Here is a 72,089-nt window from a genome sequence, read left to right on the forward strand (position 1 = left end):
CGATAAAGGGGTTGTCAATCCCTTCACGGTCACTCGCAAAAGTGAGATCTAATAAAGATAGTAAAGTAAATATTTTTGGTATTTTTGTTGTATAGATTGGAAATTAAAGATTATAAAATATTAAACGAGATGCGATGTAAATAAAAGAGATGTAATATAATAAGAAAGAGACCCAAGGGTCATATGTTTCACTAGTGGCTTCTCTCAAGATAGCATGCATTACGGTGGGTGAACAAATTACTGTCGAGCAATTGATAGAAAAGTTATGAAGATATCTAAGGCAAAGATCATGAATATAGGCATCACGTCTGTGTCAAGTAGATCAAAACGATTCTGCATCTACTACTATTACTCCACACATTGACCGCTATCTAGCATGCATCTAGAGTATTAAGTTCATAAGAACAGAGTAACGCATTATGCAAGATGACATGATGTAGAGGGATAAACTCAAACAATATGATATAAACCCCATCTTTTTATCCTCGATGGCAACAAACAATATGTTCCTTGCTGCCCCTACTGTCACTGGGAAAGGACACCGCAGGATTGAACCCAAAGCTAAGCACTTCTCCCATTGCAAGAAAGATCAATCTAGTAGGCTAAACTAAACCGATAATTCGAAGAGACTTGCAAAGATATCAAATCATGCATATAAGAATTCAGAGAAGAACGAAATAATATTCATAGATAATCTTGTTCATAAACCCACAATTCATCGGATCTCGGCAAACACACCGCAAACGAGTATTACATCGAATAGATCTCCAAGAACATTGAGGAGAACTTTATATTGAGAATCAAAGACAGAGAAGAAGTCATCTAGCTAATAATTATGGACTCGAAGGTCTGTGGTAAACTACTCACGCTTCATCGGAGAGGCTATGGTGTTGATGTAGAAGCCCTCCATGATCGATTCCCCCTCCGGCAGATCGCCGGAAGAGGCACCAAGATGGGATCTCACAGGTACAGAAGGTTGCGGCGGTGGAAAAGTGGTTTTGTGGCTCTCTGCGATCGATCTAGGGTATAAGAGTATATATAGGCGAAAGAAGTACGTTGGTGGAGCTACGAGGGGCCCACGAGGGTGGGGGGCGCGCCTACCCCCTGGGCGCGCCCTCCTGCCTCGTGGCTGCCTCACAGAGTTCCAGACTTCCACTACAAGTCTCCTAGATTGCTTTCGGTCCAAGAAAGATCATCGTGAAGGTTTCATTCCGTTTGGACTCCGTTTGCTATTCCTTTTCTGCGAAACACTAAAATAGGCACAAAAAAACATAAACTGGCACTGGGCCATCGGTTAATAGGTTAGTCCCAAAAATAATATGAAAGAGCATATTAAAGCCCATTAAACATCCGAAACAAGTAATATAATAGCATGGAACAATCAAAAATTATAGATATGTTGGAGACGTATCAATGTGCCTCCGGCAACAACAAAAGATGAACGGGGCTAGCTGGAATGCATAGCTTGTTAGCACGGAACACAAATCCATCATTAACTATGAACTTGTTCCACGTTCTTCCTTCTTTACAATTCTGCCTTACATCTTTAAAATCAGCATCATGCACATATTGATCTTTGATGGTCTCCAAACTAAATATTTTGAAGTCAAGTTGTGAAAGCATAGTATAGCGACGAGACAATGCATCAGTAATAACATTTTCTTTACCCTTCTTGTGTGTAATGACATAAGGGAAAGTCTCAATGAATTCAACCCATTTAGCAGGTCTACGATTCAGTTTAGCTTGACTATCAATATGTTTCAACGATTCATGATCAGAATGTATAACACATTCTTTGGGCCATAAATAATGTTGCCATGTTTCTAAAGTCCGAACAAGAGCATATAATTCTTTATCATAAGTAGAATAATTCAGACTAAGCCCACTCAATTTTTCATAAAAGTATGCAACAGGTTTGCCATCTTGTAATAACACACCTCCTAATCCAATTCCACTAGCATCACATTCAAGCTCAAAAGTCTTATTAAAATCAGGAAGTTGGAGTAAAGGAGCATGTGTCAACATATGTTTCAATACCGTGAAGGCTTCTTCCTGTGCGGTACCCCAAACAAAAGGCACATCCTTCTTTGTAAGCTCATTGAGAGGTGCAACAATGGTGCTAAAATCTCTCACAAAACACATATAGAATCCAGCGAGGCCAAGAAAACTCCTCACTTGTGTGACCGTTTTGGGCTGCGGCCAACTCTCAATAGCTTCAATCTTGGCTTTATGAACTTCAACTCCCTGTGGAGTAACAACATAGCCAAGAAAAGATACTCGATCGGTGCAAAAGGTGCACTTCCCAAGGTTACCAAACAAACGTGCATCACGTAGAGCAATAAAAACAACACGTAAATGTTCCAAATGTTCCTCCAAAGATCCGCTATAAATCAGTATATCATCAAAATAGACTACCACAAATCGTCCAATGAAAGCACGTAAAACTTCGTTCATTAATCTCATGCAAGTACTAGGTGCATTAGTTAACCCAAAAGGCATGACTAACCACTCATATAATCCAAACTTAGTTTTAAATGTTGTTTTCCATTCATCTCCCAGTTTCATACGAATTTGATGGTATCCACTACACAAATCAAACTTTGGAGAATATTGTAGAGCCACTCAATTCATCAAGCATGTCATCTAGCCTAGGAATAGGATGACAATAACAAATAGTAATATTATTAATGCCTCTACAATCAACACACATACGCGACGTGCCATTCTTTTTTGGCACTAGTATAATAGGAACAACACAAGGACTAAGAGATTCGCGTATATAACCTTTGTCGAGCAGCTCCTGTACTTGACGCATAATCTCCTTTGTCTCCTCTGGATTGGTATGGTATGGCGCATGGTTAGGCAGTGAAGCACCAGGAATTAAGTCAACCTGATGCTCAATCCCTCGAATAGGTGGTAATCCCGGTGGCACGTCTTGTGGAAAGACGCCAGCGAACTCCTGCAAAATGTTAGCGGCAGTCGGAGGCAAAGAGGAAGGTACATCCTCGAAAGAAAATAACGCCTCTGTGACGCCCCTGATTTAATCGTACACTAATCATGCACGCAAATGTGTACAATCAAGATCAGGGACTCACGGGAAGATATCACAACACAACTCTAAAACATAAATAAGTCATACAAGCATCATATTACAAGCCAGGGGCCTTGAAGGCTCGAATACAAGAGCTCGATCATAGACGAGTCAGTGGAAGCAAAAATATCTGAGTACAGACATAAGTTAAACAAGTTTGCCTTAAGAAGGCTAGCACAAACTGGGATACAGATCGAAAGAGGCGCAGGCCTCCTGCCTGGGATCCTCCTAACTACTCCTGGTCGTCGTCAGCGGGCATCACGTAGTAGTAGGCACCTCCGGTGTAGTAGGAGTCGTCGTCGAAGGTGGCGTCTGGCTCCTGGGCTCCAACATCTGGTTGCGACAACCAGGTAGAAGGGATAGGGGGAAAAGAGGGAGAAAGCAACCGTGAGTACTCATCCAAAGTACTCGCAAGCAAGAAGCTACACTACATATGCATGGGTATATGTGTAAAGGCCATATCGGTGGACTGAACTGCAGAATGCCAGAATAAGAGGGGGATAGCTAATCCTGTTAAAGACTACGCTTCTGGCAGCCTCCGTCTTGCAGCATGTAGAAGAGAGTAGACTGAAGTCCTCCAAGTAGCATCGTATAGCATAACCCTAACCGCTGATCCTCCCCTCGTCGCCCTGTGAGAGAGCGATCACCGGTTGTATCTGGCACTTGGAAGGGTGTGTTTTATTAAGTATCCGGTTCTAGTTGTCATAAGGTCAAGGTACAACTCCAAGTCGTCCTGTTACCGAAGATCACGGCTATTCGAATAGATTAACTTCCCTGCAGGGGTGCACCACATACCCCAACACGCTCGATCCCATTTGGCCGGACACACTTTCTTGGGTCATGCCCGGCCTCGAAAGATCAACACATCGCAGCCCCACCTAGGCACAACAGAGAGGTCAGCACGCCGGTCTAAACCTAAGCGCACAGGGGTCTGGGCCCATCGCCCTTAGCACACCTGCACGTTGCGAACGCGGCCGGAAGCAGAACTAGCCCCCTTAATACAAGAGCAGGCTTACGTTCCAATCCGGCGCGCGCCGCTCAGTCGCTGACGTCACAAAGACTTCGGCTGATACCACGACGCCGGGATACCCATAACTACTCCCGCGTAGATGGTTAGTGCGTATAGACCAAATGGCCAGACTCAGATCAAAAACCCAGATCTCGTTAAGCGTGTTAAGTATCCGCGAACGCCGACCAGGGCCAGGCCCACCTCTCTCCTAGGTGGTCTCAACCTTCCATGTCGCTCCGCCTCAAAGTAACAGTCGGGGGCCGTCGGGAACCCAGGACCACCTCTACCGGGATGGAGCCACCTGCCCCTTCAGCCCCCATCTGCGAACAGTATCACAGGTAAGGTAACTGTGTAAGGCATATTGTATATGCCCGTGATCACCTCCCGAAGTGATCACGGCCCAGTAGTATAGCATGGCAGACGGACAAGAGTGTAAGGCCACTGATGGAACACTAGCATCCTATACTAAGCAGTAGGATAGCAGGTAATGGTAACAACAGTAGTAGCAAGGACAGGCTATGCATCAGGATAGGAATAACGGAAAGCAGTAACATGCTACACTACTCTAATGCAAGCACTATAGAGAAGAGTAGGCGATATCTGGTGATCAAAGGGGGGGCTTGCCTGGTTGCTCTGGCAAGAGAGAGGGGTCGTCAACTCCGTAGTCGTACTAGGTAGCAGCGGCGTCGGTCTCGGTGTCTAGCGGAAGAAGAGGGGGGAAGAAACAATAAATATAATGCAAACAGATGCATAACGATGCATGACAAGGCAAGTAACGGTGCTAGGGGTGCCCTAACGCGGTATTAGGTGATACCGGTGAAGGGGGGAAACATCCGGGAAAGTATCCCCAGTGTTTCGCGTTTTCGGACAAATGAAACGGAGGGGGAAAGTTGCGTGTTCGCTATTCTAGGGATGCGTGGCGGGCGAATGGGCTGCGTTTCCGGATTCGTCTCGTCGTTCTGAGCAACTTTCATGTAGAAAGTATTTTCATCCGACTTATGGTTTATTTTATATGATTTTATTTATGAAGTTTTAAACATTTCTGAAGTCCTGGAATTAAATTTAATCCAAATAAAAAAATGGCTATGGGTACACAGGAGTGTACCCAGGAATGTGTGCGTGTGCATGACATGTGGGGCTGGAGGGCTCAGTTGACCCAATCAAGTTTGACTGGTCCACTGATGAATAGTGACAATGGGGCCCAATTGTCATTGTCTTAGTTTAACAGGTTAATTAATCTAGCTTAATTAGAGGTGGGAGCCACACATCATAGACAACAACTAAACTATTCTAGTTAATTAGATTAATTAGCCTGGGTCCACTTCTAATAGCCTTAGACTAATTAACACCTAATTTAGCCTAAACTAATTAGACCTACTAATTGGGTCGGCCATTGGCAGCGGCACACTCGGGCCTTGGCTGTGCTTGCCATGGCTAGCACGCACGAGGCACAAGCCACGGCGGCCATGGCCAACAATGGCAGCAGCACAAGGAAAGCAGTAGCAGCGGCCGTGAGCAGCAGCAAACGGAGCAGCAGTGCAGCGACAACAGTAGCAAGAAGAGCAGAGTAGCGGTATGAGCAGCAACGCATCACAAGGAGCAGCAGGGGCGCGCTACATGGCCGCGGCCGATGGCCGGCGAGCAGCGGCAGGCAGAGGCGAGGCTAGGGCAGGCGTGCTTCAGCAGCAGTACGCCGCCGCAGGAGACGGTGGTTAAGCAGCAGCAGCTCACGCACGCGCTTACACCAGTACGCGTACGCGTACACGCGACGCGGGCTTGGATGTGCTCGGGGAAGGCAAACGGTGACCGAATCGAGGCGGAGGAAGGGGGATCGGGAGGAGGGCTCACCGGGGAGAACGTAGGCGAGCTCGGGGAAGGTCGGGGAGGCGCCGGTGGTGGAGATCGACGGCGTCGTCCGACGGCCGTGGCGGAAGAAGAAGAGACGTGCGTCATCGATGATGCTCCCAAGCCTCAATCTGGTGGTGCAGACGATGAAGTAGACGATGGAGAACCTCATGGACATGGCAAGGTAGCGATGGGGAGTCGGTGGCCGCGGGATCGATGAAGGCGCGGTGACGAACAAGCTCGGGATCGAGGGGATCAAGTGTGGGGAAGGGGAGGATTGAGCTAGGGTTGTCCAGGGCGTCCGGGGTGTCGCCCTTATACTCCAAGGAGACCGGGGGATGGCCGGCACCTGGCCGGGGCACCATGGATGGCCTCCACGTCCTCTGATTGTCTGATGAACAGAGAAAGGGGATGAGGGGAAGTTGGGCTGGGCCTAATCCACTAATGCACTAGGGCCCAAAACAAATAGTCCTACTTTGTCTATTTTCCTTTTTCTATTCCGTTTTATTCGTTGGGCACTATTTTGTATTTTCTCTTGCTAGCTTTTGATTTTTGTAAAGTGTGAGACTTGTCCTAATAAATATTATGCAATATTTAACACTATCAGATAAAAATGTGAACCTCACTTGAATTCATTTTATTTCTTTGGTTTGAATTTAAATGTGATGGATGGGTGTTGTTGGGTCGTTCAAAATTAGTTAGGGGCACTTTTGGAGTTTCAAATAATATTGTTTTATTTTTATAATAGCTTTGGGAATTTTGCAATATTAGGAACACTTTTGTTATACTGTTTGAATAAATATTATTTTTACTTTATTTTAATTTTGTGTTTGACTTGAATTTTTATCAAGTGACAAATGGATTAGCAAAATGGTGATGACATGGCACCATTAGAGGGAGATTACTGTAGCTTGACATTCGGGGTGTTACAGCCTCTTTGCACACAAAAGCATAGCAAACAGATTTGCTGAAATGTAGATCATTGGTGGCAAGTAAACATGCACTTTTCAATTTAATTTCAGAAGCAACACTAGATGGTTTCTTATTAGGCTTCATTTGTTGCTCAAATTCTTTTGCCACAATCTGATTTTCACTCTTCTTTTTCTCTTGTTTTGCTTTATTAGCTCTATTAATATCATCTTTCAAAATGGAATCAGGAGTCATAGGAAGCAAAGTAATTTTTTATCCTTATGAACAAGAGTATACTATTATTTCTACCATGGTGTATAGAATTTTTATCAAATTGCCATGGTCTACCAAGTAGTAAGGAACATGCTTGCATAGGTACCACATCACAATCAACATAATCAGCATATGTGAAGATACTAAAATGCACACGGACAGTACGTGTTACCTTAACCTTGCCGCTGTTGTTGAACCATTGGATGTAGTAAGAATGTGGATGTGGTCTTGTGGTGAGAGATAGCTTCTCCACCATCTCCACGCTAGCCAAGTTGTTGCAGCTCCCTCCATCTATGATGACATGAATAGAACGTTCCTTCACAACTCCCTTTCTATGGAACAAATTATGCCTCTGATTTTGCTCAGCTTGTGTGACCTGTACACTCAAAACATGTTGAGCAAATAAACATTCATACCCGTCAGCGTCTTCAGGAGCCATGTATTGTGTCTCATAATCAGAATCATCTCCACCGTGTTCTTCACTTGTAATAAGAGCCAAAGTATCCTCATCATAGTCACTAGCGGACTCATACCCACTATCCTCAGTAGCAATCATCACACGCTGAGATGTGCATTCTCTCGCATAATGACCTCTTCTATTACAACGACGACAAGTAATATCACTTGTGTGCCCTGTTAATGCTATGAAAGAAGAAGAGCTCTCTGCAGGCCCGTTAGGTGTGCTCTTGGCAGATAGTGGTGGTTGTGCCTGCTTTCTTGTATCGGGCTGGAGGTGGCACCTGATGGAGGTGCTGGTGCAGTGGAAGTAGAAGATGCACGCGGTGTCCATGATGAAGGTCGACCTACAGAAAAGTTAGTTCGCACCAATGCCTGTCGATCCTGCACTTCACGTTCAGCTTTACAAGCAAGATGGAATAAATGAGTGATATTATTATACTCCTTATACTCTAATGATCGGATTCTCTCTATTTAATCCACCCATAAAATGTGCAAGCATAGCTTCATTCTCCTCAGTAATACCACATCTAATCATGCTAGTTTGTAATTCCTAATAATATTCTTCTACCGAATTTTTTCCTTGTCTTTAACGCTACAATTTTTGAAGCAATTCACATTGATAATATGGTGGAACCCAACGAGTACGCATAGCAGTTTTCAAAGCAGCCCAAGTAGCTGGAATAGGATATAATCTACAATGTTCAAACCACCAAACACATGCAAAACTAGTGAAAGCACAAACAACAACAGCAACACGTCTTTCCTCGGGATATTGTAAACATGTAAAACGTTGTTCAGTTTCTAACTCCCAAGTAAGATATATATCAGGAACATATCTACCCTCGAATGGTGGAATATTCAATTTTAATTTAGAAAGATGGTCATGATCTCGTACCTGAGGTGTTGTTGCAGACCTACCATTGCGGTTATATGCCTGAGGTCGACCTGTTGGTGGTGGTGCTGGTGTTTGCACATAGTTTTGATTTTGATCAACCTCATCCTCGTAATAGTCCACAACCTTTGCAGTAGAAGCAGGAGCTACAGAAGCATCAACAACAGTAGTAGTGGCACTAGAATTTTGTTCAGGCTCAAGGGGAACGCGCAGTGTTCGTCCCACTTGATTTGGAAGGCGACGATGTTGTTGTCGTCGTTGTCGTTGTCACCGTCATCGTTGTCGTTGTCGTCATTGTCGTTGTCATTGTTGCCGTTGTCATTGTTGTCGTCGTTGTTGTTGTTGTTGTTGTTGTTGTTGTTGTTGTCGTTGTTGTCATTGTTGTTGTCGTAGAGGTGCGATAGGTGCAGCCAGCGGTGGTGGTGGAAGACGCGCGAGCAATTCATTAAACTTGTTATCAAGCTTTGTTTCGAACGTATTTTCAATGCCATCTATCTTCTCCATGGCCTCTTCAAATCTGTTTAGCACATCTGGCACCTGTTGATACGTCTCGAACGTATCTATAATTTTTGATTGTTCCATGCTATTATATTATCAACCTTGGATGTTTTATATGCATTTATATGCTATTTTAGATGATTTTTGGGACTAACCCACTAAACTAGAGCCCAGTGCCAGTTTCTGTTTGTTCCTTGTTTTTGAGTATTGCAAAAAAGGAAAACCAAACGGAGTCCAATTGACCTGAAAATTCACGGAGATAAGTTTTGGACCAGAAGAAGCCCACGGAGTACCAGAGATGGGCCAGAAGAGTCCCGAGGCACCCACGAGGGTGGGGGCACGCCCTACCCCCTAGGCGCACCCTCCTACCTCGTGGCCGCCTCGGGGACCCCCCCTGACTTGTTCCTGACTCCAACACCTCTTATATATACCCAAACTTCCAGAAAGAAACCTAGATCGGGAGTTCCGTCGCCGCAAGCCTCTGTAGCCACCGAAACCAATCTAGACCCGTTCCGGCACCCTGTCGGAGGGGGAAATCCCTCTCCGGTGGCCATCTTCATCATCCCGACGCTCTCCATGATGAGGAGGGAGTAGTTCACCCTCGGGGCTGAGGGTATGTACTAGTAGCTATGTGTTTGATCTCTCTCTCTCTCTCGTGTTCTTGTTTCGGCACGATCTTGATGTATCGCGAGCTTTGCTATTATAGTTGGATCTTATGATGTTTCTCCCCCTCTACTCTCTTGTGATGAATTGAGTTTTCCCTTTGAAGTTATCTTATCAGATAGAGTCTTTAAGGATTTGAGAACACTTGATGTATGTCTTGCATGTGCTTATCTGTGGTGACAATGGTATATTCACGTGATCCACTTGATGTATGTTTTGGTGATCAACTTGCGAGTTCTGTGACCTCGTGAACTTATGCATAGGGGTTGGCACACGTTTTCGTCTTGACTCTTCGGTAGAAACTATGGGGCACTCTTTGAAGTTCTTTGTGTTGGTTGAATAGATGAATCTGAGATTGTGTGATGCATATTGTATAATCATACCCACGGATACTTGAGGTGACATTGGAGTATCTAGGTGACATTAGGTTTTTGGTTGATTTGTGTCTTAAGGTGTTATTCTAGTACGAACTCTATGATAGATTGAACGGAAAGAATAACTTCGTGTTATTTTACTACGGACTCTTGAATAGATCGATCAGAAAGAATAACTTTGAGGTGGTTTCGTACTCTACAATAATCTCTTCGTTTGTTCTCCGCTATTAGTGACTTTGGAGTGACTCTTTGTTTCATGTTGAGGGATTGTTATATGATCCAATTATGTTATTAATGTTGAGAGAACTTGCTCTAGTGAAAGTATGAACCCTAGGCCTTGTTTCAACGCATTGCAATACCGTTTTCGCTCTCTTTTATCATTAGTTACCTCGCTGTTTTATATTTTCAGATTACAAAAACCTATATCTACCATCCATATTGCACTTGTATCACCATCTCTTCGCCAAACTAGTGCACCTATACAATTTACCATTGTATTGGGTGTGTTGAGGACACAAGAGACTCTTTGTTATTTGGTTGCAGGGTTTTTTGAGAGAGACCATCTTCATCCTACACCTCCCACGGATTGATAAACCTTAGGTCATCCACTTGAGGGAAATTTGCTACTGTCCTACAAACCTCTGCACTTGAAGGCCCAACAACATCTACAAGAAGAAGGTTGTGTAGTAGACATCAAGCTCTTTTCTGGCGCCGTTGTCGGGGAGGTTAGTGCTTGAAGGTATATCTTTAGATCTTGCAACTAAATCTTTTAGTTTCTTGTTTTATCACTAGTTCAGTCTATAAAAGAAAACTACAAAAAAATGGAATTGAGGGTACCTCATATGCTTCATCTTATTAATGTCTTTCGTGAAAATAAGGATTCCGATAATTGTGCCAAAGTGTTAGAAGAAGAATGCATTAAAATGTTTGGCACTAAATACTTGAATGATGAGCATGGTTGCAATGTTTTTAGTATGAATTCTTTGAATATCCATGATGCTAATGATATGCAAAGCCACAAGCTTGGGGATGCTATGTTTGATGAAGATGATATTTTTTGTCCTCCAAGTTTTGATGAGCAAATTTATTTTGATGATAGCATGTCTCCTATTTATGATGATTATATTGATGAAAGTGGGTTTGGAAGAGTGTCAACTTTAGGAAGTAATGATCCCACTATTTTGGAGGGTGTTGAATCTTGTCGTGATAATTATGAAAGTGGGTTTGGAGAGGTCATGACTTTAGTTAATGTTAATCCCACTATTTTGGAAGAGTGTCAACTTTGCATACATGTGGATCATTTTAAGAATATGTTTTGTGATAGCTATATTGTTTAATATGCTTATGATCCTACATGTAATTATTATGAGGGAGGAACATATGCTTGTAGGAATTGCAATAATATCAAGTTTCCTCTCTATGTGTTGAAAATCTTGAAGATTTGCTCGTTTTACCTTCCTATGCAAGTTGATTCTTGTTCCCACAAGTTGTTTGATCACAAAATCTCTATGCATATGAAGTGGGTTAGGATTAAATGTGCTAGTTATATTCTTCATTATGCTCTCTTTATGTTTCAATTCTTATCTTTTATGTGAGCATCATTGAAATCATCATGCCTAGCTAGGGGCGTTAAACGATAGCGCTTGTTGGGAGGCAACCCAATTTTATTTTTGTTATTTGCTTTTTGCTCATGTTTAGTAATAAATAATTCATCTAGCCTCTGTTTAGATGTGGTTTTATGTTTTAATCAGTGTTTGTGCCAAGTAGAACCTTTGGGAAGACTTGGGCGAAGTCTTTGCGATCTTGCTGTAAAAAACAGACTTTTGCGCTCACAATATTAGCTGCCATTTTTTACTGGAGAGTGCGTTTAGGTTGATTCTTTGTGAAGATGATTAATAGAAAAAATCCTCAGGTCCACCAATTTATTTCAGAATTTTTGGAGTGACAGAAGTATTCGAATGATACAGATTACTACAAACTGTTCTGTTTTGACAGATTCTGTTTTTATTGTGTTGTTTGCTTATTTTGATGAATCTATGAGTAGTGTCGGAGGGTATGAACCATAGAGAAGTTGTAATACAGTAGAAATTACACAAATATGAATTTAGAATGAGTTCACAACAGTACCTAAGTGGTGATTTATTTTCTTATACTAACGGAGCTTACGAGTTTTCTGTTAAGTTTTGTGTTGTGATGTTTTCAAGTTTTGGGTAAAGATTCGATGGACTATGGAATAAGGAGTGGCAAGAGCCTAAGCTTGGGGATTCCCAAGGCACCCCAAGGTAATATTCAAGTACAACCAAGAGCCTAAGCTTGGGATGCCCCGGATGTCATCCCCTCTTTCGTCTTCATTCATCGGTAACTTTACTTGGAGCTATATTTTTATTCATCACATGATATGTGTTTTGCTTGGAGCGTCATTTTATTTTATTTTATTTTGTTTTGCTTGATGTTTGGATAATATCCCAAGATCTGAAATTCGTAAATGTTAGAGAGTCTTCACATAGTTACATAATTATTCAACTACTCATTGATCTTCACTTATATCTTTCGGAGTAGTTTGTTTGCTCTAGTGTTTCACTTATATCCTTTAGAGCACGGTGGTGGTTTTATTTTGAAGAAATAGATGAACTCTCATGCTTCACTTATATAATTTTGAGAGTCTTTAGAACATCATGGTAATTTTCTTGGGTTATAAAATCAGTCCTACTATGATGGGCATTCAAGATGGGTATAATAAAAACTTTCATATAAAGTGCATTGAATACTATGAGAAGTTTGATACTTGATGATTGTTTTGAGATATGAAGATGGTAATATTAGAGTCATGCTAGTTGAGTAGTTGTGAATTTGAGAGATACTTGTGTTAAAGTTTGTGATTCCCGTAGAATGCACGTATGGTGAACCGTTATGTGATGAAGTTGGAGCATGATTTATTTTTTGATTGTCTTCCTTATGAGTGGCGGTCGGGGACGAGCGATGGTCTTTTCCTACAAATCTATCCCCCTAGGAGCATGCTCGTAGTACTTCGTTTCGATAACTAATATATTTTTGCAATAAGTATGTGAGTTCTTTATGACTAATGTTGAGTCCATGGATTATACGCACTCTCACCCTTCCACCATTGCTAGCCTCTCTTGTGTCATGCAACTTTCACCGGTACCATACACCCATGATTACCTTCCTCAAAACAGCCACCATACCTACCTATTATGGCATTTCCATAGCCATTCTGAGATATATTGCCATGCAACTTTCCACCATTCCGTTTATTATGACATGCTTCATCATTTTCATATTGCTTTGCATGATCATGTAGTTGACATCGTATTTGTGGCAAAGCCACCATTCATAATTCTTTCATACATGTCACTCTTGATTCATTGCACATCCCAGTACATCGCCGGACGCATTCACATAGAGTCATATTTTGTTCTAAGTATCGAGTTGTAATTCTTGAGTTGCAAGTAAATAAAAGTGTGATGACCATCATTATTAGAGCATTGTCCCATGTGAGGAAATGATGATGGAGACTATGATTCCCCCACAAGTCGGGATGAGACTCCAGACGAAAAAAAAAAAAAAAGAGAAAAACGAGGCCATAAAAAAGACAAGGTAAAAAAAACACAACAAAAAAATGAGAGAAAAAGATAGAAGGGGCAATGCTACTATCCTTTTACCACACTTGTGCTTCAAAGTAGCACCATGATCTTCAGATAGAGAGTCTCCTATGTTGTCACTTTCATATACTAGTGGGAATCTTTCATTGTAGAACTTGGCTTGTATATTCCAATGATGGGCTTCCTCAAAATGCCCTAGGTCTTCGTGAGCAAGCGAGTTGGATGCACACCCACTTAGTTTCTTTTTGAGCTTTCATACACTTATAGCTCTAGTGCATCCGTTGCATGACAATCCATACTCACTCACATTGATATCTATTGATGGGCATCTCCATAGCCCGTTGCTATGCCTAGTTGATGTGAGACTATCTTCTCATTTTTGTCTTCTCCACAACCACCATTCTATTCCACCTATAGTGCTATGTCCATGGCTCACGCTCATGTATTGCGTGAAGATTGAAAAAGTTTGAGAACATCAAAAGTATGAAACAATTGCTTGGCTTGTCATCGTGGTTGTTCATGATTTAAATATTTTGTGTGATGAAGATAGAGCATAGCCAGACTATATGAATTTGTAGGGATAGCTTTCTTTGGCCATGTTATTTTGAGAAGACATGATTACTTTGTTACTATGCTTGAAGTATTATTATTTTTATGTCAATATTAAACTTTTGTCTTGAATCTTTCGGATCTGAATATTCTTGCCACAATAAAGAGAATTACATGGATAAATATGTTAGGTAGCATTCCACATCAAAAATTTTGTTCTTATCATTTACCTACTCGAGGACGAGCAGGAATTAACCTTGGGGATGCTTGATACGTCTCCAATGTATCTATAATTTTTTATTGTTCCATGCAATTATATTATAAACCTTGGATGTTTTATATGCATTTATATGCTATTTTATATGATTTTTGAGACTAACCTATTAACCTAGAGCCCAGTGCGAGTTTCTGCTTTTTTCCTTGTTTTTGAGTATTGCAGAAAAGGAAAACCAAATGGAGTCCAATTGACCTGAAAATTCACGGAGATAATTTTTGGACCAGAAGAAGCCCACAGAGTACTAGATATGGGCTAGAAGAGTCCCGTGGCACCCACGAGGGTGGGGGGTGCGCCCTACCCCCTTTGGCGCGCCCGCCTACCTCGTGGCCGCCTCGGGGACCCCCCTCACTTGTTCCTGACTCCAGCACCTCATATATATACCCAAACTTCCAGAAAGAAACCTAGATCGGGAGTTCCGCCGCCTCAAGCCTCTGTAGCCACCGAAAACCAATCTAGACCCATTCCGGCAACCTGCCGGAGGGGGAAATCCCTCTCCGGTGGCCATCTTCATCATCCCGGCGCTCTCCATGATGAGGAGGGAGAAGTTCACCCTCGGGGCTGAGGGTATGTACTAGTAGCTATGTGTTTGATCTCTCTCTCTCTCTTGTGTTCTTGATTTGGCACGTCTTGATGTATCGCGAGCTTTGCTATTATAGTTGGATCTTATGATGTTTCTCCCCCTCTACTCTCTTGTGATGAATTGAGTTTTCCCTTTGAAGTTATCTTATCGGATTGAGTCTTTAAGGATTTGAGAACACTTAACGTATGTCTTGCATGTGCTTATCTATGGTGACAATGAGATATTCACGTGATCCACTTGATGTATGTTTTGGTGATCAACTTGCGAGTTCTGTGATCTCGTGAACTTATGCATAGGGGTTGGCACATGTTTTCGTCTTGACTCTTCGGTAGAATCTTTGGGGCACTCTTTGAAGTTCTTTGTGTTGGTTGAATAGATGAATCTGAGATTGTGTGATGCATATTGTATAATCATACCCACGGATACTTGAGGTGACATTGGAGTATCTAGGTGACATTAGGGTTTTGGTTGATTTGTGTCTTAAGGTGTTATTCTAGTACGAACTCTATGATAGATTGAACGGAAAGAATAGCTTCGTGTTATTTTACTACGGACTCTTGAATAGATCGATCAGAAAGAATAGCTTTGAGGTGGTTTCGTACTCTACAATAATCTCTTCGTTTGTTCTCCGCTATTAGTGACTTTGGAGTGACTCTTTGTTGCATGTTGAGGGATTGTTATATGATCCAATTATGTTATTATTGTTGAGAGAACTTGCTCTAGTGAAAGTATGAACCCTAGGCCTTGTTTCAACGCATTGCAATACCGTTTTCGCTCTCTTTTATCATTAGTTACCTCGCTGTTTTTATATTTTCAGATTACAAAAACCTATATCTACCATCCATATTGCACTTGTATCACCATCTCTTCGCCAAACTACTGCACCTATACAATTTACCATTGTATTGGGCGTGTTGGGGACACAAGAGACTCTTTGTTATTTGGTTGCATGGTTGTTTGAGAGAGACCATCTTCATCCTACACCTCCCACGGATTGATAAACCTTAGGTCATCCACTTGAGGGAAATTTGCTACTGTCCTACAAACCTCTGCACTTGGAGGCCCAACAACGTCTACAAGAAGAAGGTTGTGTAGTAGGCATCACCTGTCCACTCATCATTTGCTGAAATTTATCATGTAGCTGTTTGTTCATCATGTTCTCCCAATCAGTATCATCAGCTTGTGATCCTGCCATGGTTAGCAGCAATAGAAACACACAAGAATATGATCCTACAGATTACTCGGAAGTGGTGGTGGTGTGTCACAAATCCGTCAAGCAAATCTCAAATTCTTACCTTGTGTGGAGAGTAAAAACAGTACTATGCTTGTGGATCATGAAAGGAATACTTTGTGTGATAGTTACATTGATGAATCCATTCATGATTCTACTGAAAATTATTATGAGAGAGGAACATGCGATTCATGATGCTCTCTTTATGTTTCAATTCTTATCTTTTATATGAGCATCATTGAAATCATCATGCCTAGCTAAAAGGTATTAAAGAAAAGCGCTTGCTGGGAGACAACCCAACTCTTTTATTGTTTTTGTGTGTTCACATGATTAAGCTACTATAGTAATCATGTTTTATAGCTTTTGTCTCAATAAATTGCCAAGTAAAGTTTATGGGATAGTATGGATGATAGTTGACTTGATTCTGTGCAAAAATAGGAATTTTGCGCACAGTAACAGAATTAATCTGCTCTGATGGAACGTGATAAATTCTTGATTTTTTTTTACAGATGATTGATATACAAATTACCTACATTATCCTAACTTTTCAGAATTTTTGGAGTAGCATAAGTATGGTCATTGTCCAGATCATTATAGACTGTTCTTTTTTTGACCGATTCTATTTTCAATACATAGTTTGCTTTTTTCCTAGTTTCTATGGCTTATATTGCTCAATATAAATTTTGGAAATGATAAGGTACAATAGGCATTGTGTGAGAACAATTATGAATCTTGTCTTTGACAGTACCAAAGTGAATGATTTGTCTTTATCATACTAACCTATCTCACGAGGTTCCGTTAAGTTTTGTGTGACTGAAGTTTTCAAGTTTTGGGTGAGATATTGATATGAGGAGAATAAGGAGTGGCAAGACCCTAAGCTTGGGGATGCCCAAGGCACCACAAGGTAATATTCAAGGAATATCCAAGCAACTAAGCTTGGGGATGCCCCGGAAGGCATCCCCTCTTTCGTCTCCAACACTATCGGTAACTTCACTTGGAGCTATATTTTTATTCGTCACATGATATGTGTTTTGCTTGGAGCGTCATTTTATTTTTTTTGTATTTGCTTGTTGGAGGGCTAATAGGCTTCAGAATAAGTATTTGAGTTCTTTATGACTAATCTGAGTTTGTGGACGAAAGCACTTCTACCTACCATATTTTGCTAGCCTCTTTGGTACCGTGCATTGCCCGTTCTCACCTCGAGACATGGTGCATACTTTGTCGGTGCATCCAAACCCCGTGATATGATACACTCTATCACACATAAGCCTCATTATATCCTTCCTCAAAATAGCCATCATACCTACCTATTATGGTATTTCCATAGCCATTCCGAGATATATTGCCATGCAACTTCCATAGTTACTATTTACATGACTTGTGTGTTCATGGTCATATTGCCTTGTATGATCACAGAGCTGAAATGATATTTGGGGCACAACCAACTATCGTCGTTGTAATACATGTTACGCTAGATCACTGCACATCCTAGTACACCGTCAGAGGCATTCATATAGAGTCATATTCTTTTTTGTTTTATCGAGTTGTAAGTAAATAGAAGTGTGATGATCATCACTATTAGAGTGTTGCCCCTACCAGTGAGGAAAAGGATGGTGGAGAATAATGAGTCCTCAAAAAAGTGGGAATGAGGTCCATGAGGATGTTCTAAAAAAAGAGAAAATAAATAAATGAGAGAAAAGGAGAGAGGGGGCACACTACTATCCTTTACAACACTTGTGCTTCAAAGTAGCACCATGTTCATCATTTGGAGAGTCTCCATGATTTTTCATTTTCATATACTAGTGGGAACTTTTTACATTATAGAACTTGTCTTGCATATTCCAATGATGAGCTTCCTCAAATGCCCGAGGTTTTCATGAGCAAGCAAGTTGGATGCACGCCCATTTAATTTCAGTAGTGAGTTGTCATACACTTATAGCTCTAGTGTATCCGTTGCATGGCAATCCAACTCATCATATTGATATCAATTGAAAGGCGTCTCCATTGCCTAACGATATACTAAGTTGATGCCAGACTTTCTCTATTTTTTGTATTCCCTTATGAATCCCTACCAACGCTCTCTATGCCATCCAAAGTGCTAAGTCCATGGCTCATGCTTAGGTATTGAGTGGAGTTTAAAATGCTGAAGCAAGAAAAAGTATTATAAAATCGCTTGGTTTGGCATCGAGGTGATCATGATTCGTACTTATGTTAGGAAGACAGAGTCATGCCATGCTTACATAAATCAATGAGTAGGGATAACATTCGTTAAGCATCGTATATTTTGAAGAGTAATGATTATTTTCTAGTATTCATGGATATTATTATGTTGATATTATTTACTTCATCATTTCTGTTTTTATTATAAGACATGTTAGGTAGCATTCAACATCCAAAATTCTGTTTTTATCATTACCTACTCGAGGACTAGCAGGAATTAAACTTGGGGATGCTAATACGTCTCCAACGTATCTATAATTTTTTATTGTTTCATACTATTATATTATCATTTTTCCGCTTTATATGCAATTTTATATCATTTATGGAACTAACCTATTACCTAGTGCCCAGTACCAGTGCCAGTTCCTATTTTTGTCTATTTTATTGTTTCGCTGGAAAACCATACCAAACGGAGTCCAAACACGATGGAACTTAACGGTGATTTTTTTCTGGACCAGAAGGAAGGGACCCTAGAAGTTTTGGGGAAAGACCACACGCCGCACGAGAGAGGCACAAGCTCACACGGCGCGCCCCAAGGGGGGCGCGCTGTTTGAGCTTGTGGCCCCTCGCAACTCCATTTGACCTAATTCCAGTCCCATAAATTCCCTAAAATCTAGAAACCACCAGAGCGCGACCTGAAAAAATTATTCGCTGCCACAAGCCTTTGTTCTTCCGCGATCCCATATGGAGGCCTCCGCGTGTACTCTACCAGAGGGGGAATCAACCTTGCTGCACCTCCGATGATGTGTGAGTAGTTCCTCACACGGTCTACGGGTCCATAGCAGTAGCTAGATGTTCTCTTTTGAGATCGATATGATGTAATCCTTTTATCCAGTGTGTTTGTTGGGATCTGATGATTTGTGTGTTTATGATCAGGTTATTCACTGAATGTTATTGAGTTATTTCTGAACTTTATTATGTGTGATTGTTACATCTATGTAATGCTTTCCGATCTGTGAGTTATCTTTGGTCAAGTTGATGATTACATCTTCAGTGGAAGTGGTGCATAGTAGTAGGTTCAATCTTGTGGTGTCCTCACTTCATGACAGAAGGGGTAGCGAGGCACATATTTGTATTGTTGCTGCTAATGATAAAATGACGGGGTTTGATCATATTAGTTGGTCTTATTTTGTATACATTATGCCATCTTGCTTAAAGCATTACTCTGTTTGTCATGAACTTAATACGTAGAGGGGCAAGCATAGAAGCGCTTTCGAAGTGGAGTAATAGTAGTAGATGCAGATGGATGTCGGTCCACTTGTCACGAACGTAATGCCTATGTACTGATCATGCCATGATAACATCATAACTATGTGTCATTCTGTTAATTACCCAACAGTAATTTGTCTACCCAACATATCGTTTGATATGCTCTTGAGAGATATGCCTCTAGTGATGTTATGGCCCCCAGGTCCATTTAAAGCTTATTACTAAAACCCTAAAAACCCTGCTGCAGTTTATTTACTTTTATTTTACTCTACAATATATATATATATCTACCAACATCAGAATTGATCCTTGCAATTAATGAGTACAAGGGGATTGAAAACCCTCTTACCCGTGTTGGGTGCAAGTATTTGTTTGTGTGTGTGCAGGTATTGTTGATCGTCATTTGTGTGAATCTCCTATTGGTTCGATAAACCTTGGTTCTTTACTAAGGAAAATACTTTCTGCTACTATACTACTTCACTCTTTCTCTTTGGGGAAATCCTAACGCCTATCACAAGTAGCATACAACCAGCGATCCAAAGAAGAAGGATATAGGAGAAAGCTTCAACATGTGGGAGGACGAGCTATTGTGCTATGCTTGGTTGGCCACTAGTATTGATCCAATCCATGTCATAGAGCAAAAGGGCACAACCTTTTGGAGGAGCATTCACATATGGTTCCATGAACACAAGCATTCGTGCCCTACTACAACGCGGTCATCCGCAACCGTGAATGCAAGTTCCTCAAGCATTGATGGTACATCATCCAAGAGGCCATGTCAAAGTATTGTGGGAACTTGAAGCATCTCATCGCACGGTGGCCTAGGCGGCTAACAGTGCACAAATCACCAAGCAAGTTGATCACTAGTCGGATATGCATAGCTTTGTTGATCACTAGCCGGACATGTATTGTTTTGTTGATACTAGACAAATATGCATTGTCGACAATGTATCACTTTGTACCCTACTCGTGTTTGTGTGGTGTATAAGAAGTTGGAGAAGAAGTCCTTCACCGTCATGCATTGTTGGTTGAAGTTGAATGGGCAACCGAAGTGGAACCTTTTCATAGCCAAGACCGCCGCGCAAGTCAATGAGGAAGAAACCGGTGACCCTATTGACCCAACACAAGAACCGCTGAAGATGGTTAGAAAAAATTTACGGGGGAAGAAATGGGAGGAGGAGAGGGCGAAGCGAGATGGTGCGGCGGCCAAGCTGACGAGAGGTTCGAGGACATCTTAGCGAAAAAGGAGGACACATGTGTGAAGTGCTCAGACATCAAGGAGGAGGAGAAGGTGGAGAGGTTCAAACTATTAATGGAGGCGACGGACAAGAAGCTCAAGCTCGAAGAGAGGAGGACCATGATTGAAGAGAGGAAGGCCGCGCTCAAGGAAAAGAGGGTGAAGATCGCCGCCAATGCGAAGGAGGCCAGGATGTTGACTTTGAATGTGGACTCTTTGGATGCTGACACAAGAATCATCATGCAATCCATCCGCTACAAGATGTTGCAGCGGAAAAAAGATTAGTTGGCGGGGACTATGAATGAGGATGCAGCGAGGCGTACGCGAACGTGGAGGCGAAGACGGAGGCGGAGGCAAAGGCTGCCTACGCGGCGGCGACGACACCACCTTGATCGGGGAGACACGAATGGGATTGCTGATCCGGCAGGGCAGAAATGCACGGACTGCCGAACTGATGTTCTTTTGTATTGAATTCATGCACCAGCCAACTCATCCAAAAGTCGAACTGATGGAGGGTGGTGGGCAATATATTTCAACACCCCCCCACGTGTAGGCTATTTTTGTCCTTAGACGTGGGTTCGATGGAGGCCACAGAATCGTTTTTTTATAATACTGCGTTGGCAGGATCTTGAACTCAAGACCTCTTAGCTTGGATACCATATTAGATTCATGCACCAGCCAACTCAACCATCAGACCGATCTATGGGAGAGGGTTGGACATTATACTCCAACACTCCCCCTCATGTCTATACTCCTTTGGAGCTATATGACGTGGGCAGTGGAAGCGGGGGCAGGCCGCAATTATTTATTGCGTTTTACTGGGTTTTGAACCCTGCACCTCTTGGTTGTAAGTTTATGCACTTAACCAGTTCACCCAAAAGTCCGAACTGATGAAAGGGAGGTTGATCAGACTGACGGCGGTGCTATATGCGCCATGGCGGGGACGGCGCACAGATCAGAGTCGATGACGATGTTGTCGGTGATGTCCCGGACGATGACGACAAAGACGGACCGGCAATGGAGACCGCGCGGACGAGCGGTCGGCAGTGACGCACGAAGGCACCCCTTGGGTGGCGTGTCCATCCTGGCCATGCGGGTGATTATGAAGCGGCTGGTGTAGAGATGACGTCGATGGCGGAGTAGAGGCGCGGGGGTCAACGACGTTGGCGGGCGACACAAACCGATCTTAGATTGGAAAACCAAAAAGTAAACACCGATCAAAGCGACCGACGAAAGAGAGAAAACCTAGATCAAGAGATCGGGAAAAAGACTCTTTAGGGCAGCAGGTCACCACGATCGGCAGAAGAACCATAGGTACGGGCAGCGCGGCCCCCGGCGGCGGTCATGGCAGCCAACTGCCCCGGGGGCGGCGCAAGAGGCTGAAGCGACAGGCGACGGCTACGGTTTGGATCAGTTAGGCTGATACCATGTTAAAAGAGAGAGGGGGGGATTGGTGGAATCGATGTTTATTGCTTGAGCTTCGTGGGCATATATATATAGGAATACAATGACCAATTTGGACAAATCCAAGTCTATCTAATGTTTTCTAATGAATCAATATACTCAATTTTGAATTCTGGCATGTAAATACAATGACCAATATAGGAATACAAAAGAAGTCAGGACAAATCCAAGTCTATCTAATGTTTTCTAATGAATCAATATACTCAATTTTGAATTCTGGCATGTAAAAACTAAGCATATTTGCCTCTTTTTGGTTGTGATCGGGTATGCGATCTGACACTGGTGTGATCCGGCACGCTATTTGAATCGAAGTATATGAATTTGAATTTACTGACGGACATATATAGAATATCGTTGGATCTTGGATGACGGCCTCCCGCATTCGTATCCGCTAACTGGTCTCCCCTTCCCGTGAAGGGATGCAGAAAAAAATTTGCTGATCGCCGAAGATCCCTAAAACACCAACAATTAATATGGGAGATGTAGTTGTCTTATTATTCAAACAAATTAGTGAAGTGACACATGCGAGATTCGTACTCCAGCTACTGTAGTAATACAAAACCTTAAATCGACAAACAAACTGACACCGTACAGCATTCAGGAAAAAAACTCGTATTTTTTTCCAGCTCTGACTTTTTAACCACCAGGGGACGCGCCGCGGCAGCTCCTCAGCGGGTGGAGCCGTGGCGCGACGGCGCAGACGAGCGGGTGCTTCCGCGGCAGCGTCAGCCCGGGCCCCTCCTCCATGTCCACCTTGTCCGCGCCGCCCGCGGGCCGCCACTCGAAGCACTGCACCATGGCGGCCAGCGCCGCCTGCACCACCAGCATGGCCAGCGACGCGCCGGGGCAGATCCGCCGCCCGGACCCGAACGGCAGCATGTGGAAGTGCTGCCCGCGCACGTCCGTCCCGGCGTTCGTGCCCCCCTCCAGGAACCTCTCCGGTCGGAACTCCAGCGGCTCCGGCCAGCACGACGGGTCGCGCCCGATGGCCCACACGTTCACGAACACCGTCGCGCCGGCCGGCACGTCGTACCCGCTCACCTTGCACTGCTCCAGGGACCGCCGCACCACCAGCGGGCCCGTCGGGTGTAGCCGCAGCGTCTCCTTGGTCACGGCCTGCAGGTACGGCAGGTTTGGGATGTCCGACTCGTCGGCGAGCCGGTCCTTGCCGACCACCGCGTCCATCTCGTCCTGGGCCTTCCGGAGAACGTCCGGGTTGTTGATCAGCTCCGACAGCGCCCACTCCACCGTGATCGTCGTCGTGTCCGTCCCCGCCGCGAAGATGTCCTGCACCAATTAAAGAGATTTATGTTAAGCACTGCATCGATTTGATCGCATCGTTTGTGAACAGATCGGGCAATCCATCGTGTACCAGCATGAAAGCCTTGATGTTGTCTCTGGTGAGCTGCATCTCGGCGGCGTCGTCTTCGTGCATGTCGAACAGGATATCAAGAATGTCCTTACGCTCCCCCTCGCCACCGTCGTCGGAGTCGGCGGTCTCCCGTTGCTGCCGCCGCTTGGCGTCCCTTGCCGTGAGTATCCTCTCCATCATGACGTCGAACTTGCGGTGCACGGCGTCGATGCGCTTGCCGAGGCCCTGCACGTCCCAGTTCTTGAACGCGCCGATGTAGTCCTGCAGGTTGAACGTGCCCGTGAGCTCGGCCGTCTCGGCGACCACGCTCCGCATCTCCTCGGTGTCGTTGTCGTCGCCGGTCCACCGCCGGCTCATCACCATCCGCGAGACGATGTCGCCGGTCAGGCCCATGAGCGCGGCGTCCACGTCCACGGTCTTGCCCTCGGCGGCGCTCTGCCCCAGGGAGACCACGAGGCGCGACACCTCCTCGCGGCGGACGTGGCTGAGGCGGTCGAGGGTGCGGCCCGCGAGGAGCTCGCGTACGCAGGCCTTCTTCATGAAGCGCCAGAAGGGCCCGTACGCGGAGAAGGAGAAGTCCTGGCCGCCGTAGGTGAGGCGGTGCACCGCCGTCGGCTTGGGGCGGTCCAGGAACGCGGCCTCGTGGGTCTTGAGCACCTCGCGGGCGGCGTCCGGGGAGCAGGCGGCGATGCAGGGCATGGAGCCGAGACGGAGGTAGAGGAGCGGGCCGTGGCGCTCGGCCAGGCGGTGCAGCGCCTGGTGCGGCAGCGGCACGAGGAGGTGGAGGTGGCCGAGGATGGGCAGGCCGAATGGGCTAGGCGGGAGGCGTAGCTCGCCGCTCCTCTGCCGGGTCACGGCGTACAGGACGGCGGTGAGGCCGGCGACGAGCAGAAGGAGCGGTACGCTGGTGCCGGTGGGAATGAACAGGTCTCGTGCTGCCTGCGCCATTTCCATGCTGACGATGGAGCGGAGTTGACTGCCCTGCTTAGATCTGCTCGTTCTAGCTTTGTCCATGTGATTAGCGATTAGCAAGGTTATTTATACATGTACTTGGCTGTAGTGTTCTTAACACAAGTTTGTTTTTGTCCAGATCTACCTAGATACTCTAATCAACAAACATGACTAGTTGTACTCCATGTCTCCATCCTACATGAAAAGGCAATGTACACTCATGATTAAAAATTGGAATCTAATAAGTAGCTGTTGTCAAGTACCTACACTTGGCAAATCGAAGGATTTTTTATGACAAGTTTAGTGATATGAGGATGACAATTTTAGTTGACAAGTATGGCAATTTTGTGCTTAAATTGGAATCTAATAAGTAGTTGATTGCCAAGTACGTACGCTTGGCAAGTCGACTATTTTTTTATGAGTTTAGTGATGTGAGGATGATAATTTTAGTTGACAAGCAGCCGTGCTTTAGTTTTTTTTCCTTTTTACAAAAAATTCTGTGTGTGTCAACTAACTTGTCATCCCTGCTTTACTAGAATTGACATAAAAAACATCTTATTTGCCATGTCTATGTATCTAACGTTATGTACTTATTATTTCTGTAAAAAAAATCAGTTTGTGCATATAGAGGTTATCCCACTGAGGACAATATAAAGCAAGTAAATAATATTGTTTTTGTGAACAGAAGAAAATAGCCCAGAGTTTAGGTGCAACCAGTGCAAGATGTTAGACTGGGATACGTATAACTGATTTGGACGACGGTTCAATAATAGGCTATGTGTGTAGACATATATTTATAATTTCACAGTTGTGGCTTGTTTATTTGACCATTTTGTACTTAAACTTGGTATTCAAACTTTAATAAATATATAATTCTGTGCATCGTCATGTTGAAGAGATTGAGGGTTGTTCTTTTTATAGCACTAAATCCATCTATAAATAAAGTTCTTGAACATAAAACTCTAGCCACATATATTATATATTTCATTAGTCTAATTGTTGACCTAGAGGACGCGTACGTCCTATGCATCCAGTCAGTGAACAAAGGAGTCTTTTTTTAGAGGGACATTCACATCTCTGCACCTAACTCGAACCCAGTACTCAAATTTACCCCTAATTTTTTTAACGTGCTTAAATTTGCCCCTAGAAAGCATTTTAGGTTGCAAGAATGCCCTTTAATCTCATCAAAGTTGTTTGAACGAAATTTTGAAAATTCATAACAAATTCATATGAAATCAGAAGAATGCAAACTAAGATATCAAAATGCTCATAAAAACATCATCTATATGCACATGTCATTTATGTTCATAATAAAAGCACTCTTTAAAGCTTTTTAGGGTTTATAACATTAAAAAAGAATGCAAATAAATGCACGTGTAGGTGATGAACACAATGACTATAATGTGGCAATGGTTGAGTCATCTGCGAAGTGATATTGCTTGTCGTATATATGCTAGATATTATTTCAATGTGGTTTGTTGCAGGGCAAACAAAAGACTAAACAAAAAATTGCCACTACTAGATGCTCTGCCGAGTTAGGTACTGGGTGAAATATGTTTACCGAGTGTGGAACTCGGCTATAGAGCCACTTGGCGCTGATGTCTGTTGGAACTACGTCGGTAATTCCCCAAAGAGGAAGGGATGATGCAGCACAGCGACGGTAAGTATTTCCCTAAGTGATGAGACCAAGGTTATCGAACCAGTAGGAGAACCAAGCAACACTATGTAAACAACATCTGCACACAAATAACAAATACTCGCAACTCGACGTGTCAAAGGGGTTGTCAATCCCTTTCGGGTAACGGCGCCAGAAATTGGCAAAGAGACATGATAAAAATATGATAGATGAGATAAATAGATCTCGAATAAAATAAATTGTAGCAAGGTGTTTTTTTATTTTTGGTTTAATAGATCTGAAAATAAAAGTAAAGGAAAATAGATCGCAAAGGCAAATATATTAAGGAAGAGACCCGGGGGCTGTAGTTTTCACTAGTGACTTCTCTCGAGAAAAATAGCAAACGGTGGGTAAACGAATTACTGTTGGGCAATTGATAGAACTTCAAATAATCATGACGATATCCAGGCAATGATCATTATATAGGCAACACGTCCAAGATTAGTAGACTGACTCCTGCCTGCATCTACTACTATTACTCCACATATCGACCGCTATCCAGCATGCAACTAGTGTATTAAGTTCATGGAGAAATGAAGTAATGCAATAAGAATGATGGCATGATGTAGACAAGATCTTATTTATGTAGAAATAGACCCCATCTTGTTATCCTTAATGGCAACGATACATATGTGTCGGTTCCCCTTCTATCACTGGGATCAAGCACCGTAAGATCGAACCCATCACAAAGCACCTCTTCTCATTGCAAGATAAATAGATCAAATTGGCCAAACAAAACCCAAATATCGGAGAAGAATTAGGAGGCTATAATCAATCATGCATACAAGAGATCAAAGAAGACTCAAATAACTTTCATGGATAAAAAGAGATAGATCTGATCATAAACTCAAAGTTCATCAGATCCCAACAAACACACCGCAAACGAATTACATCATATGGATTGTATTGAGAATCAAACGAGAGAGAGGAAGCCATCTAGCTACTAACTACAAAACCGAAGGTCTACAAAAGACTACTCACACATCATCGGAGAGGCACCAATGGACATGATGAACCCCTCCGTGATGATGTCTAGATTGGATCTGGTGTTTCTGGAACTTGCGGTGGCTGGAATTGATTTTCGTCAACTTCCCTAGGGTTTCTGGAATATTGGGGTATTTATAGAGTAAAGAGGAGGTCCGGTGGGCACCCGAGGTTGGCATAACCCACCAGGGCGCGCCTGGGCCTCCAAGCGCGCCCTGGTGGGTTGTGCTCTCCTCGGAGCACCCCCAGGCGCTTCTTCGGCCCATTGGATTTCTTCTGGTCCAAAAAAATCCATAAAAAGTTTCGCTGTGTTTGGACTCCGTTTGATATTGATTACCTGTGATGTAAAAAACATGCAAAAAACAGCTACTGGCACTTGGCACTATGTCATTAAGTTAGTACCAAAAAATGATATAAAATGACTATAAAACATCAAAGAATGATAATATAACAGCATGGAACAATAAAAATTTATAGATACGTTGGAGATGTATCAGCATCCCGAAGCTTAATTCCTGCTCTTTCTTAAGAAGGTAAATGATAAAAATAGAATTTTTGATGTTGAATGTTGCATAACATGTCATCTCATATTTTTTTCTTTATAGCATGGACATTTGGACTTTTATATGGTTCAAAGCAATAGTCTAGTTTTAACATGAGACTTAAATACTCAAGCATATCAACAAGCAACAATCTCTTTCAAAATATCAATGCTAAAATAAGTTATCCCTAATCCATCATGCTCAGTCATTGATCCATTCATGAAACACACTCGCATATTAGCTACACCCAATGCTCAAGTACGATCATAGTGCCCCCTAGTTGGTGCTTTATAAGAGAATATGGAGACTCAAATTAAATTTTTTTGCATAAAGTAAAAGAAAGGCCCTTCACGGAGGGAATTAGGGATTTGTAGAGGTGCCAGAGCTTAAAGCGAAAAACATAGAGATAAAAACATTTTGGGAGGCATGCTTTTCCTGTCAACGAGAACGATCGAGAAGTTCCCAATACTTTCAATGCTAGATATATCATAGGCGGTTCCCAAACAGAAATTAAAGTTTATTCCCTTTTCCACCATATTTTCACTTTCCATGGCTAGCCGTATCCACGGGTGCCTTCCATACCAACACTTTCCAAGGAATTTATTATTTAACAACATAAAGTAAATTCATTTTTCATTTCGAGACTGGACATCCCTAATACCTTTGCCTTACTCTCGTGCAATGACAAGTGAATCAACACTCATCGTCAGAATAACATATCTAGCATGAAAATATATTAGCCACCCCCTACCAATTCATGAGCGGTATGAGCACACGAAAGAGAAAATTATTTTGAAAATTAGAGATGGCACATACAAATTTGCTTAGAACGGCCAAAAAAATACCGCATATAGGTAGGTATGATGGACTCATGTGGCAAAACTAGTTTTAAGGATTTTGGATGCACAAGTAGTGATCATACTTAGTTTAAAATGAAGGCTAGCAAAAGATTGAGAAGCGACCAAACAAGAAACGAATAATCTCATAAGCGAGCATTCAGCATAATTAACACCGAATAATGCACCACAAGTAGGATGTAATTTCATTGCATAACTATTGGCTTTAATGCTTGCATAGGGAATCACAAACCTTAACACCAATATTCTACTAAAGCATAATTACTCATCAACATGACTCACATATCACATCATCCTATCTTAAACTATTACAAGGAATCAAGTTTATTTTGTCCAATGATCTTCATGAAAGTTTTTATTATATCCTTCTTGGATATCTATCACTTTGGAACTAATTTTCATGTGTTGCTTTTGATAAGCTCAAACAAATAAAAGTGAAGATCATGAGCATAATATTCCTTTCTCTCAAATTAATTTAAGTGAAGCAAGAGAGAGTTTCTTAAAAAAATTCATAGAACACAAAACAAAACAAGCAAAGACTCATATCATACAAGACGCTCCAAGCAAAACTCGTAGTATGTGATGAATAAAAATATAGCTTCGAGTAAAATACCGATGGTCTTTACAAGAAAAGGGAATGACACTCGGGGCATCCCCAAGCTTAGTCGCTTGCTTTTGTTTGGATAATAGGTTGGGTTGCCATGGGCATCCCCAAGCTTAGGCTCTTCTTACTCCTTATTCCTTCATCCATCGTAACATCACCAAAAACTTGAAAACTTCAATCACACAAAACTCAACAAAACCTTCGTGAGATCCGTTAGTATAAGAAAACAAATCACTAGTATAAGTGTTGTTGCAAACCAATTCATATTTTATTATTGCATTATATCTACTGTATTCCACCTTTTCTATGGCAAAAACTCTATAAATAAAACCATAGAATCATCAAAACAAGCACACAACGCAAAGAAAACAGAATCAGTTGAAAACAGAACAGTCTGTAGCAATCTGGGTATTTTGAATACTTTTGTAACTCCAAAAATTATGAAAAATTATGAAGACCTGAGCAATTTGTATAATAATCTTCTTCAAAAAGAATTGGTATTTTATCATACCTCTGTTAAAAATTAAAATTATTCTCACGAGCGTGAAAGTTTTTGTTTTTCAGCAAGATCAAGTCAACTATCACCCAAGAAGATCCTAAAGGCTTTGCTTGGCACAAACACTAATTAAAACACACAAAAAAAACAATCATAACAGTAGCATAATTGTGCTATCACTTGATACATCTCCAACGTATCTACTTTTTCTCACGTTTTCCTCTTGTTCTGGACTCTAATTTGCATGATTTGAATGAAACTAACCTTGGATTGACGCTATTTTCAGCAGAACTACCAAGGTGCAGAAATAAAAGTTCTGGAATGGAACGAAACTTTGCGAGGATTTTTTATATCAACAATAAGAATTTCTGGAGCCAAGACCCACCAGAGAGGGGCCCCTCGGTGGGCACAACCCACCAGGGCGCGCCCCCTCTCCTGGCGCGCCCAAGTGGGTTCTACCCACCTGGTGGCCCCGCTGACGACCCCCCTGATTCTATAAATTCACATATTTTCAGAAAAATTAGGGAGAAAAAATTATCGTGATCCACGAGACGGAGCCACCCCTAAGCCCTGTTCTTCCTCGGGAGGGCAGATCTGGAGTCCGTTTGGGGCTCCGGAGAGGGGGGTCTTCGTTCTTCGTCATCACCAACCCTTCTCCATCACCAATTCCATGATGCTCCCCACCGGGAGTGAGTAATTCCTTCGTAGGCTCGCTGGTCGGTGAGGAGTTGGATGAGATTCATCATGTAATCGAGTTAGTTTTGTTAGGGCTTGATCCCTAGTATCCACTATGTTCTTAGATTGATGTTGCTATGACTTTGTTGTGCTTAATGCTTTTCACTTTGGGCCCGGGTGCCATGATTTCAGATCTGAACCGTTTATGAATCTTTCATTATATCCATGTTTTAGATCCGATGCAAGTTATAGTCACCTACTACGTGTTATGATCCGGCAACCCCAGAGTGACAACAACCGGGCCCACTCCCGGTGATGACTGTAGTTTGAGGAGTTCATGTATTCACTATTTGTTAATGCTTTGTTCTGGTTCTCTATTAAAAGGAGGCCTTAATATCCCTTAGTTTCCAATATGGACCCTGCTGCCATGGGAGGGTAGGAAAAAAGATGTCATGCAAGTTCTTTTAATAAAGCACGTATGACTATTTATGAAATACATGCCTACATTATATTGATGAACTAGAGCTAGTACCGTATCGCCCTAGGTTATAACTGTCACATGATGAATATCATCCAACATGTCACCGATCCAATGCCTACGAATTTATCCTTATTGATCTTGTTGCGTTACTATTGCTATCATCACTGTTACACTTGTTACAAACTACTGCTATCACTGTTACTGTTACCGTTGCTGCTGTCACTATTATTAAAACCATCGAACTACTTTGCTACTGATCACTTTGCTATAGGTAATTAATCTCCAGGTGTGGTTGAATTGACAACTCAGCTGCTAATACCTTCAAATATTCTTTGGCTCCCCTTGTGTCGAATCTATAAATTTGGGTTGAATACTCTACCTTCAAAAACTGTTGCGATCCCCTATACTTGTGGGTTATCAAGACCTTTTTCTGGCGCCGTTGCCGGGGAGCATAACTATATTTGCTGAGTCACTTGGGATTGTTATCATACTATCACTATGAAGAATCTAAAGGATCCAAAGACTAAGATATTTCCCTCAAGGACGAGGGGAGGTAAGGAACTGCCATCCAGTTCTGCTTTAGATTCACCTTCTGTTATGAATAAACTTGCAACACCACCACATGCTATTAATTCTAGTATGTCACAAGTTATTGATGATGCTACTTCTACTATGAATGATGATTATGATGATGCTAGTACCTTGCTTGATAATGATGATGTGCCACTTGGTGAATTTCCTGATAAACAAATTGCTAGAGTTATACAACATGATGTTGTTGAATCCGATGATGAGCTTGAAACTGAATCTCCTGAGACACCTGCTATGAATTGCCTAAGGTACCGGAAGGTTATGTTATGAGTGAAGAAGAAACTAGAGATATTCTTGCTTGCAATGATAGAGATGATCTTGAGAATTTACTACACAAGTATAAAGAATAATCTCTGAATGCTAGAATGAAGTGTGATCCTAAGTTTGCTACTTCACCTATCTTTATTGATGATAAGGATTATGAATTCTCTGTCGACCCAGAGCTAATTACTCTGGCTGAATCTGATCCTTTCCATGGTTATGAAACTGAAACTGTTGTGGCACATCTTACTAAGTTGAATGACATAGCCACCCTTTTTACTCATGATGAGAAAACTCGTTATTACTTTATTCTCAAATTATTTCCTTTCTCATTAAAGGGTAATGCTAAATCTTGGTACAACACTCTTGCTCCTGGTTGTGTGCGTAGTCCCCATGATATGACTTATTACTTCTCTGAAAAATATTTTCCTGCTCATATGAAACAAGCTACCTTACAGGAAATATTTAACTTTGCTCAAACTAAAGAAGAGAGTCTCCCACAAGCTTCGGGGAGGCTTTTCTAGTTACTTAATGCTTTGCCTGATCATCCTATTAAGAGAAATGAAATACTTGATATCTTCTATAATAGACTAACTGATGCTTCTAGGGACTTCCTAGATATTTGTGCTGGTTGTGTTTTCAGGGAACAAAACTATTTCTCAAGATGAGGAATTATTGAATAACATTTGAAAAATTATGATGATTGGACTATTCCTGAACCACCGGCTAAACCCACTCCGAAGAAGAGGGGTATATTATATCTCAGTCCCGAAGATATGCAAGAGGCAAAGAAATCTGTGAAGGAAAAATGTATTAAAGCCGAGGATGTTAAAAATTTACCTCCTATTGAAGAAATACATGAGCTTAATACACCACCAATGCCTAAGGTGGTAGAGGTAAATTCTCTTATGAAGTTTAATGATAATGATAATCCTCACAATATGCATCCTAGTCAATGCCTTTATGAGTTTGAAAACTACATTAGAAAACAAGATCAATCCAATGCAAATGTTATGAAATGTAGTGACCCGACCCGAATGGATCAAGTCTCTGTGCTTAAGTGTCATCCCTGGATCGGTATGCTGACACACACAGTACTCGAGGATTTATAACAGAGGTAAATCACATGTAAAAGTAACGTAATTACTATTACCTCAATCCAAATAGCGGAAGTAACAAGGTTGTGGATTCCCATCAACACCAACGGCAAAGTTGAGTGTAGAAATCGTAACCCTAACGTATCACTTACTCGTCGTAAGATTTCCTGCAACATGAGATGTTGCAGCCACAAAGGGTCAGTACATTGAATGTACTGGCAAATTCACACCATAGAGAGAAATTATAAACAATGGCTATCTCTACATGCATATTTGGTTGGTGGCAAAGCTCTATGGTTATAATATTTTTGCGAAAAGACAATTTTTCCCTACTGCAAAGGAGTAATTTTTTATTTAACTATCATGGTGGTTGTTGAACATTGAGAATGGTTGACAGCATGCTCAATCCCAATTAAGTAACATCATTAAACCCAACAAAATTAATTTAAAGTAACATGATGAGATTCACAGGATAATCCAAGTACTAGATACTCAAGTTGTCCATAACTGGGGACACGGCTAACCATGATTAGTTTATACACTCTGCAGAGGTTTGTGCACTCTTCCCCACAAGACTCGATCGCCTCCGTTTGATTTCTTGCACTATATGGTGTTTGAGAAACGGATGACCGAGACATAGTCTTTCAGAAGCTCTAGCACCTTACGATCGGGTAGACCGTTACACCCACTTTTCCCTACATCTGCTAGTCTACCACTGTAAGAGTTCGCACGACTTAATCAACTATGCTAGATCCCATAGTAGCTTGTGGCTGCAGACGGAAGTTTCTAGTATGAATAATCTCATGATCCCTTTGAGCCTGGGTGGCGGTCCAAAAAAACAGGCAATCGCTGGAATACCCAGGTGCCTAAACATGCAATCGCTGGAGTACCCAGGTGCCTCAATCCACCCATATGTGTGTTAAAGTTGCCACCTTAAGTAAACCATTAATTAACAATCTCACATCTGTCATGAATACTCTCAAACCCAATCCACGTCTACGAGCATAGCATAGTAGTATAAACATAACGTAATAGTAACTCCCAAGGTTTGAATGCAGGGCAATAGGTTCCTACCTCATCAACTACTTCCCAATATCCACATGTTATCAATCCTACTCATGCAATGTTTGAGGTTGAAACTAATGCATAAAAACTGGGTGATAAAGGGGTATGATCAAAGTGTGAACTTGCCAGCAATGTTGATGAAGATGATTCGCACTCATAACTCTTGATAGTTCTACTCGTCACACTCTGGTCAATCTATCGTAAGCAAGCAATAGTAACTCAAGATGGCAACGGGGACGAAACCCATCGGGTTTTGCCTTCCCAAACCCATCCCCACGAGTGTGGGGCTAGTTTTCTGCCCGTCCCCTAAACCCATCGGGTTTCGGGGAACCCACGGGGAACCCATGATAAATTCAAAATACTTAAACAAACATAGTGGTGACAAAGAATAACATTTCAGCAGCAAAACAAGCACATTTCAGCAGCATAACTTGAGTAAATTTCAACAAAAAACAATAGTAGATGGTTCAACAGCTATATAAGTTTTGAAATAGAACTTATAGTTCACAAATCACTTTAAAGTTAGAATCATTATGGCATCTTTCACATCTCCAAGCCTCCAAACGACCATCTTCAAATCTTCCAATGCCAAATCAAAGTGCCAAGTACTAGGGAAGATCAAAACTCGCTCAAGCTAAAGATAAACATGAGAAAAATATGCAGATTGGTATATGAAATTTGCAAGTACCTGTACTTCACCTGCATTCCCTCTTGAATGTCTTGAAGACAACTCCAAAAGCTTTGTCCTTATTCATTGTCAGCATCTATGAGAATCAAATAAGTAGTAATGAACATCTTACGAAACATTACAGCAAGATAATGATAAACTTTATGATGATATGTAAAGAAAGAGACACCTTTATGTTTGTTTCTTATCCAATCTTGTGAACACATCAAGGCCTCTAAGATTCCGGGGGTAAGATGACTACATTGATAAAAAGTAATGTAATTTTGTGAGTATTGCCGGGTTTCGGGTTAGGGGACTACCGAAACGGGTGTAAACCCACGAAACGTGTCGGGTTGTATAATGTGCCCAACAACAGCCCCGCGGGGATGAAAAGATGCCCATCCCCGTCCCCTAATAGGGTAAAAACCCACGGGGACGCGGGTTTCGGGGCCCCATTGCCATCTTGAATAGTAACCACACATAAGCAATCACTCAAAAGGTCAGAGAGAAAGAAGAAAACAATTCGGAAAGCTTCAAAACCCAGCAAATAACTCCTGCAACATAAAACAATTTCTAATAGTACCAAAATTATGTGAATTTGGCCTTATCAGGAAGTTTAGGTCAAGAGCTTTAATTTACAAAAAGAATCAACTAAATCGGAGTTATAAAACTCAAGTTATAATCAAAAGAAGTTTGAATATAAATCTGAACAAAATTCGAAATTTAAAATTTTCAAAAAGTTGATGTGACAGGTTCACTGGATAGGTAAAAACAAGACGAAGCTATAGGCATTGGTTTCATCTAATTTGGATGAACGAGTAAAAAGTTATGACTATTTGAAAAATCAGGGCCAAGCTGTTTTACGGAAGAAAAATAGCTACAGCTAGGGTCTAATGTATAAATACGTAGACTAATTGATAATCTAATTATTTTATCGTATTAGTCTAGAAATAATAAACTACGAAAGTATAAATAAAGTTACCTTTATAAGGCGGAGAAAAGATGGCTTTGGAGAAAGAAGACAATTTTCAAAAGTCGCGCCGAAGAGGAGAAAAATATTTTTATTAGTCAAACCAAAATATTGATTTAACCTAAATCGGATGATTTGTGGAGGCTCTATGGGTCTATATTTATTGATGAAAAAAATGTTTAGAGGTTAAAGGCTAGGCAATGTGGGACTAAATATAAGACCAAAATAAACGAAACAGAGGAAAAGAGCTAAGCGCCTCGCACGGCCTAAAGCCCATCGGCCGGCCGCGCGCGTACGTGCTGCATTTTTTTGCCAAAGAAAAATAAAATCTGAAAAGGAAAAGGCTGGCTGGGACTGGCTTATTTAAGAGAAAAAAAAAGAGGCGCCAGAAGCTACTATACTGGGTATGTAGGCGATAAATAAATATGGACAGCACGTACAGTTTTTTTAAATAGAAATAGAAGGAAAACCGAATAACAAAAACAAAATAAAATTTTTATATAGGCATATTATATATCAAAATTTTCAGAAAAAGATTTTCTACGGCATGAACATTTTTCTAGCATTAAACAAAATACACACAAATTCTAATAATTCCAACAGTGGTCCTGCTCTAATAAGATCCAACGAAAATCATTTTAGAAATACCAAAATGAAATCAAATTTATTTCTCTCCAATTTTCTGTTTTAGGGAATCATGTTACCCTATTTTCCATGTATTTTATTTTTGAATAAAAATGATTTGAATAAAATCCAAATAACTCCAAATTGAAAAATAATTCCAAAAAGACTTTGAATTTGATCCTTTGAAACTCCCAACTCATATTTCATATAATTTGAAGAAGTCATTTTATCTCCTCTCTTGAAAATCATTGAGTTGCATAAAGTTTCCAAATGAAATTCAAATATTTTCAACACCCCTTGTCATTTAAATAAATGGAAGAAGTCATGTCATCTTCTCTCCAGGGTTTCGTAGTGAAAAGAATTTGAATTCACGGAGATCACGAATGCAAAATGAAAGTTTGGGAAAGTCCTTTTATTTCCTCTCATTTAACTTTCAAAAATGTTTCTAATTTCACTCAATTTCACAGAATCAATCAAATAATCAATCAAATCTATCTATTTATTATAACATTCCAAAATTTAGAATTTTGGGGTGTTACAAACCTACCACCCTTAAAAGGAATCTCGTCCTCGAGATTCGGAGAGGCCAGAAAGAAATAGGTTTGGTTCGGGGTCTCTTCAAAATTTCATCAATCGTCTCCGGGGTCTGGGGTGCTACCACCCTTAGAACATCGTTACGGTCCCATCAATACTCATATACTCCATCCTTATTCTTGACAGGGCTGGTCTTCTCAGATCGTAGGGATAATTCCTTCTCTGGCTCTTCCGGCAGTGGCATAACCTTTTCCTCAATTCTTCTGTACTTTCATCCTGGCAAGGTTATTCCGAGACTGGGTCTTCTTAGCTGACGGGTCTGGCGCCAATACTAAACAACTATCGATATCTCATGGCGATCATCCAATTTTGGTTTCTCCTACAGGGAATGGGTCTGGGTTGATCCTCACCGTATAACCTACGGTTGGCAAAAGCTGCCTTGTACAAGGGGAAACATTCTTACCATTCTAAAGTTTAAACAGGGTTTCGATCGTCAGCGCTCTACTATAGGTAAGTCACTCAGATTTACCATCCCATATATCAAGGCGAACAATAAGAGTAAGTCGGTATGGTGATCAATCCATCCCGCACCCAAATCATTGCCTTGTATACGGTTTAGCGAATCTCGCATTCTAACACTCGGTCATCCTCACAAACATTGCAGAATTTCTCTTGTCCATGAACTGCGTTCGGAATAATCCATTGATTCTGCAAGCCAAACAAACATCTATCGTTCCTTCACAACTCTCAGGTTTTGCGTTACTCCTATAAAATTGTCTTCCGATAAACGTCGTATCTTCCTCCAGGGTTTTTCCTTCAGCAAGAATGTGCTTGCTTCTTGGCAGGTCCTGGGGCATGTGGGTTATGGCCCATCTCATCACTTGTAGTCCTTGAACTTATCATCGGGCAACTGATCCTTATTCTAACTTCCTAGTATTCTTAAATCCATCCAATTATACTGTCTTCCTTCCTTCTATTGGCACCAAACTACGACATGATTACTCAGACTCATCATGGAGTTTCCATTGATCCATATTTCCGACATCATACCTCCTTTATATCCAATAGTAATTTATCTATTCATCCTCGTGGGATATCCCTCATACCGAGATAAAAACTTATACTTATGAATTCCATATTCCACTTCGTGGAACATCATTATCCTTTCCAGGGTCAAGCGTCCTTACAGGGGAATATTGGCCATCTCTGCATGGCACTTCTTCAACTGGGAAATGTGAAACACATCATGAACTCCTAATAGTCCTTCGGGTGACTCCAACTTGTTGGCCACTTCTCCCATACGCTCCAAAACTCGGTATGGTCCTACAAATCTCGGGGCTAACTGTCCCTTAACTCCAAATCGTTTAACTCCTCGCAGAGGGGACACACGAAGACATGCTCTATCTCCAATTTCATAGACTACCTCCTTGAGTTTTTGAGTCTACATAACTCTTCTGCCTGGACTGAGCTACCTTCAGTCTATCTCGAATAAACTTAACATTCTCTTCTGACTCCCTGATCACATTTGGTCCAAACAACTCATGGTCTCCAACTTTATCCCACACACTCTTGGGGTATCACACATATCGAGACAAAACTCTTATTCATTTTGTTCGAAATCCACTCAGTGGAGTATCCTTATCTTTTCCAGGGGTCAACGGTTCTTACAGGGTACTACCACCCTTAAAATGCACAAATCTTCCATAGACCATATTTCTCATATCCTCAGAATGGCCAAAATTCTTCTTCATAGAGTAACAACTCATAAAATCCATATCAGTACCAATGAAGCTAACTTTATTCATTCTCAAGTGATGACAATCTCTCGCTTTTCCACTACATGTCTCAACTCAACACCTCAATATAAAAGAAAATGTTCTCACTTCTACTACTCCATTTCTTTTGTTGCAAACTCAACTATCTAGCACAGGTTTCCTTCTCCTTGGGGCATTCTCTGGCAAAGTACCCTGCTCCATTACAACTAAAACATATTACTTTTGGCAAGTATCGAGGTTTCCTTTTTGGGCAACTGTTGAGGTAGTGCCCTGACTCCTTGCACCTGTAACAGGTGATATGACTCAGGTCCCTCCTGGGCTCCAATCGGTTTCTCTTCCTGGACTTTTCCGTTCCAATCAGGGCTTCTATTTCCTGTGGGTCATATTCTACTTCCTTTGTCGGGAATTCTACTAGATCCCCATTCAAACAATTTTGGGAGATGTGTCCTTCTTCTCCACATGAATAGCAAGACTTAGTGCAGGGTTTGCTCGGGTCTTCTTTAGGTGTGTCCTCCATCCCTTCCTTCATCACAGCTTCTTCTAAAATTTCCATGAGGGCTCCTTTCATTACTTCTTTCTTCTGCTGGATGGTTCGTTGTACCATGGGGTAAATGTGACACTGAGCAGGATAGTGGGTAGTCCCTTCACACAAGAAACAAGTAATCTGCCTAGTTGGGCATTCTTCAACTGGGTGACTTCCTTCACAATTAGGGCATTCATCCTTGTGTTCTTTATGGGTGTGTCCTATTTCTCCACAAATCTTGCATGCACAAGGTTTCTTCATATCCTTTCCATAAGGCTTCAACTTCTGGGACACAAGCTGAGACTTTGGCAGAGTCAACTTAAATTCTTTCCAAGTGGTTACTCCTTGCCATCCATTGATGTTTTGGTACATCCTCCACCAAGTAGCAGCACCTCTTTCAAAGCACTAAAGAGCATGATGGGTCATATCCTTTCCGACTATAGGGTTATTCTTCATGTGATCCTCCATGTTCTGAATCCATCGGTCCGTCTCCAATTGACTTATCGGTCCAGGAAAACATGAGTTCATCTCCATTCGTCCTCTATTGGGTCCATGGGTTTGGGGTGAGATAAGAGAGATAGAGAGGGATACACACAATGCAAACAACAGTTTTGAAAAGGCAGATTTTTGTTGTGGCTGTCGGAGAAACATCAAACAAATGACAGCTCACAAATGCCGCATCTAACGTAGGCATATAACAGGGATTGGGTCTTCTAAAGGTCAATAAATCTTCAAAGTCATCAAGCTCTACGAGTCTTGTTCATGTCTCCGATGGCTTAGTTCGATCGTGCTTGTCCTTCTCAAGTTCTTTTGCCAGATCATCTCTGTTGAAACGAAGTCTCTCATGATGTCCTTCAATATATCTAGAGTTGTGTTCCAAACTTCTGGGCTTCAACATCCTTGGCATGAGCCATGGTCCTACTGTCCTTCAGTTCCTGACAATTCTCCGGTATCTCGAGGTTGTAGCTCCTCCAGCTTGGCTACTTTCAGCTTTTGGTTCCTGAGTTCTTCACGAAATGCTTCCTTGTCTAATACGGCTTCATGGAGCTCCACCTTAAACTTATTGATGTACTACTCCAGATCCTGGTGATACACCGGCTAAGGTTAAAACTTCATCTTGCTGATAGGTGCTCCTTCAGCCTTCTACCATCCAATTCTTCCAGGCATATGCATGCTTAACTCAGCACGGTGACAATAGCATAAACAGGCGATAACACCATAGATAGCCGTGTTTCTGCTCTTGTCATTTCCATGAGCTATCATTCCATAGTTGATATCTCCTGCCTTAGGGTTTTCTTGACAAAACTTTGAGTTCTAATGCTCCATGTTCCGGTCTTTCTCCGATACTCCTTGATCTCGGGTATTGACAACTTCCATAGTCTACCAAGTTCCATAAGGGTAGCCTCCCTAGGTCATACAAATCTGGAAATTCTTCAGAGCCTTCCAATTCTCCTAGTCTTCGGAGTCTTCAACCGTTGTAGTTTCCATTATTATAATGTATGGTAAAATCCTCTTCATTCCGAATGGTCTCAGTTGTCCGATATCTTGTACTTCTTGGAGTGGCCTCATCAGTCGAATCTTCGAGTGGTCAAAAGGGGAAAAGGGTATAGTCTCACTAAAAAGGAATTTTTGAATAAGCTCATAAGAGAAGAGAGGTAAAAGATCCTTTTGAAAAGAAAGTTGTAGAGAAAAATCTTTCCTATGGGCTTGCCAGTTTCTAGGGGTCACGTCCTACAGTCAAAATGTGCTCTGATACCATCTTGTAGCGACCCGACCCGAATGGATCAAGTCTCTATGCTTAAGTGTCATCCCTGGATCGGTATGCTGACACACACAGTACTCGAGGATTTATAACAGAGGTAAATCACATGTAAAAGTAACGTAATTACTATTACCTCAATCCAAATAGCGGAAGTAACAAGGTTGTGGATTCCCATCAACACCAACGGCAAAGTTGAGTGTAGAAACCGTAACCCTAACGTATCACTTACTCGTCGTAAGATTTCCTACAACATGAGACATTGCAGCCACAAAGGGTTAGTACATTGAATGTACTGGCAAATTCACACCATAGAGAGAAATGATGAACAATGGCTATCTCTACATGCATATTTGGCTGGTGGAAAAGCTCTATGGTTATAATGTTTTTGCGAAAAGCCAATTTTTCCCTATTGCAAAGGAGTAATTTTTTTAATTTAACTATCATGGTGGTTGTTGAACATTGAGAATGGTTGGCAACATTCTCCATCCCAATTAAGTGACATCATTAAACCCAACAAAATTAATTTAAAGTAACATGATGAGATTCACAGGATAATCCAAGTACTAGATACTCAAGTTGTCCATAATCGGGGACACGGCTAACCATGATTAGTTTATACACTCTGTAGAGGTTTGTGCACTTTTTCCCACAAGACTCGATCGCCTCCGTTTGATTTCTCGCACTACATGGTGTTTGAGAAACGGATGACCGAGACATAGTCTTTTAGAAGCGCTAGCACCTTACGATCGGGTAGATCGTTACACCAACTTTCCCCTACATCTGCTAGTCTACCACTGTAAGAGTTCGCATGACTTAATCAACTATGCTAGAGCCCATAGTAGCTTGTGGATGCACACGGAAGTTTCTAGTATGAATAATCTCATGATCCCTTTGAGCCTGGGTGGCGGTCCAAAAAAAACAGGGAATCGCTGGAATACCCAGGTGCCTAAACAGGCAATCGCTGGAGTACCCAGGTGCCTCAATCCACACAGATGTGTGTTAAAGTTGCCACCTTAAGTAAACCATTAATTAACAATCTCACATCTGTCATGAATACTCACAAACCCAATCCACGTCTACGAGCATAGCATAGTAGTATAAACATAACGTAATAGTAACTTCCAAGGTTTGAATGTAGGGCAATAGGTTCCTACCTCATCAACTACTTCCCAATACCCACATGTTATCAATCCTACTCATGCAATGTTTGAGGTTGAAACTAATGCATAAAAACTGGGTGATAAAGGGGTATGATCAAAGTGTGAACTTGCCTGTAATGTTGATGAAGATGATTCACACTCATAACTCTTCATAGTTCTACTCGTCACACTCCGGTCAATCTATCGTAAGCAATCAATAGTAACCACACATAAGCAATCACTCAAAAGGTCGGAGATAAAGAAGAAAACAATTCGGAAAGCTTCAAAACCCAGCAAATAACTCTTGCAACATAAAACAATTTCTAACAGTACCAAAATTATGTGAATTTGGCCTTATCAGAAAGTTTAGGTCAAGAGCTTTAATTTGCAAAAATAATCAACTAAATCGGAGTTATAAAACTCAAGTTATGATCAAAAGAAGTTTGAATATAAATCTGAACAAAATTCGAAATTTAAAAATTTCGAAAAGTTGATGTGACAGGTTCACTGGATAGGTAAAAACAAAACGAAGCTATAGGCGTTGGTTTCATGTAATTTGGATGAACGAGTAAACAGTTATGACTATTTGAAAAATCAGAGCCAAGCTGTTTTACGGAAGAAAAATAGCTACGGCTAGGGTCTAATATATAAATACGTAGACTAATTGATAATCTAATTATTTTATCGTATTAGTCTAGAAATAATAAACTACGAAAGTATAAAGAAAGATACCTTTATAAGGCAGAGAAAAGATGACTTTAGAGAAAGGAGACGATTTCCAAAAGTCGCGCCGGAGAGGAGAAAAATATTTTTATCTAGTCAAACCAAAATATTAATTTAACCCGAATCGGATGATTTTTGGAGGCTATATGGTTCTATATTTATTAATGAAAAAAAGTTTAGGGGTGAAAGGCTAGGCAATGTGGGACTAAATATAAGACCAAAATAAATGAAACAGAGGAGAAGAGCTAAGCGCCTCGCACGGCCTAAAGCCCATCAGCCGGCCGCGCGCGTACGTGCTGCATTTTTTTTGCCAAAGGAAAATAAAATCTGAAAAGGAAAAGGCTGGTTGGGCCTGGCCTATTTAAGAGAAAAAACAATAGGGCGCCAGAAGCTACTATATTGCGCATGTAGGCGATAAATAAATATGGGCCGCTCGTACAATTTTTTTAAATAGAAACAGAAGGAAACCCGAATAACAAAAATAAAATAAAATTTTTATATAGCTATATTATATATCAAAATTTTCAGAAAAAGACTTTCTATGGGCATTAACATAAATCGATGGGCATCTCCATAGCCCATTGATCAGCCTCGTTGATGTGAGACTTTCTCCTTTTTGTCTCCTCCACATAACCCCCATCATATTCTATTCCACCCATAGTGCTATGTCCATGGCTCACGCTCATATATTGCGTGAAAGTTTATAGGTTTGAGATTACTAAAGAATGAAACAATTGCTTGGCTTGTCATCGGGGTTGTGAATGATGAGAGCATTCTTGTGTGACGAAAATGGAGCATGACTAAACTATATGATTTTGTAGTGATGAACTTTCTTTGGCCATGTTATTTTGAGAAGACATAATTGCTTAGTTAGTATGCTTGAAGTACTATTATTTTTATGTCAATATGAACTTTTATCTTGAATCTTTCGAATCTGAATATTCATACCACAATTAAGAAGAATTACATTAAAATTATGCCAAGTAGCACTCCACATCAAAAATTATCTTTTTATCATTTACCTACTCGAGGACGAGCAGGAATTAAGCTTGGGGATGCTTGATACATCTCCAACGTATCTATAATTTTTGATTGCTCCATGTTATATTATCTACTGTTTTGGACATTATTGGGCTTTATCATCCACTTTTATATTATTTTTGCGACTAACCTATTAACCGGAGGCCCAGCCCAGAATTTCTATTTTTTTTGCCTATTTTAGGGTTTCGAAGAAAAGGAATATCAAATGGAGTCCAAACGGAATGAAACCTTCGGGAACGTGATTTTCTCACCGAACATGATCCAGGAGACTTGGACCCTACGTCAAGAAATAAAGGAGGAGGCCACGAGGTAGGGGGGCACGCCAACCCCCCCAGGCGCGCCCTCCACCCTCGTAGGCCCCCTATTGCTCCACCGACGTACTCCTTCCTCCTATATATACCTACGTACCCCCAAACGATCAGATACGGAGCCAAAACCCTAATTCCACCGCCGCAACTTTCTGTATCCACGAGATCCCATCTTGGGGCCTGTTCCGGAGCTCCGCCGGAGGGGGCATCCATCACGGAGGGCTTCTACATCAACACCATAGCCTCTCCGATGAAGTGTGAGTAGTTTACCTCAGACCTTCGGGTCCATAGTTATTAGCTAGATGGCTTCTTCTCTCCTTTTGGATCTCAATACAATGTTCTCCCCCTCTCTTGTGGAGATCTATTCGATGTAATCTTCTTTTTGCGGTGTGTTTGTTGAGACCGATGAATTGTGGTTTTATGATCAAGATTATCTATGAACAATATTTGAATCTTCTCTGAATTCTTTTATGTATGATTGGTTATCTTTGCAAGTCTCTTCGAATTATCAGTTTGGTTTGGCCTACTAGATTGATCTTTCTTGCAATGGGAGAAATGCTTAGCTTTGGGTTCAATCTTGCGGTGTCCTTTCCAAGTGACAGTAGGGGCAGCAAGGCACGTATTGTATTGTTGCCATCGAGGATAAAAAGATGGTTTTTTTATCATATTGCATGAATTTATCCCTCTACATCATGTCATCTTGCTTAAGGCGTTACTCTGTTTTCATGAACTTAATACTCTAGATGCATGCTAGATAGCGGTCGATGAGTGGAGTAATAGTAGTAGATGCAGGCAGGAGTCGGTCTACTTGTCTCGGACGTGATGCCTATATACATGATCATACCTAGATATTCTCATAACTATGCTCAATTCTGTCAATTGCTCAACAGTAATTCGTTCAACCCACTGTAAAATACTTATGCTCTTGAGAGAAGCCACTAGTGAAACCTATGGCCCCCGGGTCTATCTTCATCATATTAATCTTCCAATACTTAGTTATTTCCTTTGCTTTTATTTTACTTTGCATCTTTATCATAAAAATACCAAAAATATTATCTTATCATATCTATCAGATCTCACTCTCGTAAGTGACCGTGAAGGGATTGACAACCCATTATCGCGTTGGTTGCGAGGAGTTATTTGTTTTGTGCAGGTACGAGGGACTCGCGCGTAGCCTACTACTGGATTGATACCTTGGTTCTCAAAAACTGAGGGAAATACTTACACTACTTTGCTGCATCATCCTTTCCTCTTCAAGGAAATCCAACGCAGTGCTCAAGAGGTAGCAAGGTGCACTAGGTGGGCACAACCCACCTGGGTGCGCCAGCACCCCCAGGCGTGCCCTGGTGGGTTGTGGTCCCCACGTGGGCCCCCTCACTTACCTATTCATACCACATCATCACTTACCTCCAGAAAAAATCCCCATTGCTCTCTCTCCCGTGTTCTTGAGCTCGAACCCGCGGATTTCGATCTCTTTGCTCAAAGCTCTGTTTCCGAAATTGTTTCGGGGGATTGTTTCTTGTTATGTGACTCCATCATTTTTCCAATTAGTTTTTGTTTTAGTTGCTTATACTTTGATGCTATAGATGTGCTTGCATGATGAATTCTTAGTGTTCTAAGTTTTTTGAATGCTTGTTATGGCCTCTATGTATCCCTATGAGTAGTTGCTATCAATCTTACAAAGTTTTGTTGAAAAATTTTTGTCACTCCAAAATTTTTAGTTTCAAAAAGTTGTACGCGGACATGAATATCTTCAGGAAGTTTGGTTCTAAGAAAAACTCCAAGGGTGTTATTGGGGAGTCTTCTAACAATGGTCTCCACCCTCGAAGGTTGGCGGAAGTATGGCCGTGCGAATGGCCGCACACCCCATTCCTGCAAGAGGCTCGAATTCTTGAGGAGTTTATGCAATACATTGTTAATGTCGGCCTCACCGACTTCATCGTAGATGAGTGTGACCAGCACCAAATCCTCACAAACATCTTTGTTCAGAGCTTTACTTTCTTGCGTAGAAATAACCCACCTGAAGTGAGCTTTAATTTAGATGCTGAAAACCATCAGATACCACTTACTGAGTTTTGTGACATATGCATGATCACATCTGATGGGAGCTTGGCTGAGCCTAGGCCGGCTGGGTTTGAGGATTTTTATCGCACACCGATAGTGGGTGACAAGAGAGTAGTGTCGGCCACTACGGCTGCTAGCATACACTTTCCTGCTGTACATTATTTTGCTTTATTTGTGCTAAATGCTTGCTTGCTTGCTAGAAAGAAAGTAGGTGCGCTCAGTGCACCAGACTTTGCAGTTTTACGCCGAGCACTAGAGGGCGACAACACCTATAGCTTGGGAGCTATTGTGGCTCGTCGCCGCCATCTTAATAAATCATAGGGTAAAATACATGGTGGGATTTATGCTACTCGTTTGGCGGCTCACTTCGAGGTTGAGATACGCCCTCATGATTTCCCTTTGACCAAAGTTTACCTAGACCGTGCAACCATGGATCACCGCCATTTTACTGATATCGAGTCCCCTCATATCCCTATTCTGTATAACCTGATTTTTAGTGTGAGGACTTGCGATGTTATTCCATTGCCTGCTCCTGCTTTGTTTGATTCTGTTGCCAGGGGCGGATATAGGATTATGCCTGCAGACATCATCGCCTATCGGAACGCTCATGCTGCTGAGGAGGCAGCACACCAGGCACCTCTGCAGTGGGACCAGTGGATGCCCGCTCCTCAGAATCCCTACTACCCTCTAGGCTATTGATTGATTACCAACTTAGGCCAAAAGCCTAAGCTTGGGGGAGTACGTGTTCTCACCGACATTATATTCATGTTCACATATCATTCTATGCCGGGGTACTGATCCACGGGCACCTATGGGACCGGCGGACCGGGTCCCTTTCGGTTCGGCGGGGGCGGAGATCGTGCAAAGAGCGGATCGAGGCGATGCACGCGAGCGATTTACCCAGGTTCGGGCCTCACGGATGCGTAAAACCCTACTCCTGCTTTGTGGCTTGTATTGATTTCTTACTCGGGAGCACGGAGTGCTACAGTACACACCCGCAGCTAACAAGACCAAGCGTGAGTGTTCGAACCAGCTAACCCCCCTCTACGTTGCACACGGGCCTCCTTTTATATGCTCAAGGGGTCACCGACAGGTGGCAACGGAGGTAAAGGGCAAAAATGGAAAGGTGCTATGGTAGGCACAGCTACTTGCTACAGTGTATCATACCTAACCCTGACGGCAGGGGACAAGGGCCTTAAATGCCCGTCTGTGTCGCCTAAACAGTGCGAAAAGGGACCGCCAGGGACGCCACCATTCGCCACGATGGCGATCTTGTCAGCGCCGCTTGCCACCGCACGCCGCTGGCTGCACAGCCTCCCGCCACGTACGCCTGGAAGGGCCCTAGAGCGACACGTTGGTGGATGTGCTGGAGCGCGGGCCCAGGGAGGTCGCTTGCCGCGGCAAGCGCCTTGCCGCTGTCGTTGTCTTGTCGCGTCTGGGAGCTTGTCGCTCACCGGGCCTTGCCGTGGCGCGTGGTGTGCCGCGGCAAGTTCCTTGCAATGCCTTGAGTGGCCTTCCCGGCAAGCTCCTCTTGCCGGGGTCTTGGGATGCTTTTGTTAGCCTTCCCGGCAAGCTCCTCTTGCCAGGGTCTTGTCTTTTTGGCTTGGACACTTTGTTCTTGAATGGCTCCAAAGGAACCACGGAGGACCTTGGCGGTCACCCGGCAAGCCTTGCCGCGGGATGCTGCGACTGCCCGTGCACAAGTTCGGGATACTAGGGTACCCCTACTCTAGTACACCGACAGGAGCCCCCGGGCCTGGGCCATACACGGTGCCGAGCGCTGTTGGGCCAGGCCCAAAACAGGGCACGGGCACGCGCGGCCTAGGTTACGCCGTATCTTACTCCGTATCCACCGCGCCCTCCCCGAACGGCACGCATCGAATGCGGCGTCGTGGGAGAGATCGTGGGGGTTTCTTTATTCGGAAATGCGGAACGTCCGCCCCCTCCCTCTTTATAAGCAGGGGAAACAGGGGCAGTTCGCACATTCGCTCGTTGCTGTTTCCAATCTCAGAAATCTCCGCCGCTCCCTCGCCTTCCCAGAGCAGAGAGAGAGAGAGCAGCGCCCCGCCCCCCATCGCCGCCAGCATCACCAACGCCGTCGACCTCCTCCACTGCTTCCGCCATGGCTCCAAAAGCCGACAAGGGGAAGGCCGTGAAGTTGACCGAGGCACAGCGGCTCGCGGCACTGCGGAAGGAGCGGGCAGTTTTCCCCCCAAAGCTTGCCGCGAAGGAGCTGAGGGAGAACTACTACCTCTTCTGGTCGGCGGAGACACGAGCGCATCCGCGCACAAAGGTACTCCCCGCCGTCGCTTGGAAGAAGGCCCCGAATGGATACCCCTTCTTCGCTCTATTATTCTACTGCGGGCTCTGCCCGCCTTTCTCTGATTTCTTCTGTGACATTATGAATACCTATGGATTCCATCTCCTTGACTTCACCCCCAATGCCGTCCTGACCATGGCAGTTTTCGCACATCTCTGCGAAAACTTTGTCGGAGTCCTTCCCAACGTAGCCCTCTTCCGCCACTTCTTCATACCCCGAGTAGAGAGAGGAGAGCCTCTATCCGGCGGAATTGCCTGGATCTCAAGGGCCGGCAAGAAGGAAACCTATCTGGAGGGAGAGTTCCGCGGCAAGTGGGAGGAGTGGAGAGCAGATTGGTGCTGGATTGACGAGGAGAATCCACAGCCATTCACCACCCGGCGCCAAACCCCAGTAGCACGCGGCAGCGATTGGAGCGACGTGGCCCCGGAAGACGACAGGCTGAGGATTGCCGTCACCAGGATCTTGCGCCTCAGGCTTGCCGGGCTTACTGTTGGCGCTGTTGGCGCAGACTTCCTTCGCCGCCGCATCGCCCCCTGCAGGAACGGGGGAGGCCCACTTGGGAATTCAAGAACGCGGCAGACATTATGAGGCTGCGGCCGGGCCTTAACTACAACTTTACAGTCCTGGAGCTCAACGCAATGCTCCAGGAGCTCTTCAAATATGACCCCCAACATCCCGAGGTGTTCAGGTTGCCGGGGGGCGTCGTTCCGTTGTGCAACAATTCCGCGCTCGATCGCATCCGTGCAATGATGCCGGAGTGCGACTGGCACGGGATTGTGCCAACTTGGCAGGAGCCTGCAGACGAGGTCGTGCAGCAGTTCTTCGACGACTTGGTGGAAGTGCCAGTCCGCCCCGACGAGAAGGACGGCCTCACCCACGACACCACGGATGCGGAATTGGTGCTCATCGCCACTAGGCTGGAGGAGGCAGCGGCAGCCGCAGCCGCGGGCGAGTTCGGATTCACTGTGGAGGAGGCTGATGCAGCGGAAGCGACAAGCCATGCCGAGCGAGGGGAGCCCGCCGACAAGAAGGAGCTTGCCGGGCGTGACGCCGAGCCGAGCGAGCCCGCCAAGGACACGAGCGGCTCGTTGGAAATCAACTCTTCTTCCTCCTCATCTTCGAGCAGCTTGCCGCAAGCAGAGCCTCCATCCCCACCAAGAAGGCGTCTCCGCAAGGTCGGTGATGTGGCGGAGCGGCAAGCGGGTCAACAGTCGCCGCGCCGCGTGACATGCTCTACCGTGGCAAACACCGTTGCCGTGGGAGCGCCTCATGCTTCAACGGCAACTGGAGCGGAGTCTAGCCGGACCACCGCTTCAGTCCCTGCCGCTACTCACGCCGCGCCGACAGCCGGAGCGGGGTCGTCTCAGCCCACTACCACCGCTCCCGCCAAGCGGCCAAGGGAAGCTACCCCTCCACCTTCTCACGCCGGGCGCGCGCCGGACTTCAACTTCTCCGCGTTCAGCTCCGACGAGGAAGAAGAAGAAGAGTAAGCTTCTCTTGCTGTACTTATAGTTCTTCGATTCTTGCTGTTTTGTCTTGTTTCTCACTTGCTTTTCCCTGAACCTGTTCCTCTTCAGGACTCTGGCCCAGAGAGCGGCTAAGAGAGCTAAGGCCCCGATGATTGTCATCGAGGACGAGCCTACTGTGACAGTAGGTGGCGCGCCCGAGACAACCTTGCCGGACCCGGCGACTTTTCTCCAGGGCATCCCCCAGCGTAAGTGTATGATTTACTTTTTGCTGCGATGCGCGCTTGGGTACTTGTCTTTGCTGATATCTGCTTGTTGACTTGTGTAGGAGCCAAGCAGCCCCACCAGGAGCCAAGGGAGAATCCCCCGACAAGGGAGAATTCTCCGGCAAGGGAGGGCTTCCCGGTAAGGGAGAAGTCTCCGGCAAGGGAGGATTCTCCGGCAAGGGAGAGGTCTCCGGCAAGGGAGGGTTCTCCGGCAAGGAACAGCACCAGCGGCCCCCCGACAGCGGAGACCAAACTGCAGAACCTGGTGCAGGTACTCCTCTTGCTTCAAAATTTCCCTTGGGTTCTTCTTCTTCTGATCTTGAGTTTTTGCTGGATTTTTACTTGACTCTTCCCCCTTTTCCGGCCGTCAGATCCATCCGCTGCGGAGCAGATGGAAACCGAGGTCGCCGCCGACGAGGCAACCGGTGATGGCGATGCCGCCGGCGCGGAGGCCGCCAAGGCTGACGCCGCGGCAACTGGCGAGGGGTCCGGCGATCGCACTGACGGCCCTGAGGCCGCAGGAGCACCAGGCGCTACACCGACCGCCGACCCGTCCGCCGCTGCCGCGGCGCTAGGCTCCGGAGAGCCCCAGCCAGGCATCTACCTGAAGGCCGGCGATGACGTCTTCATCAATCTTCCCTGGGCATCGAGCTCCAGAGCGCCGGTCGAGGGGGAGATCTTCGACGGAGAAGTGCTTGCCTCCGCGGGGTTGACGCTGGTCGACGCGCCAAGCAGCAGCAGCAACGAGCCCGAAGAAGAGCGGCTGCTGCGGAGGTTGATGTCGCTCTACCGCGCGCGACAAGCCAAGCTGGAGTCCCGCGAGGCGCTTGTCGCGAAGGCGGGAGCAGACATTGAAAAGCGCGCGGAAGAGCTCGGGGGTTTCCACCGGGAAGCCCTCCGATCCCTGGCGGAGGAGCGGGAGCGGCTCGTTGAAGTGCAGAAGGCCTTTCTCCTCGAGAAGGCCGAAGCCGAAGAGCGCCAGTGACTTGCCGCTATGAAGCTAGCCGCGGAGGAGGGCGAGCTGGCGCAGCGGAAGGTCAATCTTGACACCCACGAGGAGGAGCTTGCCTCGCGCGAGGAGAAGCTTGGCGGAGCCCTCAAGCAAGCGGAGGACGCTGCCGCCGCCGCCGAGGCCGCCAAGGAGGAGTTGAAGACGAAGGTGGCGCGGCCGGAGGCCGATCTCTCCGAGAAGGGCAAGGAGCTCAGCGCCGCCAAGGTCTCCAACGTGCATCTTGAGTTGAAGCTAACCACTTTGACCAAGACTCTGGACAGCGCCAAGAAGCGGGAGGCGGCCTTGAAGGAGGAAATCAAGGCCGACAAGGCGCTGCTGGAGAGTGCTGCCACCACCTAGAACGCCTTCAGGGAGACCGTGACGCACTGGACGGAGAGTCTTGTGAACGCCACCACGGACATCGACAAGGAGCTGGCGCAACTGGGGATGGAGGATCTCGTGTATCCCTCCGACGACAACCTCCAACCCAGCGCCAAGCTCATTCTGTTCTTCAAGGGCGTGGCGACGGCCCTTCAGCGACTCCAGGAGAAGATCCCCAAGCAACTGGCTGACGAGTCGCGCAGGGTCTGCGCGGGGGCCCTCCAGAAAGTATTGATGAAGATGGCCTTCCGCAACCCGGGCCTCCGCCTCACCAACATCCTCAGGACCTTGCCGCCAGAAGCTGATCTGGAGGAGCTCAAAGCCCTTGTCGCACCCATTGTGGACAAGGTGAGCGGGATCAAGAGGGTTGAAGGCGATCGCGTAGATTAGGCCGCCCATTTCTTCTTTCCTTGTCGCTATCGATCAAGTTATGAAAACGATCTGTTAGAGCTGCGACAAGCTATTTTGTAGTATAACTTTATTTTGGGTAGCCATTGCAATGTCATTCCCTTTACTTGACTCTTTGCCTTGTATGCTTTTACTCTACGCTTTTAGGGGACTTGCCGGTGCAGGCACCTTGGCCGCGAGCGCTGAGTGCAGAACGTCAGCAGCCTGCTGGTGGTGCCGCTACCGGCAAGAAACCTTGTCGCTACTAGTTGCAGCTCACTTAAGTTGTCGAGCGGACTCGAAACAAAGTAAGGGCGCTAGCAGCTCACTTAATTTGTTGAGCGGACTCGAAACAAAGTAAGGGCGCTAGCAGCTCACTTAAGTTGTTGAGCGGACTCAAAACAAAGTAAGGGCGCAACTAACTATGAGTTGGTTCCTCCGCGCATAGGTTTTCCATACAAAGTGCGGTCGTTCAAGGGAAATAACTTAAATTTAAAAAAATTGATTGCTCAAACTTTGGCAACTTAGCTTTTCTGTTGTTTGCTTCCCGGCAAGGCGAAACTTTCTTGAACGACGCCTGGTCCATACCATCATCTTCTCCTCCCCCCCGGCAAACTTGTGGGCGAGGGGAACCTTCCTTTCAAAAGAAAGAAGAGACAATACAGATATGGAGCTTTACGGCTCGTTATTGCTTACCGTGGAGTAGGTGCTGCACAAAGTGTCAGATCATATATGCCAAAAAATAGAAAGCATAAAATTGACAAAATGCGCGGGGCACATGAGCTTTATTTATGCACGGGTTCTGCGCCCGGCTTTGTATAAAGGATCACATGCAACAGCGGCAAGACTTGTACAAAAGGTGGTTGCCGGAACAGGTTCCGGCAACCGCACCTTACGGGTAAAACTTACGAAGATGCTCAATGTTCCAGGAGTTGCTCACCGGAATTCCATCTTCGGTCTCAAGGCGGACAGCGCCAGGCCTAGTGACCCGTTTCACCCGGTAAGGGCCTTCCCACTTCGGCGTCAACTTGTTGGAATTCTTGGCGGACTGAACGCGCCGAAGAACAAGGTCGCCTTCCTCGAGACTTCTTGCATTAACTTTGCGGCTATGGTAGAGGCGCAAAGCTTGCTGGTAGCGAGCAGCTCGCACAGCAGCCTGAAGACGGTCTTCCTCAAGGAGCAGCGCGTCATCTTGTCGCAGCTGCTCTTGCTCAAGCTCATCATAAGCGAACACTCGAGGTGACCCGTATACGAGTTCCGTGGGGATAACTGCCTCTGCTCCATAGACTAGAGCAAAAGGTGTCTGGCCAGTGGCTCGATTTGGCGTCGTCCTGATCGACCAAAGAACCACCGGCAGCTCCTCGATCCAGTTTCTTCCGTACTTGTGCAGCCTGTCGAAAGTTCTGGTCTTAAGCCCGCGCAGCACTTCAGCATTTGCCCTTTCCGCTTGACCGTTGCTTCTCGGGTGAGCAACAGAAGCGAAGCTGACCTTGGCGCCAAGATCTTGGACGTACTGCATGAAGGTGCGGCTCGTGAATTGTGTACCGTTGTCGGTGATTATCCTGTTAGGGATCCCCAATCGACCTGAAGAACTTGACGGCTGACTGTGCGGTCACCTTCCTCACTGGTTCCACTTCCGGCCACTTTGTGAACTTGTCGATTGCAACGTACAAGTACTCGAAGCCCCCAACAGCTCGGGGAAAGGGGCCGAGGATGTCGAGCCCCCAGACCGAAAATGGACAGGATAAAGGGATCGTCTGGAGAGCTTGAGCTGGTTGGTGTATCTGCTTGGAATGGAACTGGCACGCTTCACACTTGGTTACTTGTGCAGTTGCATCCTGGAGGGCTGTTGGCCAGAAGAAACCTTGCCGGAATGCTTTGCCGACAAGTGCTCTTGCGCCAATGTGGTGACCACATATGCCTCCATGTATCTCTGCCAACAACTTTTGTCCATCTTCCCGGTGAATACACTTCAATTTCACACCGTTCAGTCTTCTTCTGTATAGTGTCTTGCCGACAAACTGGTACATACTTGACTGCCGGGCTACTCTTTCCGCTTCTTCTTGCTCTTCGGGAAGTTCTCCTATCTGAAGGAAACGGACAATCTGCTGCGCCCATGTTGGAGCTTGTGGCTCGACAAGAAGGACTAAAGGCAAATCTGCTGCTGCGGGAACATCCGCTTCTACGGCAAGAACCTGCGGCTCTGCCGGAGCTTGACGTTCCCCGACAAGCTTGCCGGAGCAAATCTTGTCGGGAGCTTCTGCTTCAACGGAACAAACCCTAGGGCTTGCCGGAGCATCTTGCTCCTTAGCGCTCTTGGTGTTGGTCTCAGCTACTGCGGGAACATCCGCTTCTATGGCGAGAAGCTGCGTCTCTGCCAGAGCTTGACGTTCCCCGACAAGCTTGCCGGAGCAAAACTTATCGGGAGCTTCTGCTTCAACGGAACAAACCCTAGGGCTTGCCGGAGCAGACTGCTCCTCAGTGCCTTCGGCGTTGATCTTAGGGACCTTCTTGGCGGCGGCTTCGGGAAGCTCTGCCGGCAAATAGTCACCAGAAATCAACTTCCTCTTCTTGCTCTGTCCAGTTGATGGTGTTACGGACGGTTGAGTCAGCTTGAGCACAAAGATCCCTGGTTCCACAGGTAGCTTAAGTGCGGCGCATTTTGACAGGCCATCAGCAATGGCGTTCTGAGCTCTCGGAACATGCTCCATTTGTAAGCCGTCAAAGCGCTCTTCTAGCTTTCTCACTTCGTCGACGTAGGCTTCCATCAACGGACTCTGATAACTCTTGTTTACTTGGCGGACGACAAGCTGTGAGTCACCCCTGACAATGAGCTTCTTGATCCCAAGGTCTGCTGCGATCCTGAGACCGGCAAGCAAGCCTTCATATTCTGCAGTATTGTTTGTTGCTTGCTCCTTGGGAAAGTGCATCTAGACTACGTACTTGAGGTGCTCTCCGGTGGGTGCGACAAGCAGCACACCAGCGCCGGCGCCTTGCAGCGAAAAGGCACCATCAAAGTACATCAGCCATTTTTTGCTAGCTTCCTTGACGGGGATGCTCGTTTCTGGAATTTCTTCATCTGGTGTTGGCGTCCATTCTGCTATAAATTCTGCCAATGCTCTGCTCTGGATAGTTGAAGTACTTTCAAACTTGAGGCCAAAGCTTGACAGTTCCAGTGCCCACTCAACAATCCTGCCTGTCGCTTCTGGATTCTGTAGTATCCTCTTCAGCGGAAAGCGAGTGACAACTGTGATTTCATGTGCTTGGAAGTAATGGCGCAGCTTTCTCGAGGCCATGAGGAGGCCGAAAAGCAATTTCTGCATGCCAGAGCACCTTGACCTAGCCCCCTGCAGAAGGGAACTGACAAAGTAAACTGGGCGCTGCACCATTTTCTTCTGTGTCTCCTCGTGCATCTGCGCAGATCCATCTTTGTCGAGACCAGAGCTTGCCGGGGAAGCCCCTTGCTTGTCGCTGGATGCGCTTGCCGTGGTTGCAGGCTCGTCATCTGCCTCCCTCTCTGCTACTAACGCAGCACTAACCACTTGATTGGTTGCCGCTATATACAGCAGCAACTTCTCTTGTGGCTTAGGTGCGACAAGTATCGGAGGGGAGGATAGGTATCTCTTCAAGTCTTGCAGCGCAGCCTCCGCTTCCGGAGTCCATTTCATTGGACCTGCCTTTTTCAATAATTTGAAAAACGGCAGGGCGCGCTCAGTAGACCGAGAGATAAACCTGCTGAGAGCAGCCACACAACCGGCAAGTCTTTGTACATCCTTGACGCGCTTGGGTGCTTCAATCTGCTCAACGGCCTTGATCTTGTCGGGATTGGCTTCAATTCCCCGCTGAGACACAAAGAACCCGAGAAGCTTGCCGGAAGGAACTCCAAACACACACTTCTCTGGGTTGAGCTTGAGGCTGATCTTGCGCAGATTTGCAAAGGTTTCGTCCAAATCTTGAATCAGAGTTGCCCTGTCCTTGCTCTTGACCACTATATCATCCATGTAGGCTTCCACATTTCTGTGTATTTGCGGCTCAAGGGCGACATGGATTACTCTTGCAAATGTTGAACCAGCATTTTTTAGTCCGAAAGGCGTTCGTACGAAACAGTACGTGCCACATGGAGTAATAAATGTGGTCTTCTCCTCATCCTCTTCTGCCATGAAGAACTGATGATATCCTGAATATGCGTCAAGAAATGAAAGAAAATCACATCCGGTTGTGGAGTCAACAATCTGGTCAATGCGCGGCAAAGGAAATGGGTCTTTGGGACAAGCTTTGTTAACATCGGTAAAATTGATACAAAGTCTCCATTTCCCATTCGCCTTGCGCACGACTACAGGATTGGCCAACCACGTGGGATGGAGCACTCCTCTGACAAGGCCTGCTGCTTCCAATTTCTTGATCTCTTCTGCAATGAACTCTTGGCGCTCCACTGCCTACTTCCTGACCTTCTGCTTGACGGGCCGCGCATGAGGACAAACGGCAAGGTGGTGCTCAATTACTTTCCTGGGAACACCGGGGATGTCAGACGGTTGCCACGCAAACACGTCGACATTCGCCCGCAGGAAAGCAACGAGCGCGCTTTCCTATTTAGGGTCGAGAGTGGCACTGATGGTGAAGGTACCACCAGTGCCGTCATCCTTGGCGGACACCTTTTTCGTCTCTGGCGGAGCTGCCATCGTCTTCTTAAACTTGCCGGTGGAGCTCGATGGTGCGTCCTCGACGGCAGCGCAGCACTCCGAAGAGGTGCGCTTGCCGGAGTGGGCATTAGAACTCTCGCCGGACTTGGTCTTCTTCCCCCCGGGAGCTTCAGCGGCAAGTGACTCGCGCTCTGCTGCGGCTCCTGCTTCCCGGCAGATCTTGTCTGCACAGATAAGAGCATCTTTCTTGTCGCCGAGGACATAGATGACGCTTATCGGGCCTGGCATCTTCAGCATGTTATATGCGTAGTGAGAGGCTGCCATGAACTTGGCGACTGCTGGACGGCCAAGTATTCCATTGTAAGGTAATGGAATATCAGCAACGTCAAAATTGACCCTCTCAGTCCTGAAGTTCAGCTTGCTGCCAAATGTTACGGGCAACGTGACTTTCCCCTTCGGCTTGCTCCTTCCCGGGTTAATTCCTTGGAATGTGCCGGTCTCTTCAAGCTCGCTGTCAGGGATCTAGAGTTTCTGGAGTACAGCGGAGGAGATCAGGTTCAAGCCGGCCCCGCCGTCAACTAACATCTTAGTGACCTTGAGGTTGCGGATAGTGAAACCAACATCGGCAAGCACCCGACCGCAGTTGTGCGATCAGGGTGGTCCTCAATGTCAAAGATGATAGGCGTGCTGGACCATTTCAGAAGCTTGCGTGACTCGACAGGTGGCTCCGCTGCATTGACTTCCCGCACCCACTGCTTGAGCTGGCGGTGCGAAGTATGCAGAGAAGCACCACCGTCAACGCACAAGACCTCTGTGGCTTTCTGGAACTCCTACTCACTGGTCTCAACATCATCCATGTCTTCGTCGTCGTCGTCGTCTTCATCGTTGTCGCGGCCGCGGGGAGGTCTGTCTCCTTGCCGCTGCTTGGCCTTGCCGCGGCGTCCTCCCCGGCCGGCGCGCTTCTTGCCGGATTCTCCAGCACCTCCTTGGGCCCTCTCCTTGTCGCGTCGCTCGTACTCAGCCTTTTGCTGCTGGACAAGTTGCTCAACCTTCTTGCAGCTCTGGAGGTCATGGCCCTTGGTGCGGTGAATCTTGCAGTACTGCTTGTCGGTGCCGTCCTGCTTGTCGGCGACTGCCACAGCCTGGCAGTTGGTGCACGCGGCAACTTCCTTGCCGGAGCTACCAACTTTGGCCTTCTTGGCGCCACCTTCGTTGCCGGACTGCTCAACAACTAGCACCTCTTTGCCTTTCTTCTTCCTGTTCCGCCGCCGGTTTTTCTTTGCCGGGGCAGCATCCTCACTGTCAGATCCTTCTGCTCCGGTCTTCTCTCCGGGGAGTTTCCTCCCTTCCTCAGCATGCGTACACTTGTCGGCCAGGGCATACAGCTCACTGACGTCTCTGACCCTGCACATCGCCATCTCCTCCCGCATCCTGCGATTACGCACGTTCTGATGGAACGCGCTGATGACCGCGGTGGGGTGGACGTCTGGGATGTTATACTGTACACGGCTGAACCTCTGAATGTACTTGCGCAGGGGCTCTCCTTCCTTCTGGGCGAGCAGATGAAGGTCACTCTCTTGGCCATGAGGTTTGTGGCCGCCTGTAAAGGCGCCGACAAACTGATGGCATAGATCAGCCCAGGAGGATATGGAGTTGTCCGGCAAGTGCATGAGCCAGGACCTGACGTTGGGCTTGAGCACCAGCGGGAAGTAGTTGGCGAGGATCTTGTCGTCCCGCCCCCCGACAGCCTGCACCGCGATGGTGTAGATGCTGAGGAACTCCGACGGATGCGTCTTGCCATCGTACTTCTCTGGTACATCTGGTTTGAAATTCTTCGCGCCGGGCCACTGGACTTGCCGCAGCTCACGAGTGAACGCAGGGCAACCTACCGCGTATGGCAAGTCGCCTGGTTCCCCTGGCGCATGCATGTCAACAGAGGGCCCAGCGCGCTGGTCTGATTGACGTCGCGCTTCCCTTCGGCGCTCGATGCGAGTACGAGCGTCTTCTTGTTGTCGTTCTTGAAGAACTTGGCGCTGATCGCGACGAGCTCGCGGATCTGACGACGCGGCGGAGTCGCTGTCGAGGTGGATCCGGCGAGTCGGTGATCTCGGCCTTCGGGGCGGAGAGTGCACAGTAGTTGCACCCCCACCAGTCTTGTCGTCTCCGGCTTGTGCCTGGCTGGCTTGCCGCGGCTGCGACGCGCTCGGTTGCCGTGGAGTGTCGCCGTTGGCGAAGCCGATGAGACTCTGTATGGTTGCCCTCTAATCGTCGATCTTGTCCGCCGTTGGAGGGTAGTCTAGGAGCAGCTGAGCTCGCGCCAAAGCTTCTGCGGCAGTGGCGGGCGGTGGTGGCGAACGGTGCGAGGAGCGGGATATGCTCGGACTTCTAACCACGTTAGAAGGAGCAATATCCTGTCCACGCGACCGTGCCTCGCTCGTGCCAGCATGTTGGCGTGCATGGTGGTCCTGAGCGCTCCGAGATCCACCAGCCCGATGTTGGTCTAGCAAACGCATGGTACCGTGAGTACCATGACGCTGCCAGTCCCGCGCCTCCTGAGACAGGCGTGGTGCATGTACGGACGCCGAGGTCTTGGAGTGCGCCCGGTCGTTGTGGGAGCCAGCTACGCCGCCGATGGGCAGCGCAGCCTCGCCCTTGGACCTGGCAGCACCGTGAGCTCCCTCGTCTATGCCCGTTCTTCTACCGGCACCCTCCCCATCAGCCGTTTGTCCCGGCGGTGGTGGGTAAGGCGCGGACGGAGCAGCAGCCTCCGAAACCTTCTTCTTCGGCGGCATGTTGATGAAGATGATGAAGATCTAGCTCGCGAGAACGCCGGATCTGGTTCACACAACTTCGACGCCCCCTACCTGGCGCGCCAAAGATGCCGGGGTACTGATCCACGGGCACCTATGGGACCGGCGGACCGGGTCCCTTTCGGTTCGGCGGGGGCGGAGATTGTGCAAAGAGCAGATCGAGGCGATGCACGCGAGCGATTTACCCAGGTTCGGGCCGCACGGATGCGTAAAACCCTACTCCTGCTTTGTGGCTTGTATTGATTTCTTGCTCGGGAGCGCGGAGTGCTACAGTACACACCCGCAGCTAACAAGACCAAGCGTGAGTGTTCGAACCAGCTAACCCCCCTCTACGTTGCACACGGGCCTCCTTTTATATGCTCAAGGGGTCACCGACAGGTGGCAACGGAGGTAAAGGGCAAAAACGGAAAGGTGCTGTGGTAGGCACAGCTACCTGCTACAGTGTATCATACCTAACCCTGACGGCAGGGGACAAGGGCCTTAAATGCCTGTCTGTGTCGCCTAAACAGTGCGAAAAGGGACCGCCAGGGACGCCACCATTCGCCACGATGGCGATCTTGTCAGTGCCGCTTGCCATCGCACGCCGCTGGCTGCACAGCCTCCCTCCACGTACGCCTGGAAGGGCCCTAGAGCGACACGTTGGTGGATGTGCTGGAGCGCGGGCCCAGGGAGGTCGCTTGCCGCGGCAAGCGCCTTGCCGCTGTTGTTGTCTTGTCGCGTCCGGGAGCTTGTCGCTCACCGGGCCTTGCCGGGGCGCGTGGTGTGCCGCGGCAAGTTCCTTGCAATGCCTTGAGTGGCCTTCCCGGCAAGCTCCTCTTGCCGGGGTCTTGGGATGCTTTTGTTAGCCTTCCCGGCAAGCTCCTCTTGCCGGGGTCTTGTCTTTTTGGCTTGGACACTTTGTTCTTGAATGGCTCCAAAGGAACCACGGAGGACCTTGGCGGTCACCCGGCAAGCCTTGCCGCGGGATGCTGCGACTGCCCGTGCACAAGTTCGGGATACTAGGGTACCCCTACTCTAGTACACCGACATTCTATTTGTCGGTGCTCACACTTTTTCATTGTATCATCCATGCTTAGATTTATTTTCTTGCTTTCTTCTTGTGTGTTTGAAAAAACTTCTAGAAAAAACAAAAAATAGTTGTAGTTAATTTACTTTCTATGCATGCTTAGTAGTAGTACTAAAAAGAAAATCCAAAAAGATTTACTTGTTCTTCTTTTGCTTGTTGGGAGCTTTCCCTTGTAAATAGTTTTTCTCATTTTTGCTTTTCCCTTATATGCTTGCTTAAGAAAACCAAAAACTCCAAAAATATTTCAGTGTGTTTCTCTGAAATTCTTTTCTTTTATTCGAGTTGTACCGAGGAGAAGACCATGATGAAAATGTTGAGTGGCTCTCATATGAATAATTGTTGAACTAATAGAGCCCATTTTACCTTGTCTTCTCATATTGAATAAAATATTTGCAGATTCCAGCTTAGTCCATGGCACTCTTGCACAATTATTATTTTCATATCATTCGGTCATGCAAGTGAAAGGCAATAATGATGACATTCTGTGAATTGGCTGTGGCAAAGAGAAACTGGTATGAACTCGACTTGTCGTGTCTGTGTAAATATGTTTAACCTAGTGCCCATGATTCAACCCATTATGATTAAACATGTTTGCAATGCCAATTAGAGATTATAGTTTTTCATGCCATGCATAAGTAGCTGAGAGTTGATAATGATTTATCTTGGATATCAACATAGCGTTAAAATGATTGTGATGTAGTATGATGATATGGTATCCTCCTCTGAATGTTCAAGTGGCTTGTCTCGGCACATGTTCATGCATGTAGTTGAATCAAAACCAACATAGCCTCTATAATGTTTATGTTCATGGTGTTCATATCCTACTCACGCTAGTGTCCAATGTTACTTACGCATAATGCATGGTTATGATCACTGTTGCTCTCTAGCTAGATGCTTCTCAATCTAAATTGCTAGCCTTCGCCTGTACTAAGTGGGGATTCTGCTTGTACATCAAAAACCTTGAACCCAAAGTTATTCCAAATGAGTCCACCGTACCTACCTATATATGGTATTACCCTTCCATCCCAAGTAAATTTGCATGTGCCACCTCTAAAAACTTCTAAAAAAATATCTGTTTTGTGTGCCTTGATCGTTCATGGAACGACAGGAGGTGGTCGATATCTTCCGTGCTAAGCGGGTTATTCTTAGGTCGAGTGTTTATTCACTCGCCATCGCATGAGAGAATGGGCGGTAATAGGGATGCCCAGTCCCAAACTACAAAATACAAAAATAGTTCATCTCTTAAATAATCAAACTAAAGCTCCCAATGGAGTCAAAACCTTTACTTTTACCTCTTGGGAACCGCCACTAGCGTGCTTAGCATGGAAGATGCCGATAACTGATGGTCGTGAAGTGAATAAGAAGGGTGCATGTCTCAAAATTTCATTTAACTCTGTTTAAAAAACTGAGCTCTGGCACCTCTGCAAATCACTGCTTCCCTCTGCGAAGGGACTTTCTATTTACTTTTATGTTGTGTCATCACCTTCTAAAAAACAAGCGCCGGAAACTGAGTAGAGCACAACGGTCATGATTTATACATTGGTTGTAGCTAATGTTGGGTGCATCATGACTGGATCTTTTCTACCATGAATTACAATGTTTAGTCACTGCTTGAACTTTGGAGGTGCTCTGCATTTATATTTTGCGGTCTCAGAAAGGGCTAGCGAGATACCACTATTGTCATATTATATCATGGTTGTTTTGACAACGTGTTGCCATTTGAGATATCTTATTATTGCTCACTAGCTGATTATGTCATTGATATGAATCATTATAATCTTTAAGAGTTATTATCGACATGGTTAGTTATAATGTTGACTGAAAACCTGGGTGATGTTTAAGTTTATTTATGCAAACAAGAGCAAAAGAGTTCGTAAAAGTTTTTCTTTCTCACTTTCAGTTTATCAACTGAATTGCTTGAGGACAAGAAAAGGATTAAGCTTGGGGAGTTGATACGTCTCCCACGGATCTACTTTTTATCATGCTTTTCCTCTTGTTTTGGAGTCTAATTTGCATGATTTGTATGAAACTAACCTCGGACTGACGGTGTTTTTAGCAGAACTACCATGGTGTTGTTTTTGTGCAGAAATAAAAGTTCTCGGAATGGAACGAAACTTTGCGAGGATTTTTTATATCAATAATAAGAATTTCTGGAGCCAAGACCCACTAGAGAGGGGCCCCTGGGTGGGCAAAACCCACCAGGGCACGCCCCCTCTCCTGGCGCGCCTAGGTGGGTTGTACCGACCTGGTGGCCCCGCTAATGACCCCTTGATACTATAAAATTTTCAGAAAAAAATCAGGGAGGGAGAATTATCATGATCCACGAGACGGAGCCTCCGCCAAGCCCTGTTCTTCCTTGGGAGGGCAGATCTGGAGTCCGTTTGGGGCTCCAGAGAGGGGGATATTCGGTCTTCGTCATCCCCAACCCTTCTCCATCGCCAATTCCATGATGCTCCCCACCGGGAGTGAGTAATTCCTTCGTAGGCTCGCTCGTCGGCGAGGAGTTGGATGAGATTCATAATGTAATTGAGTTAGTTTTGTTAGGGCTTGATCCCTAGTATCCACTATGTTCTTAGATTGATGTTGCTATGACTTTGCTATGCTTAATGCTTGTCACTTTGGGCCCGGGTGCCATGATTTCAGATTTGATCCGTTTATGAATTCATCATTATATCCATGTTTTAGATCTGATCTTGCAAGTTATAGTCACCTAATATGTGTCATGATCCGGCAACCACGGAGTGACAACAACCGGGCCCACTCCCGGTGATGACCGTAGTTTGAGGAGTTCATGTATTCACTATGTGTTAATGCTTTCTTCTGGTTCTCTATTAAAAGGAGGCCTTAATCCCTTAGTTTCCAATATGGACCTCGCTGCCACGGGAGGGTAGGAGAAAAGATGTCATGCAAGTTCTTTTAATAAAGCACGTATGACTATCTATGGAATACATGCCTACATTATATCGATGAACTGGAGCTAGTGCCGTATTGCCCTTGGTAATAACTGTCACATGATGAATATCATCCAATAAGTCACCAATCCAATGCCTACGAATTTATCCTTATTGATCTTGCTGTGTTACTATTGCTATCATCACTGTTACACTTGCTACAAACTACTGCTATCACTGTTACTGTTACCGTTGCTGCTGTCACTATTGTCAAAACTATCAAACTACTTTGCTACTGATCACTTTGCTGCAGATAATTCATCTCCAGGTGTGGTTGAATTGACAACTCAGCTGCTAATACCTTCAAATATTCTTTGGCTCCCCTTGTGTCGAATCTATAAATTTGGGCTGAATACTCTACGCTCGAAAACTGTTGTGATCCCCTATACTTGTGGGTTATCCTCACTCAAGAACAAGAAGCAAAAATAAATTTTATTCATTGGGCTGCTTCCCAACAAGCGCTATTGTTTCACGCCCCTAGCTAGGCATACAGGCAAAGATCTAAATTTTGTCATCCTTATTTCTAGATCCATAAGAAGCCCTCATGATTAATTCATATGGTGGCCTAATTCTTGTTCTAGGGAAGTGTTCCATACCCTTCCTTAGTGGAAATTGGAACTTAATATTGCCTTCTTTCATATCAATCACAACACCGATAGTGCGTAAAAACAGTCTACCAACAATAATTGGACAAGACGGATTGCAATCAATACCAAGAACAATAAAATCTACGGACACATAATTCCTATTTGTAATAATAAGAACATCATTAATTCTTTCCATAGGCTTTTTAATAGTAGAATCCGCCAAGTGCAAATTTGAAGAACACTCTTCAATATCGGTAAGACCAAGCACATCACATAAAGATTTCAGAATTGTAGAAACACTAGCACCCAAGTCACATAAAGTAAAACACTCATAATTTTTAATCTTGACTTTGATAGTAGGTTCCCACTAAAGGGATCGATATGGTTAACTAGAGGGGGGGGGGTGAATAGACAACTAACAATTTTTAGCTTTTCTTTACCAAATTAAACTTAGCATCAAAGTAGGTTGTCTATATATGCAACTAGAGAAACCTATATGATGCAACAACAACAAGAAGCAAACAAGCAAGCAAGGGATACAACACAATATAAGCTTGTAGAAGTAAAGGTAAGAGATAACCAAGAGTGGAGCCAGTAGAGACGAGGATGTGTTACCGAAGTTCCTTCCCTTTGAGAGGAATTACATCTCCGTTGCAGCGGTGTGGAGGCACTATGCTCCCCAAGAAGCCACTAGGGCCACCGTATTCTCCTCAGGCCCTCACACAACGCGAGATGCCATGATTCCACTATTGGTGCCCTTGTAGGCGGCGACCGAACCTTTACTAACAAGATTGGGGCAAATCTCCACAACTTAATCGGAGGCTCCCAACGACACCACGAAGCTTCGCCACAATGGAATATTGCTCCATGGTGACCTCAACCGTCTAGGGTTCTCAAACACCCAAGAGTAACAAGATCCGCAAGGGATTAGTGGGGGAATCAAATTTATCTTGGTGGAAGTTTAGATCGGGGCCTTCTCAACCAATCCCTAGAAAATCAACAAGTTTGATTGGCTAGGGAGAGAGATCGGGCAAAAATGGAGCTTTGAGCAACAATGGAGCTTGGGGAGGGAAGAGGTGGTCTTCTTGGGGAAGAAGACCCCCTTTATATAGTGGGGAAAAGATCCAACGTTACCCCCTCACTCAGCCCATGACACGCGGTACTACCCCACACGCTTGCGATACTACCGCTGGACAGTGCGGTACTACCGCTTGCGCGGTAGTGACCAGAAGAGGCCCTGTTGCGCATGGCGACGAGCGGTAGAACCGCCGGAGCTGTACTACTGCGCGCCCCCTGCGGTACTACCGCAAGGCTGGGCTGGAAAAATCAAGGACTAAATAAATTACGTCTGCGACTACTTCTGTTGAGTTTAGGACTATGCGAAAATCCGGCGCGGTACTACCGCTCGCAGGGAGCAGTACTACCACGTAGGGGTGGAAGTAAAAAATTAGTTCAACTCCTACTTCCGCGTGCGCCAATGTCAAGGCTAGAAGCAGCGGTACTACCGCTCACCACGAGCGATACTACCGCTGGTCTCTGCGGTACTACTGCTCCCTTGAGTAGTACTACCGCATGCCACAGACACTCTAGCATTTGAAAGCCTTCATTTCACAGAGACAAGGATAAACAGACGGTGCTCCAATGAAGTGAAGGAAAGGTGGTGCAAAGGAACATATGTGTATGTGTTGACTCAACCCTAACCTTTTCGATGCGGACCCCCTCTTAATAGTATGACTTTCCTATGACTCAAATCCACCGAAAAGAAACGTAGAGAACCGCCATCTTCGATAGGCTCCGAGGGGCACTGAATCGTATTGTGCCTAGACATGAGATATTTGAAATGCTCAATGCACACGATTAGTCCGCAAATGCACTGTCATCAATCACCAAAACATAGGGAGAAATATGCCCTTACAATCTCCCTTTTTGGTGGATTGATGACAATACGGGATTTGCACATAGGGATATAAAATGAACATCAGCAAACCCAAAATCTATAAAATATAGACAGGCTCCCCCTAGATGTGTGCACTCTATAGATATGCTTTGGACTGCACAACACACATGCTAGGATCAACACTCCCCCTATATTTTATAGACAAGGCAATCCTTGCAACAAACTAAGTGACACTAAGCATGGAGGCAAGGTATAGTAAGTGAGCATGAAGTAACGAGCACAAGATAAAGTAAGCTCACAATCTACTAAACATACTAGACAATAAAGGATAAGCACAAGGGCATATGTCTCACACCATATGATAGAATAGGTCTCCTGGACTCACACGCACAGGAACACAAACCAACAAACCAAAACAACGCAGGATCAAAGAAACGATAGCAAAGAGACACAAGACTCGCAAATCCTACACTCTCCCCCCTTTGGAATCGAGACACCAAAAAGGCAGAGAGGACACCTACGACACAGGTGGTAGCTCCCACTAACGAGATCACCCATCAAGCTCCTCATCTATCTCAGCATCAGGAATGGACTCCTCTTCTGACCCAGCCCACTGATATCCTTGCTTTGTCATCCAGGTAGCCTCAGGAGTGATATTCTTCTCGAAACTGCTCGAGACTTGCTCGCCAGGCTTCCTCAAGATCCTCTTGTCACGCTGGCGACTCTCCTTCTGAGCAACATGGGCCCGGTACTGACCCTTGGCCTGCATGCAGAACAGAGACTTCATCTTGGCCTTGAGATTCTTAGCCCAAGATGGCTCAGTAGATGGAGGTGTATACCCCTCAAAACTGTCCTCAGTCTCCTCCTCCTCAAACTCATCCTCATCAACATCCATGCGTGCAGCCTCCGTGATGTCGCTTGAAGCTACATCGGTATTTCCCCAAAGAGTAAGGGATGATGCAGCACAGCGGCGGTAGGTATTTACCTTAGATATGAAACCAAGGTTATCGAACCAGTAGGAGAACCAAGCAACACAATGTAAAAACCCCTGCACACAGATAACAAATCCTCGCAACCCGACATGTTAAAGGGGTTGTCAATCCCTTTCAGGTAACGGTGCCAGAAATTGGTGTGTGACGGGAAAAAGGTTGTAATAGATTGGATAAATAGATCGCAAATAAAATAACATGCAGCAAAGTATTTTTGGATTAATAGATCTGAAAATAAAAGTAGATTGCAAAGGCAAATAATATGAGAAAGAGACCCCGGGCCCGTAGATTTCACTAGTGGCTTCTCTCGAGAAAAATAGCAAAGCGGTGGGTGAACAAATTACCGTTGGGAAATTTATAGAACTTCAAATACTCATGACGATATCTAGGCAATGATCATTACATAGGCATCACGTCCAAGATTTGTAGACCAACTCCTGCCTGCATCTACTACTATGACTCAACACACCGACCGCTATCGAGCATGCATCTAGTGTATTAAGTTCATGGAGAATTGGAGTAAGGCAATAAGAATGATGACATGATGTAGACAAGATCTATCTATGTAGAGATAGACCCCATCGTTTTATCCTTAGTAGCAACGATACATACGTGTCAGTTCCCTTTCTGTCACTGGGATCAAGCACCATAAGATCGAACCCACTACAAAGCACGTCTTCCCATTGCAAGATAAATAGATCAAGTTGGCCAAACAAAAACCAAATATCGGAGAAGAAATACGAGGCTATAAGAGATCATGCATAAAAGAGATCAAAGAAACTCAAATACTTTCATGGATATAAAAAGATAGATCTGATCATAAACTCAAAGTTCATCGATCCCAACAAACACACCGCAAAGAGAGTTACATCATATGGATCTCCAAGAGACCATTGTATTGAGAATCAAGAGAGAGAGAGGAAGCCATCTAGCTACTAACTACGGACCCGAAGGTCTACAAAGAACTACTCACGCATCATCGAAGAGGCACCAATGGAGGTGGTGAAGCCCATCCGAGATTGGATCTGGGGGTTCTGGACTCTGCGGCGGCTGGATCAATATTTTGTCGACTCCCCTAGGGTTTCTGGAATACCAAGGTATTTATAGATCAAAGAGGCGGTCCGGGGGGCACTCGAGGTGGGCACAATGCACCAAGCGCAGCCAGGGCCCGTTGTGTTCCTTCTGGCCCATAAAAATTCTCCGTAAAGTTTCGTGGCATTTGGACTCCGTTTGATATTGATTTTCTGCGATGTAAAAAGCATGGACAAAACAACAACTGGCACTTGGCACCATGCCAATAGGTTAGTACCAAAAATGATATAAAATGATTATAAAACATCCAAGATTGATAATATAACATCATGGAACAATCAAAAATTATAGATACATTGGAGACGTATCACTCCGCCTCCGCCCGGGTAGTGGTGTTAGCCCACTTGTTCTTCTGGCGCAGCTTAATGGGCTCATGGCGAATCCAGTTGGGAGCAAGAAACTCTTCACATGGAAAGATCTTCTCCCAAGTCTTCGAGATCAAGAGGAACAAATAAGGTCCATAGATGGGCACCTTACGATGGAACATCATAAACAGAATCTTGCTCCACATGATATGAGAGACATCAAGTGGCTCAGGTTGTTGAAGACGTGCTTCCTCACACATGAGCATCATGTCCACAAGATAGGAGTGCACCTTGTCCTTGTCGCCTATGTGAGGAAACAGAGAATTGCGGAAGATCCGGTGCATGTTGTCAAGAAACGGGTTCAACACAAAAGACTTCTTGCGACTAGGGAGGGTCTTCTCAACAACAAAGGGTTGAAGCTTGTTCTTGTTAGCAGACTCTGGGTTGGCACGTGGGCAGGCACCAACAAGCACATCAAGCCCCTCATCACGAATGTTCAACATATCCATGAACTCCTTCCACTCAGCTGATATCCTCTTGCCATTTGTCATCCAACTCATGGTCCGCTTCTCATCCGTGTGGAAGTGGACAGAAGCAAAGAACTGAGCCACCAGCTCCGGGTCAAAGTCAATATGGAAAGTGATGATTTCCTCAATACCAAACTGCTCCACAAAATCCAGAGTCTCACCAAAATATGCCCGGTTCTTCTTCATATGGTCCATGTCAATCCACTGAACTGGCACATAGATGTTCTGCTTGGCCTTGATCACATCTAAGAAGATGAGATTTTGTTGCTTGGTCCAAAACAAGTCATTTCCCCTGCTGAGTTCTCTAGGGTTGACATAGGGGTTGAGGTTTCTTCGAATCAAAAACTCCGCTTGAGGCATTTCATCCATGCCGACAGTTGGCTCCTTGAACTTGTTAGTTGTGGTCTTGATGTGGCGTTGTGGGGCACTGGAGCCCTCAGGAGCCTCTTGGTTGTGAAGATGCTTCGAGCTCGTGTCACGGCTGGGATACGAGCGCCTTGCATTGGAACCGGAGCCACCACCTATGACACACAAACACAAACACACGAGAAGAGCGAGAAGGGTTATTGCAAAGACCAAGGCCAAAACCAAATGAAACATGTAAAAATGAGATTAGGGGGACAAAACAAAGTAATTTTTAAGTCAGCAGTAGTACTGGGCTAGGATGCGGAAGTAAAAATTTACATCTGCTCTAGCCGCGGTAGTACTGCGCCGGGTTGGCACGGGAGTACCACGCTTAGAGCGAAAGTAATTTTTTACTTTTGCGCGCCGGGTGGTAGTACCGCTCCAAAGGAATGGTAGTACCACACGGGGCGGATCTCGCAAGAGCGGGCAGTAGTACCGCTCCAGAGGAGCGATAATACCGCATAGAAGGGATCTTCGCAAGAACAGATCTAGGAACATCCGTAAGTTCAGATCAGTACTACCGTTGATCAAAACTACATTGTTGCAACACACCAAATAGTATATCCACTGCACTAGCACTCTCCTACAATCTCCTCTTGCAAAGATTTAGCCAAAAATCACAAGAACTACACATGCATCTCCCAAAACCTAGAAGCACAACAACGGGGCAAAGAGAGAGGGACTAAGGGAGATACCGGGTTCCATGGCAAGAGGGAGAGGTGGGGATCCATCCCACCTATTGGAATGCGAGGAGAGTGGCCCGAGACAGAGATCCAGCGAGGTCCACCGGCACCATTCTTGGGCAGGAGAGAGAGACGCTATGAGGGGAAGAGATGAATGGGTATGGGGGAGTTGGAACTCCCCTTGCCCGCTCGTAACCCCCACACGCTCGCGACAACGCGGTAGTACCACGGGTCATCACGGTAGTACCGCCCAGGCAAAAGTACCGCACACAGGGCGGTAGTACCGCTCTTCTAGCGGCAGTAAAAAAATCACTGCCGCAATGGAAGCGGTAGTACCGTGCCGTGGGCACAGCTGTGCAATCACAGGAGCCACCCATCTCCAGCGGTAGTACCTTGGCGAGCCATGGTAGTACCGTACACCCAAGAAAGTCCACGTTTCAGAAAAACACAGACTTTGCAATGCAAACTTGAAGCAACCATACACGCAAATGAGCACACACGAAGCAACTCAAACACAAACAAAGCCCAAAAGAAAGCAAAAGGACAATGAGGACCAAACACGAACCAAAACCTCTCAAGAAGAGAGGGCGGTGGCCGGAGCCACCTATGTTTGAGTCAATTGGTATGGCCCCGCGATATCCTTGGGCCCATGACCAAAACTCGTCTTTGAAGCACAAGTACCATCAAAGATGGCTAATGTGAAAGAGTTGATTAATTTATGCATAATGGGGGGAGGGAGAGTTCATTGAGAGCAAAACACTCCCCCCTATGTCCATGCCTACACCTAAACAAGACATCAAGATGAGTATGGTGGGGTGTGCAAAGGTTCAAGCCACATTTCTCAAACAATGATATTTAGCTCATGCCTTAACTCACGAAATCTTGCTTCATCCAAAGGCTTCGTGAAAATATCTGCAAGGTTATCATGAGAGTTGACATAGTTGAGCTCCATTTCCCATCGCCTAATGTGATCCTGGATGAAGTGATACTGAATCTCAATATGCTTCATCTTGAAGTGTTGCACCAGGTTGAGAGAAATATTGATGGAACTTTCATTGTCACACCAAAGAGGCACTTTGTCACAAATGACACCATAATCCTTTAAAGGTTGCCTCATCCATAGAAGTTTAGCACAACAACTACCGGCGGCCACATACTCGGCCTCAGTGGATGAGAGAGACACACAACTTTGCTTCTTAGAAGACCAACTCAACAAAGAGCAACCAAGAAATTGGCACCCTACGGAAGTTGACATCCTATCCACTTTGTCTCCCGCCCAATCCGAGTTGCCCACAAGGTTGAAGTTAGCTCCTCTTGGGTACCATAAGCCAAGGTTTGGGGTATGAGCCATATATCGAAAGATTCGCTTGATCGGCACGTAGTGGCTTTCCTTAGGTGTGGCTTGAAACCATGCACAAATTCCCATACTCAACGTGATATCCAGTCTAGATGCACAAAGGTAAAGCAAGGAGCCTATCATGGAATGATATACCTTTTGATCCACCACTTTACCATTAGGATCGATGTCAAGTTGGCATTTGATGGCCATTGGAGTAGAAGCCGCCTTGACATCACTTGGCTTGAATCTCTTGAGCATGTCTTGAGTGTATTTGGCTTGGTTGATGAAGGTTCCTTCTCTTCTTTGTTTGATTTCAAACCCAAGAAAGAACTTCAACTCTTCCATCATGGACATCTTGAACTTCGAGGTCATGAGTACGACAAACTCCTCATTGAAAGCTTTCTTAGGAGAACCAAAGGTAATATCATCAACATATAGTTGGCATACAAACAACTCCCTTTGACCTTCTTAGTAAAAAGAGTGGGGTCGATTTTCCGAATTTCAAACTCACGATCCTGCAACAACTCGGTAAGGTGCTCATACCACGCACGTGGGGCTTGTTTAAGGCCATAGAGTGCCTTATCAAGTTGGTACACATGATTTGGGAACTCGGGATCTTCAAACCCCGGGGGTTGTTTGACATACGCCAACTCATTAATAAGACCATTAAGAAAATCACTCTTCACATCCATTTGTTGCAACTTGAAGTTATGATGAGAAGCATAAGCAATCAACAAACGAATAGATTCAAGGCGAGCAATGGGAGCAAAGGTTTCACCGTAGTCGATACCCTTGGCTTGGGAGTA

General features: G+C 45.0%; 1 protein-coding gene across 1 annotated transcript; it reads right to left on the reverse strand.

Annotated features, from left to right (window-relative positions):
* Positions 1 to 22,861: 22,861 nt before the first annotated feature.
* LOC125522794 (cytochrome P450 93A3-like) lies at positions 22,862 to 24,764 on the reverse strand. Its single transcript, XM_048687824.1, has 2 exons — positions 23,773 to 24,764; positions 22,862 to 23,687 (listed from the first exon to the last, which is right to left on the reverse strand). Exons 1-2 carry the CDS (start codon positions 24,724 to 24,726, stop codon positions 23,037 to 23,039), a joined length of 1,605 nt encoding a protein of 534 aa, XP_048543781.1. The 5' UTR covers positions 24,727 to 24,764; the 3' UTR covers positions 22,862 to 23,036.
* Positions 24,765 to 72,089: the final 47,325 nt, after the last annotated feature.

The sequence above is a fragment of the Triticum urartu genome, chromosome 7 (assembly GCF_003073215.2).
Source record: "Triticum urartu cultivar G1812 chromosome 7, Tu2.1, whole genome shotgun sequence".
NCBI classification, from domain to species: Eukaryota; Viridiplantae; Streptophyta; class Magnoliopsida; order Poales; family Poaceae; genus Triticum; species Triticum urartu.

What these genes read in the sequence shown, in the direction of transcription:
- LOC125522794 (XM_048687824.1), bottom strand. Translation starts at nt 24,726, where the DNA reads ATGGAAATGGCGCAGGCAGCACGAGACCTGTTCATTCCCACCGGCACC. An exon ending in ACATCAAGGCTTTCATGCTG is followed by an intron (nt 23,688 to 23,772) that starts GTACACGATGGA and finishes TAATTGGTGCAG; the next exon opens with GACATCTTCGCGGCGGGGAC.